This window comes from Aegilops tauschii, chromosome 3 (genome assembly GCF_002575655.3).
Source record: "Aegilops tauschii subsp. strangulata cultivar AL8/78 chromosome 3, Aet v6.0, whole genome shotgun sequence".
Taxonomy (NCBI): Eukaryota; Viridiplantae; Streptophyta; class Magnoliopsida; order Poales; family Poaceae; genus Aegilops; species Aegilops tauschii.
This window is the reverse complement of record NC_053037.3, coordinates 93,010,557-93,082,645: the sequence shown is the minus strand read 5'-3', so window position 1 is coordinate 93,082,645 and position 72,089 is coordinate 93,010,557.

Genomic DNA, 72,089 nt, shown 5'->3' with positions numbered 1-72,089 from the left:
TTACGGGACAAAGCGCATTAAATGCGCTACTTAGGTGTCCATTAGCTTTAACGGGGACGGGAACGAGGCCCGTCCCGTCTGTCGCCGCTCCACCTCGCTTTGACACGCGCCCAGGCCAGTGATGCGTCCAGCGCCATGTAGGCAGGCAGGCTGCTGAGGTGGCGCGGTGGTAGGGTCTTCATGAAGATTTGCATGTCACCACGCAGGTGCTTGCTGAGTCGTCGTAGAGGCCGCCCATCGCCACGCAGGTGCCTGCCCAGCCGGTTGAGCTAGCAGGTGCTTGGGGACGGCGGTGGAGCCTTGGCTGGTGCGGGCCTGGCAGTGGCCCTGCTGATGCCCTCGGTAAGGGTCTTGCCGGGGGCCCAACAAGGGTCTTGCCGTGGCGTTGCAGTCGTCCCCGGCAAGGTGCTTGCTGGGGGTCTTGTGGATTTTCTCGGCTAGGATCCCGCCGAGGGTCGCCGTCTTCTGGTCTTCATCTTATCTTGTATGTTCATGATCTTGACGAAGATCTTCATGCCACCACAGAGGCGCCTCCTGAGCCTTGGTTCCAATGTGGTGGTGTTGGAACCCATGGGCTCAAGGGTGGCCTGCTCTGCTGACATCGAGCAAGTTGCCCCGGCAAGGCTCTTGCCGCGGCCGCGGAGGCTGCCCCGGCAAGGGTATTGCCGGGGGAGTCCACCCCACCCTCTTGCTCTTTTGCATTCCTGGTCTTAGCGTTGCCTTGGTTGTCTTGTGCTTTGGCTTCTCTCCGGCTTCCCTCCTCTGCCCTGCTAAGTGTGGTCGTGGCACGTGGCTCTGACTGCCCGTGCACAAGTAAAGGGGTCAACAGGAGAACCCCTACTTTTGCACATGGACAGGAGCCCCGGGTCTGGGCCACACATAAGCACGACGCGTTGTTGGGCCAGGCCCAGAATGGTGCGCGGGTAGGTGGGGCGGATTTTACCGTAGTAACTGTCTCGTGCGCTGCGCTTCCCCATGACCCGCGTTGAACGCGTGACGTGGAGGATCGTGCTTGACGTGGGGGTCATGCGTGGGGCGGTTCCCGCATGCATGCGTCACATCGCAGTTAATGGGAAAAGAGGCGGCCCGCACCTTCCCCTAAAAAGGAGTAACCGCGGGCGCGCTGCTCATTTTACCCTCCGTGCTTTCCCCAATCTCGGAACCGCCGTCCCCTTCTTCCTTCCTCTCAAGCTCTTGCCTTCGCCCGCCGCCACCGCGCTTTCGCCGTCCTTCATTCCTCGGCCCCCGCAGCCGCCATGGCACCCAAGACCAGCAGAGGCAAGGGAGTGGCCAAGGATGCTGGGACGAGCGAGCCGCCGGAGAGCGATATGGCGGTGCGGCGGACGCAATCCGCCTACTTCCTCACAGCGGTCGACGCGGTCCACCTCCGTGACTACTTCAAGCACTTGTGGGGGTGCAAGACGGGGGGAGACAACGGGGCATCCGGCCACGCGCGTCATCCCCGCCGCTTTCGCCGAAGCTGGCCCAACCCGGTACCCATTCTTCGTCGACTACTTTTCTTGCGGCCTCTACCCCCCCTTCTCTGACTTCTTCAGCGACATCATGCACACCTACGGCTTCCACCTTCTGTATTTTACCCCAAATGCCATGGCGCGTATGGCTCTTTTTGCGCACCTCTGCGAAGGCTTTGTCGAGGTGCACCCCAACACGGCGCTCTTCCGCCATTACTTCGTCCCTCGGATCCAAAAGGGAGGCGCCATTTCTGGTTGCGTCACCTGGATCCCAAGGTCCAAAGGGACGTACCCGGAGGGCGCCAAGAAGGAGAGGTGGGAAGAATGGCGGGGCCCGTGGTGTTGGATTGAGGAGAAGGAACCACCAGCATACTGCGAGGTACGCCAGGCGCCGCCGGTTCATCGGAGTGACTGGAGCGATGTCGATGCCAACGACGCGAAGCTCATGGTCGCCACCACCAGGATTCTTCGCCTCACCCTTGAAATGATCGGGGCGGATTTCATCCGCCGCCGAATCACTCCGCTGCACAACAAGGGGAGGACGGCCTGGCTCTTCACGAACGTGGTCGACATCATGAGGCTTTGCCCCGGCCTTGACCACAACCTCACGGTGATGGGGCACGCCCACTTTTGCCAGCGGCTCTTCCAGCTCGACGTGAACCGCGACAGCAAGGTCGAGCGGTCCGGCAAGGCCGCGAAGGCTACCGCGAAGGCCGGCAAGGTCGCCAAGGGGCCCTTGTTTAAGTTGCCGGCGGGGTTGGTCCCGCTGAGCAACAACTCGCGTCAAAACGACATCATCGCCATGATGCCGGAGTTCAACGCGCACGGCCTCGTCCCAAGTTGGGCAGAGCCATCGGAGGACCAAAGTGCAGGAGTTTTTCGACACCCTGGAGAAGTACGTCCGCGATGAGCCGCGGCTCGTCCAGGACACCACCCAGGCGGAGCTGGATTACATTGACGCCAGGGCGATGGAGGCGGAGCTCGCCAAGGAAGCCGGCAGCGCCGGCAGCATCGAGGATAAGGCCGCGGCGGTCGCGGAGGAGAAGGAGCTTGCCCAGTGGGCGGAGTCCGCCGGGGAAGCCAGCAGCGCCGGCACCGGGGCCCCTCTCATCGAGGATGTGGTCGACGGGTCATCGGAGGAGGAGGCCGAGGCTGTCGACCCCCAGCCACGGGGAGAGGGCGAGTCCTACGGCGGGCCAGCTCCGGCGAGCCGGTTCGGCCCGGCAGGGTCGTGCAACCCCGGCAAGCCCAGGAGGCGTCCACGCGCCAAACGAGGGCCACGGCGGCGAGGAAGTTGGGAAGGCCGCGGTGGCGAAGAAGAAAGCGACTGCCTCTTCTTCGTCCAAGCGCCCTCACACTCCATCAGCTTCCCCTCCTCCCGCAGATGACGATGCGGAGGTTGTCTTTCATTTCGGGTCCCTCAGCCCAAGGAGGAAGAGGAAGGCGGCAGAAGAGGAGGTGGAGGATGAGTAAGCATCTTGCTCCTTTTTGTCATCTCCGTCTCCTCAATTTGTGCCGCTTGTGTTGATCTGTTCTTCTTCTTTGTAGGAATCCGGAGACGCTGGCCCAGAGGGTGAACAGGGCCAGGGCTTCGGCGAGCGGCCAGCCCCCGACAGGTACTTCCGGTACACTGCTGGTGGTGTTAAGCAGCCCAAACAGCAGCCCCCGACCCAGCCCCCAGCGTAAGTTCATCACTCACCCCTTGTCAACGTGTGTTGGGGGCACGATCTCTTGGTGCTGACCTTGTCGTGGTTGCAGGAGGAGGACAGCAGCAGGAGGAGCCACAGAGGGCTACCCCCAACACGCCGGCCCCATCGACCACGCCGCCCCGAGGGGCGTCCCCGGCAAGGGCGCCAAGCACCGAGCCCATGCACATGGAGGAGGACGAGGAGGCGAACTCAGGCGCTGGTGGCTTCGCCTTGGCGCCAAATGTTGGTGGGGAGGGGACCTCTGCTTCCCAGCCCAGCACGGGTAAGTCATTCGCCTTCCATCTCTACTTTTTTCTATTCTTTCTGAATCTTGGTCTTGGCTTCGCCTCATCCCCTTCTCGGTATCCAGATCCTTCGCCGGTGGACCAGGAGGACATAGACACCATCATCGAGGATGTCGCCAAGGCCGCCGAGGCGGAGGCCAAGAAGATCGCCGCCGAGGAGGCCTCCAAGGGCGCTGCTGAGGACGCTGCCAAGGGGCCCGCTGAGGATGCCGGCAAGGCTGCTGTCGAGGAGGCCGGCAAGGCCGCTGCCGAGGAGGAGGTGGTTGATGACCACCTTCCTCCTTCGCTGCCACTGGCTCGGGCAGTTACCTGAGGGTGAGCGACGACCTTTTCGTCCACCTCCCAGGGTCGTCGAGCTCCAGGGTGCCCATCGAGGGAGAGGTGTTCGATGAAGAGGTGTTTGCCGCCGCCGGGCTCGAGGTTGTTGGCGAGCTGAGCGCCGGTGGCGACGGTTCTCAGGAGGATCGGCTTCTTCAGGCCATGGGCGGCAGCTTTCGGAAGCTCCAGGCACTCCACCGCGCCCGCCTGGACAAGGCCAAGTCCAGGATGGCAACGGTGGACAAGGCGGAGGCGGACCTCAAGGGACGCGTCGCCGAGGCGCAGGCTTGGTTCCGCCAGGCCCACAAGGACCTGAGGGCCACCCAGGACGCGCTGGCCGAGCGCGACCTGGCGCTCGTCATGAAGCAGGCCGACATCGAGAAGGCCCAAGAACTAGCGAAGCAGGAGGCCGCTCAGGCCGAGGCCGCTCGGCACCAGCAGCAAGCTGCGTTGAACTCCTAGGAGGAGGACCTTGCCGCGCGTGAGGAGAAGCTCGATGCAACGCTCCGGAGCAAGGACGCGGAGGTGGAGAAACTTGTCGAGCAGCGGACCCAGGATCTGGAGCAGAGGCACAAAGAGGCACTCGATGCCTAGGCTCTGGTTCACGCCGGCAAGGCGAAGGAGCTGGAGGTGGAGCGGGACGGGCTAAAGGATCAGGTCCTCGCGCTGACGGGGGAGAGGGACGTGGCCAAGGGCGCCTTGGCTGACGCGCAGGCCGCAGTCCTTGGCAAGGCCGAGCTGCTCTCCACGGCCAACGACTCCATCAAGGACTTGAAGCGAAAGCTGGAGGGTCTTGAGGGGATGCTCTCAGAGGCTAAGGCCCGGGAGGAGACCCTGGCCAAGGATTGGAGGCGGAGAAGCAGCAGCGGAAGGACGAAGCCGCCAACCACGGGGATTTTGTGGATGGTGAGAATCGCTGGATCGGCTGCCTCGAAGACGTCGCCGGCAGGATCACCACGCAACTGGCCACCATGGGGATGCCAAACGTGAGGTACGCCCTGGATCGCAGCACGACTCCCAACGCCAGGCTGACCCTGTTCTTCGAGGGTGTTCTTGGAGCCCTGGAGCATTTCCGCTCCACCAAGGCGACTTTCCTGGCCAATGAGGCCCGGAGGCTTTGCCGGGGTGCCATGACCAAGGTTCTCACCAAGGTGGCATAGTGGAATCCCAACCTCGACTTCGACGCTGCACTGGAGAGCTTGCCGAAGGATGTGGACCTCGCGCCGCTCAGGGAGCGTATCAAGCCCGTCATCAGCGGCATCGATGGAATCCAGAGGGTAGAGGGCCAGCGCCGGGACTAGGCACGCCGTTTCTTATCGTCGCTGTAGGTTCACGACCAAGACAATTTCTATCTTTAGTTAGAACCGCAGCAACAATTGGTGCAATATAACTCTGCAGTACTTTTAAATCAGCGCATGTTATTTTCCTGTTCAATCTCTCTCTTTGTATCTCCACTCTACGTTAATCGGGTAGGCTTGCTGGCGCGTAACCCAGGGCGTGGCGCCTCGAGAACGGATCCTCGATAGCCTGCCGGGTGTGCTTGCTGCCAGGCAGACCACCTTACCACTCTCGACGCGATCGCTCGAACTGTCGAGCTTGACTCGAGTCAGAATCGAGAGCGTTGCCAATTGCGGAAGGCTACCGTGCCGTTCTCGACGCGGCCGCTTAAGCTATTGAGCGGACTCGAAGCAGAGTTAGGGCATTGCCAATAGCGGAATGGCCCCATTGCGTGCAGGTTTTCCATACAAAGAACGAGATCTCCGAGGGGCATAACCTTATATAAAAAGGAAATATTTAAATTTTGGCATGACTTAGCTTTCCTGTCGCCGCTCTGGCGGCCTTCGCGCTTGCAGGCCGCGCTGTTCTCTTGGTCGTCTTCTTCTTTAGAAGCCATGGCCACATGGAACTGCTAAGTTGGCTGCTGAACCAGGTTCTCCCAACTGCGCCCCCTACCTGGCGCGCCAAAGATGTCGGTGGAAACGACACCTATGGGATCACTAGAATCCCTTCTACGGTTGGCGGGCGCGGGGTTGTGAGAAGAGAAGGTTTAGGAGCTGGCTCAAAGATCGTTTACCCAGGTTCGTGCCGCGAGGATGCGTAATACCCTAGTCCTGCTTTGGTGGATGTATTTCAGAGTGTTCTTGAGCTCTCGAACTAGCTACGGTGGCTGAGTAGTTCCAAAGAGCCGAATCCCTCTCCTGGTCACCTCGGGCCTCCTTTTATAGGAAAAAGGGGTTGCCACAGTGGCACACAGGAGGTGGAAAGGCCTACAGTGCGCGAGCTTATCGCCCTCCATTATGGGACAAAGCGCATTAAATGCGCTACTTAGGTGTCCATTAGCTTTGTTGGGGACGGGAACGAGGCCCGTCCCGTCCGTCGCCACTCCGCCTTGCTTCGACACACGCCCAGGCCAGTGATGCATGCAGCGCCATGTAGGCAGGCAGGCTGCTGAGGTGGTGCGGTGGCAGGGTCTTCACGAAGATTTGCATGTCACCACGCAGGTGCTTGCTGAGTCGACGTAGAGGCCGCCCGTCGCCATGCAGGTGCATGCCCAGCTGGTTGAGCTAGCAGCTGCTTGGGGACGGCGGTGGAGCCTTGGCTGGTGCGGGCCTGGCAGTGGCCCCGCTGATGCCCTCGGCAAGGGTCTTGCCGGGGGCCCGGCAAGGGTCTTGCCGTGGCGTTGCAGTCATCCCCGGCAAGGTGCTTGCTAGGGGTATTGTGGATTTCCTCGGCTAGGATCCCGCCGAGGGTCGCCGTCTTCTGGTCCTCATCTGATCTTGTATGTTCATGATCTTGACGAAGATCTGCATGCCACCACAGAGGCGCCTCCCGAGCCTTGGTTTCAATGTGGTGGTGTTGGAACCCATGGGCTCAAGGGTGGCCTGCTATGCTGACATCGGGCAAGTTGCCCCGGCAAGGCTCTTGCCGCGGCCGTGGAGGCTGCCCTGGCAAGGGTCTTGCCGGGGGAGTCCACCCCGCCCTCTTGCTGTTTTGCATTCCTGGTCTTAGCGTTGCCTTGGTTGTCTTGTGCTTTGGCTTCTCTCCGGCTTCCCTCCTCTGCACTGCTAAGTGTGGTCGTGGCAGTGGCTCTGACTGCCCGTGCACAAGTAAAGGGGTCAAAAGGAGAACCCCTACTTTTGCACACCGACAACGTCGGCCATTAAGAAGGGTAAGAAGAAAGACAAAATGAGAGATGGCTGCTTTACTTGTGGTTCGGAGGAACACTGGACAAACAAGTGCCCAAACAAGTACCAAGAAGCCAGGACAGGACTCCTAGTCTGTCAATGTCATTCTAAGCAACAATGATGGGGCATCTGGGTATGGTAATCTGTTTACCGTACTTTCAGTTTGTTAGTCCACCAATTGGTGGGTTGACACTAGGGCCAATATTCATGTGTGTGCTGATGTGTCTTTGTTTTCTGGCAGCATATAAATAAGAAATCCACAGGGATGCTCAGCTTGATTTTAGTGGAACTGCACAAAATGTTCAGATGGTTCGTGTCCTCCATAATACTTCATCATGCACAATACATCAAATAGTTCTCTAATCATTCGTCGTCACCTTGAGCCACCGGACTATCAGATGACAAACTGATGACAAACCCTGCCCATTCCACATTCATAGGAATTACATATTTTGAATGAGAAAAGCTTGTGAAAGTTGACATTAGTTTAATATATTCGAATTGGAAAACCTTGTCAATTTCTTCTCATTGATGTTAGCCAGAAGACATGCATTTGATATTTTTGAGTGGGATGCCCTTTGCTGTGAGCAACGTCGCTCGTTTTTTCCTATTCATGTCTTCAGTTCAAAAGTAAATATTTACTCTGCTAAGATGCATAGTCACATGAATGTTGACTTATGTAAGATATTTTAAGAGTTTGTTTTGAATATTGTCTATGTAATGCCAGGCCTTGTGTTTGATTGCAAAGTTGAGCTTGGAATGATGTGCATGCGACATCATGAGCTGTTCACCGTGCCTCCTGAGAATAATCACTACAAGAATATGTCAACTTGTGACCACCACTATTGGTCACTGCATGGTCATTGTTTTCCATTTGTGACCTTTTTGTGACAAAAAACAGAAGGTCAAAAGCTGGCCGTCGTAAACTGAAATTAACGACCTTTCTTCTGGAATGGTCGTAGACGTTTATGACCAAAAAAGGTCGTAGATTTAACGACCAATTATTTTGGTCAATAGCAATCCGCCCGCACCACGTCAGATCCACCATGGCAAGCTGATGTGGCAGAATTACGACTAAATGAAAAGGTCGTAAAATAGAATCAGCCCGGTCCATTTCGGCCGTCTACATAGGCCGAGCCCAACAATTCAGCCTTTTATATATATTTTTTTCTTATTAATTTCGGTCAGCTATATGGGCCAGGCCCAACTATTCAGGCTTTTTAATTTCTGGGCAATGGCCTTTTTGCCTCAACAGCTTCAGTTTTTTTCCACTAGTCAAATGGGTCCCAGTTGTCAGGTTCTGGTAAGTGGGTCCCAGCTAGCAAGGTCATATTCTTCATATTTCAATTTAACAGTAAATAAATAACCAGTATTTAAATTGGCACAAACAAAAAACACATGTAATACTTCCGATTCAGTACAGGGCTCTTGCTGTACAAATAACAGGTAATAGGCTCTAACATATAAAGTACTTTACAAGATCTACAAGCTCTACACGTAACCAAGATTTACGCACCGTAACCAAGCTCCAACATATACAAGCTCTACAAGAAGCTCTACAAGTTAATAACTAGGTACAAGCTCTAAAAGTATGGCAATCACGGTTACAAGCTCCACATGTGTATGGTTACGAGCTATGTTCTTCAGCATGGAGCTCTTTCGATAGCGATCGTAAATGGCACTTGCTCTTGTCAGAACGGTGATATGCCTTCCACGGTTGCCCTGTTACATGTATCAACATAGAAGAATTAGCGTTAAAAAAATCAGCAGAGAAGAATTAGTAAAACTGGAATCAATATACCAAGAAGAGACCATCAAAAAAATGACAGTTATTTAGATTAGAATGAAGACACAAGTTTAGCTAGTACCATGCTTTTTGTCCTCCAGCTAGTTAAAATGAGATAGCAGCAGCAACAATTCAAATAATTGAGCAATTTGAAACAGCAGCAACAATTTAGGGGTTGAGAAAAGCTACAGGGGCTCTAAGTTTTGACTTAAACAGCAGTAGCAGCAATTTGAACAGCAGGAGGGAAGCAGAAGTTGATTGGAACAATAGTAGGAAGGAAACAGCAGTAACAACAATTTGAAACAGCGGGAGGGAAACAACAACAGTACTAAGAAGCAACAACAACATCAGTTTTGACTTGAACGGAGAAGCAACAGCAGCAACATTATTGAGAAGCAACAGCAGCAGCCATACTGAGAAGCAACAACAGCAACCATACTGAAAGAAACAACAACAGTAGCAGTACCTGAAAGGAACAACAGCAGCAGCACTATAGTAGTAGCAGTAGCTTGGTGCCAACAACCTGCAAAAGAACACAACCATCCACACATTAAGGACTGACTTCAGATCAGTGGGTTCATTGACACAAGGCAATAAGAAACTGTACTCACACAGCGACAATCGCCATCATTCCCAACAATGATCTGGGTCTCTAGTTTACTGTTTATTTCCTCTAGGTACATCAATTAATTCAGTACAAATTGTTAGTCCGCTGCTAGCTTGTGTAGGTACAACAGGGCTATCAATCAGCAAAGATGTGTAGGTACACCACCGTGACTGAAATACTAATCAGAAGAGTGATTGATACTTGTGGCTGAGAGTGATCATGCTGAGTGAATCAATGGATTCTCAACCATGTGCACACATGAACAGCCTAAGCTTACGATGTACACTAAGTTAGGGTCAAGTTCCATAATACATCAATAAAGGATGAAAAATAAACTACTAGAATACGTAGAAATTCCATGCAGATGAGTAATTCGATAATACAGTTTCTTTTTTTGAAGAGTTGCATATCACAATAAAAATAGATACAATATTTAATTGCCTGAGGCCAAAACAGTATAGTAAAGAACACAGAACATACAAGGCATGCATACATTATTAATTAAAAGAGAGGATTGATCAATCAGGATGAGTTAACCCATGCATTTCTTACATACGAGAGCATTAGAATACAGTTAACAAATGCACTTTCACCATCAAATCTGAAGTAATACTACCAATCATAGTTAAAATGGCTGGGATGTAACTCATATCTATAGGCAGGTCACATACTAGCACAAATCTTAAACGAGTTGAGTTAAGGAAAAATTAATGACTGAAACAATTCTAACAGCAAGCTGGTTAAGCAGTGCAGCCTTCCAGGTATCATTGCATACACAACTTATAATGTCACCATCAAACTTCCACATAAATGACAAGTCAAACATGCTGATGGACAACATAATTTAGCCCATACAATGCAAAACTATTGTACACAAAACCACAGTTTGGATCTATCTAGCACACCATTTTAAGAACAAATCACATAAAGACATGGACAGTAAAGGCAATCATTTTAGAAGGCTTGGACTGCATATACAAGTTGATCATGGAACTAACAGACATGAACAGAACAGAATAGATTTGATCATGGAACTAACAGACATGGACAGTAAAGGCAATCATTTTAGAAGGCTTGGACTGCACTAGTTACTGACTGCACATGTATATGCACAAAGAAGCTAGAGCAGCACCAAATCCACAGTAACCAGTTCATAGGCATGAATTAGAACTAGAGCATGGACCAGTAGATCAACAGGAGGAGACAGATTAGACCAAATCCACATAAACACATCCAAACACATACCAGGGTAACTGGATAGTGGCCAATTGGTTAGATCAGGAGCAACAGTACATATTTCCCTAAACCTAAAATTACCATAGCTTGTAAATCATGCCACTGGTTAGAGCACAACACCACAATCACAAGTCAAAGGCCACCAGATGATTAGCAGTCGCTCGACTAATCGACTATTCACTACTGGAGTAATGATTACCAAGTTATTCGCTGCATCTTGCTATTGGCAACATCACACAAGAACCAGAGCATCGCCATCCACCTCGCCCTTGAGGTCAAGCAGCTCGAAGATGAGGCTCCACGTCGCATGCACAGCTACAAATTAATGCATGCATATGTATCAATACAGGAACGCCCCAACCAAAAGCGGAATGGGAGGATCAGAGTAAGCAAGAGCAGGTGGAGGATGTGTGCAGGGAGGGGGATGTCAGTACCTAGAACCGCGTCGAGGACGTGGCCGACAGCCGCGAGGACGAGCCAGATGCGGCTCATCGTGGATCTGGGAGGGCCGCCGCGTCACCTGCTCGATTCGGGGCGCCCGTGGTGCGTGCACCTGCGTGAGGAGGGAAGACACATGACGTAAGGTAGAGGGGAGCAGAGCAGATCGATAGAAGACACATCACCTATATGAGCAGCATGGAGATGGAGCACCATGTCCAACTCATGGGCGGATCTGGGTGCCGACGCCATGGAGGAGACGCGAGGGTGAGCTGCGGAGGCAGACGAGGCCGCGCGACGAGGCGTGCATCCAGCTCGACGACAGCGCGAATCCAGAAGGCCCGCTGTGGCCGTGACGGATCTGGCCGCGGACTGACCCCGTCGGCTCAATCTGGCGCCATGGGATAGAGGGAGAGGTATGGCTGGAGAGCGGCACGGAGAACGCGGAAGCGAGGGCGGAGGCGGCGGTGGCGACGAGGTGGTCACGGAGAGAGTGGTCGGCGGGGAAGGCGAGGAGCGAGGCGATGAGGAGGGGAGGTGGCGTGCGGGCGCAAGCTGCGGGAGCAGGTGGTCATCAACGAAGGCGGGAGGAGCGGCTTGAGGTGGGAGGGAAGGTCGCGGCGGGATCGGCCGCCGTAGGTGGCGGCGGCGGCGGTCCAATCGGGGGAGAGGGGTCCGACGGGAGGGGTTTGGGTGCGGGTGCGGGTCGTGGGGGAGGAGTGGTGTGCTGGGGAGAGGGGGAGAGGGGGAGGAGTGGTGTGCGGTGGGTGAGTGGTCTGCGGGGGAGAGGGTGGTATTCGGCCACTGACAGCTGGGCCCGTGAGGAATTAGGCCCACATGTCAGTGCCCTCAACGGCATGTGGTGTACGTGAGGGGAGCAGCTTCCGGGTGGGTGTGGGTGGGGGAGAGGGTGAGGGGTGTGGCCCGTTGGATCTGGTAGTATCCGACGGTCTCTAATGCTTGATCCGCATGACATGCCCACAGACCAATCAGAACAAAGTGCAGGCTTATGGCCATCTAAAATAGTCGTAATTGATTAACAATAGGCGCTACCAACGCAGCACCACGGCGCCCAGTGAAACTCCATTGCAGCGTGAGCTCCAACGCAGCAGCACGACGCCTAATGGTAAGTTTCCTTCTCTTTTTATGACATGTTTGTTAAATTTCCAAATAATTAGTAGTGTTATTCCTCGAATAACAAAAAATCAATTTTTCATTTTTCGAGTGCCCCAAATGAGGTTTTTTTGTGAAGAACCTACCAAATAATTGTTGCAAAATTGGACCAAATCATTTTTGTAAAATACTAGGCCATATTTAATGCACAATTGACCAAATGGTTGGGTGTAAAAAGTTTTGATCCACCTCTGGTGAAAAAGACAAATTTCCGCTGATTCAGGTGGAAGCGGGTCAAATTTGAACTGCGGCGGCCTCATAGTTTGCTCTTATTTTTTCCAAAAATCATTTCTACGTACATAAGTATCTATTTAATCAGAGAAACATCAAAAGTTTTCCAAGATTCAACCACTGGTTAGGAACGGTCAAGCCCGCTGTTTTGACCGCATTTTGAAACGGGCATAAAAATTCAAAAAAATCAAAAAATTGGGAAACCTTCGCATTGTGTCATTATATGTGGCCAAGTTCCCAGAAAAAATAACAAACTTGTAATACGGTAATTATTTTAAAAAAGTGTTCTCAGAAACGAGTTATCACATGTGGAGATCAATGGCTTTCAAGCCAAATGATCAATCTTCTGGCCACATTCATGGCATAGTTTGTTCAAATGATCTCATATTGTGCACAAGGGTGCATATTGGTATGGCAAACAATGTTTCCTAAGGAAGTTTTCATTTTGTTTGGACGAAAAAACCATTGTCCATTTTTTGAGTGCCCAAAAGGAGGGTTTTTTATGAAGGACCTCCCAAATAATTGTTGCAAAATTGGACCAAATCAATTTTCTAAAATACTAGGGCATATTTAATGCACAATTGACAAAATGATTGGGTGTAAAAAGTTTTGATCCACCTCTCGTGAAAAAGACAAATTTCCGCCGATTCAAATGGAAGCGGGTCAAATTTGAACTGCGGCTGCCTTGTAGTTTGCTCTTTATTTTTTCCAAAAATCATTTCTAGGTACATAAGTATCTATTTAATCAGAGAAACACCAAAAAAATTCCAAGATTCAACCACTAGCTAGGAACGGTCATTCCCGCTGTTTTGACCGCATTTTGAAAGAGGCATAAAAAATTCAAAAAAAAATCAAAAAACTGGGAACCCTTCGAATTGTGTCATTATATGTGGCCAGTTTCCCAGAAAAAATAACAAACTTGTAATACGGCAATTATTTAAAAAAAGTGTTCTTAGAAACGAGCTATCACGTGTGGAGATCTATGGCTTTTAAGCCAAATGATCAATCTTCTGGCCACATTCATGGCATAGTTTGTTCAAATGATCTCATATTGTGCACAAGGGTGCATATTGGAATGGCAAACAATGTTTCGTAAGGAAGTTTTCATTTTCTTTGGACGAAAAAACCATTTTCCATTTTTCGAGTGCCCCAAATGAGGTTTTTTTGTGAAGGACCTCCCAAATAATTGTTGCAAAATTGGACCAAATCATTTTTCAAAAATACTAGGCCATATTTAATGCATAATTTACCAAATGGTTGGGTGTAAAAAGTTTTGATCCACCTCTGATGAAAAAGACAAATTTCCGCCGATTCAGTTGGAAGCGGGTCAAATTTGAACTGCGGCTGCCTTGTAGTTTGGTCTTTATTTTTCCAAAAAATCATTTCTAGGTACATAAGTATCTATTTAATCACAGAAACACCAAAAAAATTCCAGGATTCAACCACTAGCTAGGAACGTTCATTCCCGCCGTTTTGACCGCATTTTGAAACGGGCATAAAAAATTCAAAAAAATGGGAAACCTTCGCATTGTGTCATTATATGTGGCCAAGTTCCCAGAAAAAATAACAAACTTGTAATACGGCAATTATTTTAAAAAAGTGTTCTTAGAAACGAGCTATCACGTGTGGTGTTCAATGGCTTTCAAGCCAAATGATCAATCTTCTGGCCACATTCATGGCATCGTTTGTTCAAATGATCTCATAATGTGCACAAGGGTGCATGTTGGAATGGCAAACAATGTTTCCTAAGGAAGTTTTCATTTTCTTTGGACGAAAAAACCATTTTCCATTTTCCGAGTGCCCCAAATGAGGTTTTTTGTGAAGGACCTCCCAAATAATTGTTGCAAAATTGGACCAAATCATTTTTCTAAAATACTATGCCATATTTAATGCACAATTGACCAAATGGTTGGGTGTAAAAAGTTTTGATCCACCTCTGGTGAAAAAGACAAATTTCCGCCGATTCAGATGGAAGCGGGTCAAATTTGAACTGCGGTTGCCTTGTAGTTTGCTCTTTTGTGACGCCCGGGTAATCAAGCTACAGTAACCCTCTGGTAATGATGCCACGTCACCACGATTACCGTTGCTAATCTCGTGCTAGTTTAGAACCGATCCAAATTCAAATTTAAGATCAAGTCGAACAGTTAAAGTTCTCAAAAGTGAAAACTAAAATGTTGTAAATGTGTTAAATAAATCCTGTGTAATAGTTGTGAAGAAACCTAAATTTAATAAAATGGTTAAGTGATCAAAATAATTAAAACTGTAGGTTAAATAATAAAATAACTGCCTTTTAAATTTTATAAAATGTTAAAACTATTTTAGTTGGGATAAGATCTAATGTGGGAGTAGTTTATTTAGAAGTACCAATTTAGGTGTTAGTGATAATTTTTACTAAAACTAAAATAAAATAGGAAAGAATAAATAAATAAATAAATAAAGGAAATAAAACAAAGTCAAAAAAACAAACCCCCCTGGCCCACTGGGCCACGACCCAACAGGCCGGCCCACCCCGGTCCACCTAACCCACTACTACACCCCTCCACTACTCCGTAACCCTAACCCACGACCACACAACCCCCCACCCCCCGATCCCCTCTCCCCTCGCCCCTCCTCTGCCCGATCCCTTCTGGATCCAGGGCCTCGCCCTCGACACCGATCGCCACCTTCGGTCCCACCACGGCGCTCTGTCGCCCCTTGCCATCGCCGGCGTCGCTCGACGCCGTGACGGCCCCTAACCTACCCCACGTTCCCCACTCTTCCCCCCGATCCGATCCACTCCTCCTTCCGCCCCGATCTGGGCATCGTCGCCCCGAGCACTGTCGTCGGCCGGCTCCCCGACGCCGTCGCCCTAGACCTCGCCGCCTCGTCCTCGACCGCCCATCGCCGGACCGCCCCGCCTCGCCCCCGACGCGATACATCGACCCCGCACGCCCGAGGCCTTGCCCCTGCGCCCATCGTCGGCGCCCCGTCGTCCCTGTCGCCCGTCTCCAACCACCGCCGCCTGAGGCCCCGACGACGGCGCCGCTCTCCCCGTCGCCCTGCCTCGCTGGACGCCCCCGCCACCTCGACGTCGTGCCCCTGCCTCGGGTCGTCGTCCACCCGTCGCCTCGCCGGCGCCGCCTGACCCGCGCCACCTCGTCCGCGTCGCGCTCGCCCCCGTCGTCGATCTGCCTCGCCGGACCACCCCGAGCCGCTGCCCTCCCCGACTGGCCCCTTGGGAGCACGCCTCCCCCTCTCTGCCCCCGCGCTCACTACGCCTCCATCGCCGTAGGCCTTGTGCCCCGGCAGCCGTCGCCGCTCACCGCGCTCACCCCCCTGCCCGCGCGCCGTACCCCCTCGCCGGAGCTCCCATGCCACCCCGCAGCGCCCGGCCGGGTGTGCCTCTGTTCGGGCTGTGCCCGACGCCCGCGCCCGCTATGGCTCCCCCAGAGCCACTGACTAGGGGGCCCCACGCCCCAGAAAACATTAAAGAAAAAGTGATTAAAACAAATAAATAATTAGTTAGTTAATGAATTAATTAACTTAATTAATTAACTTAATTAATTACGTTTAATTAAATTAATGAAACTTAGTTAACCTAATTAACTAATTAAGCTAATAAATCATGTTTAGTTAGTCTGAGTCAATGACGAACGGGACCCACACGTCAGGTTGACCCAGTCAACCCCCTGTTGAGTGCTGACGTCATGCTGACGTCATGATGACATCAGCTTACACTATTCTGGATAATGTTAGAATTAAATAGATAAATAAATTCAGAAAATGATTAAAACTTTAGAAAAACATAGAAAATAAACCGTAACTCGTATGAAAATGTTTTGTACATGAAAGTTGCTCAGAACGACGAGACGAATCCGAATACACAGCCCGTTCGTCAGCCGAAGTCCCTAGCATAGCAAACATGCAACATTTCATCTCCGGTTCATCTGTCCGAAAACGCGAAACGCCGGGGATACTTTCCCGGATGTTTCCCCCCTTCGTTGGTATCACCTACTACCGCGTTAGGGCACATCTAGCACCGCGTATTGCCATGTTACGCTTTGTGACGCTTTGATTGCTTTGTTATTTATTGTGTTCCCCCTCCGTTACTTCTTTCCGGTAGACCCCGAGACTGCCGGCGACCCCAGTTCGACTATGGAGTTGACGACCCTTCCTTGCCAGAGCAACCAGGCAAGCCCCCCCTTGATCACCAGATATCTCCTATTCATTCTCTATACTGCTTGCATTAGAGTAGTGTAGCATGTTACTGCTTTCGATTAATCCTATACTGATGCATAGCCTGTCATTGTTGCTACAGTTGTTACCCTTACCTGCTATCCTACTGCTTAGTATAGGATGCTAGGGTTCCATCAGTGGCCCTACACTCTTGTCCGTCTGCCATGCTATACTACTGGGCTGTGATCACTTCGGGAGGTGATCACGGGTATATACTATATACTTTATATACATGACACATGTGGTGACTAAAGTCGGGTCGGCTCGTTGAGTACCCGCAAGTGATTCTGGTGAGGGGGCTGAAAGGACAGGTGGCTCCATCCGGTAGAGGTGGGCCTGGGTTCCTGACGGCCCCCAATTGTTACTTCATGGCGGAGCGACAGGGCAGGTTGAGACCACCTAGGGGAGAGGTGGGCCTGGCCCTGGTCGGCGTTCGCGGATACTTAACACGCTTAACGAGATCTTGGTATTTGATCTGAGTCTGGCCATTTGGTCTATACGCACTAACCAACTACGCGGGAACAGTTATGGGCACTCGACGTCGTGGTATCAGCCGAAGCTCTTCTTGACGTCAGTGACGGAGCGGCACGCGCCGGATTGGACTGGAATGCTTGCTAGGCTACGTCTGCTTCCGGCCGCGTACGCAACGTGCAGGTGTGCAATGGGCGATGGGCCCAGACCCCTGCGCGCATAGGATTTAGACCGGCGTGTTGACCTCTCTGTTGAGCCTAGGTGGGGCTGCGACGTGTTGATCTTCCGCGGCCGGGCATGACCCAGAAAAGTGTGTCCGGCCAAATGGGATCGAGCGTGTTGGGTTATGTGGTGCACCCCTGCAGGGAAGTTTATCTATTCGAATAGTCGTGTCCCTCGGTAAAAGGACGACCCGGAGTTGTACCTTGACCTTATGGCAACTAGAACTGGATACTTAATAAAACACACCCTTCCAAGTGCCAGATATAACCCGGTGATCGCTCTCTAACAGGGCGACCAGGAGGGGATCGCCGGGTAGGATTATGCTATGCGATGCTACTTGGTGAACTTACCATCTACTCTCTTCTACATGTTGCAAGATGGAGGTGGCCAGAAGCGTAGTCTTCGACAGGATTAGCTATCCCCCTCTTATTTTGGCATTATGCAGTTCAGTCCACCGATATGACCCTTTACACATATACCCATGCATATGTAGTGTAGCTCCTTGCTTGCGAGTACTTTGGATGAGTACTCACGGTTGCTTTTCTCCCTCTTTTCCCCTTTCTATACCTGGTTGTCGCAACCAGATGCTGGAGTCCAGGAGCTAGAGATCCCGAGGATGATTCTACATGGATTTCGGCTTCGAGGAGTAGTTAGGAGGTCCCAGGCAGGAGTCCTTGCCTTTTCGATCGTTGCTACTTTTGTGCTAGCATTCTTAAGGGAAACTTGTTTAACTTATGTCTGTACTCAGATATTGTTGCTTCCGCTGACTCGTCTATGATCGAGCACTTGTATTCAAGCCCTCAAGGCCCCTGGCTTGTATTATGATGCTTGTATGACTTATTTATGTTTTAGAGTTGTGTTGTGATATCTTCCCGTGAGTCCCTGATCTTGATCGTACACGTTTGCGTGCATGATTAGTGTACGGTCAAATCGGGGGCGTCACAAGTTGGTATCAGAGCCAACTGCCTGTAGGAATCCCCTTTCCAACTCCTTGGCCGAAGTTGAGTCTAGTCATGGCTAAACTTTTCCTGACATGGTTGTGTGGCTTACGGGCCCACGTCGCCATTGGGTGGTATTAGGATCTTTTACTCCTTGTCTATACTCTGGGACTCTGATCTCTCTTCTATTCGGGTTAAGTGAATTTTGCTAAATCTAACATTAGGATCTCGTTATCACTTTCACCCGGAGAGCCCCTTATTACTGATGATCGTCTGCTGCACGTGAAGACCCGGAAGATACTCTCCGCTGATAACCCGAGAACTTGTGTTCATCGCTTTTGCAATTCCCTTTCATCGATGAACTCCTATGGATAACCACGTATACTCGCCATTCATACAATGTTTCCCAGTTGATCTTGTTATTACAAGATACCCCGAAATTCTCTCTGTTGTTCCGAGAATCCTTTGAGCTTACTGCCTTGCTGTTCTTTGTCACCTGAATACCCTTACGGATAATTCTCGCACTTACCGAGTATCCGCTCATCCCCAGTTGATTCAAGTATTTCACAAAAGTGTTCAAAATACCATTCGATCTTCCGAAAATCCTCAGCAGCCTTTTCCTCTTGAAATTCTTGCTTACTTGCATTATGATTAATCTTAAGTCTCGTAATCTTATTGGCATCTCTTGTCATTATCATTTTGAGTCCGTTGATTCAATATGTTGCGAATGCTCGCAATCCTCAATCAGAGCCTAGAATTCATCCTTCCGGCTCAGACGTCATTTGAAACGTGAGCTGGTTCTCGCTAATCAAATTGTCGTCGATTTTGCCCCTATGTCTATTGAACTTATCCATCCTTGATCAGAGCGTCTGTTTCTGATCCTTCTCTTTGTAAATCATAATTCCTTTGCAATTGAGCTCTAAGTTACTTAGTTGTTTCTATAATCCAAGGTCTTTGCATTAATTCTACCTCTGGTTGTGTGCCGATACTCACATCAGATCCTTTATGGACCATCAGAACCTTGTTGGATTTTATCCGACAACGTCCTTCATATTCAATCACTTTGGAAGTTCTTTCCCTGATACATAATGCCTTTAGTAAATTGTATCCTCTCGTTTTGTCGCCCATGCTCTACTATCGAGCTTGAGTTGTTTACTCCTGAAGCTTGTGGTATATGTTTCCACGATGCCCCGATGGGTTGAACCTATGCCTTTCATAGTATGTGTGAACTCGAAAGTTTTCATGAGTCATACTCTTCTGGTATTTTGCCAGATAAAAATTTTCAACACTGCAACTTCATCAAACGCGAGAAGTGAATGAAAGGGTATGCATTGGAGAAGTGGGAGTCGACCTTGAACTTTGTGTTCATGCCCATGGACACGATGTAGATCCTATCATAGAAGCTTCTTGTAATAATAACTATTTCAGTGATATGATATCGTCTAGTATCTATGTATTGATCCTTTTGCAATCGTGGTTCCGACCATGTTCTCCTTTAAATACCATTTCTCGTGCAAGTTTAAGCACTTGTCCTCTACAGAGCAATACCCCCCGTCCAACCTCTACTTTGGTCTGTCGTTGAGTATTACCCCCCTGGTATCTCGAGAATGCCAAGGAACTACTTAACTTCTTATGAGTTCTTCATCAACTAATATTCTTGCCGATTCCACTTTTCCAACGGGTTCTGAGTTGTTAGAACCCCTCAAAGACACCGATAAGTGAATCAATTCCGCACTCCGATTAAATAACTCTAAGTAATTTTTGTGGCTTACGAGTTTAATGATCCTTCAAGTCATTCCTAGCCTGCTCGGCTATGTCATTATCGTGCCGATTTTAACTGTGCTACCTGGACCTTCCTAGCGCATAAATTTCGACAGTGAGCTAATCTTGCGTCGATCTTCCTCGTCATATCACTTCTCCTTGAACAACAAACTTGATTTCGAGTTTGTGTCCTACCCGTGGTTCCAATAACCTTTCGCTTTCATCATTCCTTTGACTTGATGTCATCGTTGATCAATTACATCTTCTTGAAAACCCCTCGACAAATTTTTCGTGATCATTGTCAACAATTTGACTTCTTCCAAGTTGTGTATCGAAATTCAGGATGAGAAATACCATCCTTGCCCCTCGATGAATTGTGTTATCATCGACAACATTCTTGACTCCCCTCAACACAAACTTGTCCATATTTTGTGTTGTATCTTGATTTCCCTGCTATCCAACCTATGTTATGTTCTACCGTGGAGTATTACCATCTTTGATGTCAAGAATGTCGTGAGCATTACTCCACCTCTTAAGAATTCTTGGTACAGTGATACTTCTCACCATCACCATTCTTTCTTGGTCCCCGTGTTGTTTCTAAACAAAATACCGACAAATGGTCTGTGATGTGTAAATTCTAAACTTCTAGCAACCCTATTGCTTTGAAGTTATTGGTCTATAGTTTCATTCTACGTCTATGGCTTAATGAATCATCATTCGAACATTGATCGTGCTACCTAGCCCATATTTCGGGTGCACATTTCAACCAATGTTTAACTGTGTATGTTTTCCTCGAGCATACATCATTAAGTCATTCGATTTAGCTAATGTTATCTCCTTGTTCACATAGTTGTGGAAATCCATCTTTTGGAAATCTCAATGGAATGTCGCTGAGTCCATCAGCCACCTCCTAACCCTCTCCTTGGTTTAATGATGAACTCTTGTTTCGAAACTTGCTTTCATAGTTCATTTCCCGAGAATCTTACAATGTCATCCCATCAATTTGTGTTGCACCTTTTCTTCTCAGGCATCCTGAGTCTGAGTTATCCTGACACCAATCAGATCTGAATCTCGGTCAGATATGATGGTTGGAACATATTTCCAAGAGTTATAACATTTGCCTATTTATGACCCGGTAAGGTGATGTCATGCCTAACACACCTGGCTGGAGGACCTATTGTTATAGTTTCCTTTTTGGCAAGGTTAGTCATTCTTCTGTGAGGAAATTGTAAGACTTATTCTATAGGTTGTTCCTGATGGATCCTTTTTGTTTCCAAACTCTGATCTTCACCTGTTGACCATGTCAATGCTATCTCGAAGCATGTCTATGGTACTCCGATTTTCAACAGGAACATTTGAAGCCCAATGCTAAATGTTTTCAGCTCAGTTATCCAAACACCGATGTATGGGTAATGTCATGAAAATTCTCTCCCATACCTAAAAGAGTTTTCTACATTATATCCTGTCATGGATATCATGCTCTACTTGTCCTTGCGAAGGATATACCCATGAAATATGTGTTTAAACACATTTTCCTTTCCATTGTACTGTTTAATCTGATAATCATATTTTCCTTTCCATTGTTTGGTTTAACCTTTCTGGTGCTCTATATGATCTAAGCAGTAGTATTCTCCTGCTTATGTAAACACCTCGGTGTATAATTCTGTCAGTAGGACCCTGTTACTATTGTCGATGATATTCCGGTAACCACCGATGGACGAGAACTTTGCCTATTTGTCCGCCTCATTTCGACGAGCAGGAAAATGGTTCTCTTCGTCCCTCGCCCTTGGTACCGATGTTGTTGCCGACATAAAAGACAGGCTATCCTCTGACATGCCTTGCTATCATGATCATGCAAGATGTCACCGCCCTTCCTACTTTAACCACATGGTGGGCCCATAACCCACAGTTCCCCATGATCAAAACCTGACTCTCCTGTGCACCCCCTGTTCCCAAATTTATTCATCGCGCGTGGCCTCGTATGTAGTTCACGGGCCACCTTCCTAGTGATCTATTTTCGTAACAGACGCAATACTTAGTCTCGTTGCTCTGGCCCCCTTTCGCACTTGGTTTCAGACATCGAACCATTACCTATCCATTTGAAACTTCTCATGGTACCTTCTTACTTTGCTCTCGATATCTTCTTAAGTTTCAATTCGAGAGATACTTATGCTTCTTCCCCCGAGTTAACCGCCTGATGCTCAATCCTGTTAGAATCCGTCTTTATAGAGTTTTCCCCTCTTATCATTTCGTAAGTACGATGGAGTTCCCGAAGAAAGGACGACGACTTCATCATGATGCATTGGAATAAAGAATTGAAGACATCAACCAAAGGATTAACTTCTTCGAGAAGATCCGTTAGAATATCGTAACCAGAACTTTCCCCCTTACTCCCCTCTTAAATCTCGGGACGAGATTTCTTGTAGTGGAGGAGAATTGTGACGCCCGGGTAATCAAGCTACAGTAACCATCTGGTAATGATACCACGTCACCACGATTATCGTTGCTAATCTCGTGCTAGTTTAGAACCAATCCTAATTCAAATTTAAGATCAAGTCGAACAGTTAAAGATCTCAAAAGTGAAAACTAAAATGTTGTAAATGTGTTAAATAAATCCTGTGTAATAGTGGTGAAGAAACCTAAATTTAATAAAATGATTAAGTGTTCAAAATAATTAAAACTGTAGGTTAAATAATAAAATAAATGCCTTTTAAATTTTATAAAATGTTAAAACTATTTTAGTTGGGATAAGAATTAATGTGGCAGTAGTTTATTTAGAAGTACCAATTTAGGTGTTAGTGATAATTTTTACGAAAACTAAAATAAAATGTAACTAAAGTAAAATAGGAAAGAATAAATAAAAATAAAGGAAATAAAACAAAGTCCAAAAAAACAAATAAACCCCCTGGCCCATTGGGCCACGACCCAACAGGCCGGCCCACCCCGGTCTACCTAACCCACTACTACCCCCCACTACTCCGTAACCCTAACCCACGACCACACAACCCCCACCCCCCGATCCCCTCTCTCCTCGCCCCTCCTCTGCCCGATCCCTTCTGGATCCAGGGCCTCGCCCTCAACGCCGATCGCCGCCTTCGGCGCCACCACGGCGTTTCGTCGCCCCTTGCCATCGCCGGCGTCGCTCGACGCCCTAACGGCCCCTAACCTACCCCACGTTCCCCACTCTTCCCCCCGATCCGATCCACTCCTCCTTCCGCCCCGATCTGGGCATCGTCGCCCCGAGCACCGTCTTCGGCCGGCTCCCCGACACCGTCGCCCTAGACCGCGCCGCCTCACCCCCGACGCGATACATCGACCCCGCGCGCCCGACGCCTTGCCCTTGCGCCCATCGCCGGCGCCCCGTCGTCCCTGTCGCCCGTCTCCAACCACCGCCGCCTGAGGCCCCGACGACGGCGCCGCTCTCCCCGTCGCCCCGCCTCGCTGGACGCCCCCGCCACCTCGACGCCGTGCCCCTGCCTCGGGTCGTCGTCCACCCGTCGCCTCGCCGGCGCTGCTCGACCCGCGCCACCTCGTCCGCGTCGCGCTCGCCCCCGTCGTCGATCTGCCTCGCCGGACCACCCCGAGCCGCTGCCCTCCCCGACCGGCCCCTTGTGAGCGCGCCTCCCCCTCTCTGCCCCCGCGCTCACTACGCCTCCATCGCCGTAGGCCTTGTGCCCCTGCAGCCGTCGCCGATCACCGCGCGCACCCCCCTGCCCGCGCGCCGTACCCCCTCGCCGTAGCTCCCATGCCGCCCCGCAGCGCCCGGTTGGGTGCGCCTCTGTTCGGGCTGTGCCCGACGCCCGCGCCCGCTATGGCTCCCCCAGAGCCACTGACTAGGGGGCCCCACGCCTCAGAAAACATTAAAGAAAAAGTGATTAAAACAAATAAATAATTAGTTAGTTAATGAATTAATTAACTTAATTAATTACGTTTAATTAAACTAATGAAACTTAGTTAACCTAATTAACTAATTAAGCTAATAAATCATGTTTAGTTAGTCTGAGTCAATGACGAACGGGACCCACACGTCAGGTTGACCCAGTCAACCCCCTAATGAGTGCTGACGTCGTGCTGACGTCATGATGACATCAGCTTACACCATTCTGGATAATGTTAGAATTAAATAGATAAATAAATTCAGAAAATGATTAAAACTTTAGAAAAACATAGAAAATAAACCGTAACTCGGATGAAAATGTTTTGTACATGAAAGTTGCTCAGAACGACGAGATGAATCCGAATACGCAGCCCATTCGTCAGCCGAAGTCCCTAGCATAGCAAACATGCAACATTTCACCTCTGGTTCATCTGTCCGAAAACGCGAAACGCTGGGGATACTTTCCCGGATGTTTCCCCCCTTCGTTGGTATCACCTACTACCGCGTTAGGGCACACCTAGCACCGCGTATTGCCATGTTACGCTTTGTGATGCTTTGATTGCTTTGTTATTTATTGTGTTCCCCCTCCGTTACTTCTTTCCGGTAGACCCCGAGACTGCCGGCGACCCCAGTTCGACTACGGAGTTAACGACCCTTCCTTGCCAGAGCAACCAGGCAAGGCCCCCCCCTTGATCACCAGATATCGCCTATTCCTTCTCTATACTGCTTGCATTAGAGTAGTGTAGCATGTTACTGCTTTCGGTTAATCCTATACTGATACATAGCTTGTCATTGTTGCTACAGTTGTTACCCTTACCTGCTATCCAACTGCTTAGTATAGGATGCTAGGGTTCCATCAGTGGCCCTACACTCTTGTCCGTCTGCCATGCTATACTACTGGGCCATGATCACTTCGAGAGGTGATCACGGGTATATACTATATACTTTATATACATGACACATGTGGTGACTAAAGTCGGGTCGGCTCGTTGTGTACCCGCAAATGATTCTGGTGAGGGGGCTGAAAGGACAGGTGGCTCCATCCCGGTAGAGGTGGGCCTGGGTTCCTGACGGCCCCCAACTGTTACTTTATGGCGGAGCGACAGGGCAGGTTGAGACCACCTAGGGGAGAGGTGGGCCTGGCCCTGGTCGGCGTTCACGGATACTTAACACGCTTAACGAGATCTTGGTATTTGATCTGAGTCTGGCCATTCTTGACGTCAGCGACGGAGCGGCGCGCGCCGGATTGGACTGGAACGCTTGCTAGGCTAGGTCTGCTTCCGGCCGCGTACGCAACGTGCAGGTGTGCAATGGGCGATGGGCTCAGACCCCTGCGCATAGGATTTAGACCGGCGTGTTGACCTCTCTGTTGAGCCTAGGTGGGGCTGCGACGTGTTGATCTTCTGCTGTCGGGCATGACCCAGAAAAGTGTGTCTGGCCAAATGGGATCGAGCGTGTTGGGTTATGTGGTGCACCCCTACAGGGAAGTTTATCTATTCGAATAGCCGTGTCCCTCAGTAAAAGGACGACCCGGAGTTGTACCTTGACCTTATGACAACTAGAACTGGATACTTAATAAAACACACCCTTCCAAGTGCCAGATATAACCCGGTGATCGCTCTCTAACAGGGCGACCAGGAGGGGATCGTCGGGTAGGATTATGCTATGCGATGCTACTTGGTGAACTTACCATCTACTCTTTTCTACATGCTGCAAGATGGAGGTGGCCAGAAGCGTAGTCTTCGACAGGATTAGCTATCCCCCTCTTATTCTGGCATTCTGCAGTTCAGTCCACCGATATGACCCTTTACACATATACCCATGCATATGTAGTGTAGCTCCTTGCTTGCGAGTACTTTGGATGAGTACTCACGGTTGCTTTTCTCCCTCTTTTCCCCTTTCTATACCTGGTTGTCGCAACCAGATGCTGGAGTCCAGGAGCTAGAGATCCCGAGGATGATTCTACATGGAGTTCAGCTTCGAGGAGTAGTTAGGAGGTCGCAGGCAGGAGGCCTTGCCTTTTCGATCGTTGCTACTTTTGTGCTAGCCTTCTTAAGGCAAACTTGTTTAACTTATGTCTGTACTCAGATATTGTTGCTTCCGCTGACTCGTCTATGATCGAGCACTTGTATTCGAGCCCTTGAGGCGCATGGCTTGTATTATGATGCTTGTATGACTTATTTATGTTTTAGAGTTGTGTTGTGATATCTTCCCATGAGTCCCTGATCTTGATCGTACACGTTTGCGTGCATGACTAGTGTACGGTCAAATCGGGGGCGTCACATCTTTATTTTTTCCAAAAATCATTTCTGGGTACATAAGTATCTATTTAATCAGAGAAACACCAAAAAAATTCCAAGATTCAACCACTAGCTAGGAACGGTCATTCCCGCCGTTTTGACCGCATTTTGAAACGGGCATAAAAATTCAAAAAAATGGGAAACCTTCGCATTGTGTCATTATATGTGGCCAAGTTCCCAGAAAAATAACAAACTTGTAATACGGCAATTATTTTAAAAAAGTGTTCTCAGAAACGAGCTATCACGTGTGGATATCAATGGCTTTCAAGCCAAATGATCAATCTTCTGGCCACATTCATGGCATAGTTTGTTCAAATGATCTCATATTGTGCACAAGGGTGCATATTGGAATGGCAAAAAATGTTTCCTAAGGAATTTTTCATTTTCTTTGGACGAAAAGACCATTTTTCCATTTTTCAAGTGCCCAAAAGGAGGTTTTTTTGTGAAGGACCTCCCAAATAATTGTTGCAAAATTGGACCAAATCAATTTTCTAAAATACTAGGGCATATTTAATGCACAATTGACAAAATGGTTGGGTGTAAAAAGTTTTGATCCACCTCTCATGAAAAAGACAAATTTCCGCCGATTCAGTTGGAAGCGGGTCAAATTTGAACTACAGCTACCTCATAGTTTGCTATTTATTTTTTCCAAAAATCATTTATAGTTACATAAGTACCTATTTAATCATAAATACATGGTTTGGTGGCGATACGTCGAGGTTTGGGCGGTGGCCGAGGGCCCCAACTCTAGAGCACGTAAACTCGCATGCCCGCCGCGTGGTCACCGCGTGACCGTGGCGTTGCCATGTGTTCTGGGCGGCCTAGGAATGTCTAGTGGGTTGGATACTCCCCAGGTAGGTGCTAGGAAGAAAATTACAACATAAGATTCTCACGAGGAGACCGATCGATGCTCAAACATGAATTAGCAGCCAAGTGTTTGATTAGCGGTACGGGAATTGTACATGGCTAATGGGCGTGAGTTTTGGCTGAGGGTGATCAGTTACTAAGAAGACCGTCTTCACAAATTTTCATCACAAAAGGAGGAGCCTAGGTGGTACTTGCTTTGCAAAGTACCACACTGGACATAAATACGAATGTTGAAGCTGGGCTCAAAATAATGAATGGATTGAGCTGGCATTTGGTGGAGGATGGTTATTTGGGCATAGGAAAGCACTGTAGAAAATGGATACTATTTGGACATGCCAAAGTGGTACTTCCTTCACAAAGTGTTGTTCTGAACAGAATAGGAAAATGAATATTGTTGAATTATTTTTGAACTAGGCAAGGAAGGTTTTTTACATATTTGACAAAGATATGGCCCAAAGAATTTATGAGATTTTTTTGGGAATTTTGGGAATGACAGAAATATAGGTTGCTTCACAACCTGGGGCAAAAATTGCCACATGGACATGACACATAGGCAAAACTGATGAGGTGGCGCCTAGTCATAGCAACCCACAACAATTTACAAGGTTATGACCATCTATATTGGTCGTGATTAGCTAGAAATAAGGCAGCGGACCAGTGCTATCTGCTTTATGACCATTTCGTGTAAGGAAATTACGACCTTTGTGACCAAAGTGGTCGTTATAGTTTAGGGTTTGGAGCCCCCCGAACAGCTTTTGACCAATTGGTCTGAAATGGTCATAGATCTATGACCCATTCTTCCTGGGTCACTGACAGAAGGTCACTAGTTGACATATTTCTTGTAGTGAATGCTTCGTATTGTTTTGCATGTCGATCTAATGCCAGTGATTTGCTTGTTAGGAAGACCATCCTCTTCTGTTGTTTCCGTGCTTAAGAAGTTCATCGTCTTATGTTTCATTCATAGCCTATACGACAAGTCGGGTAGGTTAGACGTGAAACCATATGATCTTCCGACCAACTCATCATCTTAGCCCGTGATTGGATCGTCGTTTTCCAACCAAAACCGCTTGTAAAACTGACGCTTGTAAATAAAAGTAGATGGTCTCGGGCGAAGCGCTTGGTTGGTCGATTTCGACTAGTAAAATATACACCGGTCTCTCAAATTACACACGTAACCCGCCGGTTTTACTTACAGACCTCGGGCCCTCGGTTTCATTACACCTCAACTTTACGCGTTGTTTCCCATGACGAGTAAATTACACGTGTATCTTAATACAGGTAAACCAGAGCTCCCAAGCGCGGCTTTACCGTTTCATGCCGTCTCAGTCTCTCGAAGGTGCTCATAGGTGTCCGATGATCCTGGCTTCCTGAATGAGCAGCGGGCGCTGTATCAGACCATCCGTAGGGCCCGCGATGCCCTCTCCGTCGTCCTTTGAGTTGTTGCGCTCGCCGTGGACCGAGCATTGTTAACATGGTCAATGAACATGAGGATTCAGGAGATGACTTTATTTTGACTGGATGACAGTAGGGACCCACTAGGGCGATAGCCGTACGTACGCAAGTGCCTCCTTATTATGTACAACTATTTTTTTTGCTTCCTCCTGGTTTCCTGACATCGCGGTCCCACACCATTGTCAACCTATGTAGTCAATATAAACGAGAGAATTGCACAAGGTGCGGCCGACAGCTGGGACCAAGCAGCTCGAGCAGTATTTGTGATTTTGAGGCGTGAGCACTGCAAAGTTTTTCTTGGCGATGTTTTCTTTGTTGTTCAGAGGAGAGCAGGGTATTAACTGGGTGGGCTGTGGCCCGTCTAGCCTAGGACAGATATCCAGCCCAGATATTAATTTTTTTATGATAAAATGGCTAGCCCAGCTATACGTTGTTTTGAGGAATACCCAGGCAAGGTCAACTTGTTATTCTCCGCCCCGCTAGGCTGCAAATCTTTCCTAGGAGGGATGCATTAGGCTTAACAGGAAAATGGGCTTTAAAAAATAATAAATGGGATGTAATTATAAAAACGGGGCAGTAACTATAAAAAATGCACCAAGCACGAAATTAGTTTATAAAATATTATTTATAGATTTTGAAAATCTTAATTTTTAATTGTAGCACCCGCAATCTTTCGTTAGATTTTTACGTAATACAAATTTATATTTAATCTGACTAGAAATTTCGGGATAAAAATATTCCTTATCCCATCAAAATGTGGGAAATTTTATTGAATTCTGGCTTGGACGGTTGGTTGAAATTATTAATCGTTGTCCTAGCTAGAAAATGGGATGTACTTTTAACAAACTGTAAATGGGCTGTAGTAAATTCCATTAGAATTCAAAAATGGGATGTACATTCTTACAAATCGCAAATTGGCTAAAGTTCTCTGCCACACACTTGTGGGCCTACTAAGTTGACACGTCCCCTAAAAAAGAAGTTGACGCGTATGCAAGGCTTTGTCAACTTATTATAGTCAACACACGGTTCTAGCAGCAGTGGCCGTTGGATGTCCATCCAACGGATGCCGTGCTTCTTCTTCAATCTCGGATATTCTAGCTTCACCCGCCCAAAAAATGATTCCTCCCCCTCACATCTGGGGCGCACCATTTCGGAAGCTGACCTGTGGGCCTACTAAGTTGACGCGTACCAAGGGCTTTGTCAACTTAGTCAATATGAACGATTCTAGCTGCAGTGACCGTACGATGTCCATGCAACGGCCGTAGTGCTTCTTCAACCTCTGGGCTTCTTGCTCTAGCCGCCCAAAGCAGCATCGGTCGTGCCGCCTGCTCCTGCCTCTCGTGGCCGGCTGTGCTGCCGCGGAGGCCTCACCGCCCCCTACTACTCCCACTGCTGGCCAGGCCATCCCTTCACTCACCCACACCCCCTGTTATTTTGCGGCGATGGCAGCCTCACACCGCAACCGAACCAGTGAACCCTCGTACTACTCTCCGCACGGGCTTCCACTGTCGCGTCTTCCCCGGCTCCGCGTCGTCCCCTTCCTAGGCCTCGCCGCTCGCCGTCATCCATCTCCATGGTGCTCTCGGCGCGGCGTGGTCAACGTGGTTAAGGAACGACTTCCATCGGAAGAGTACTGTACATGGAGAGGCTAACAGCTGAGTCCACGACAGCCGCAAGGAAGTGCCTCCTTATTACGCGGAAAATAATTATTCCTCCACCTGACAGCAGGGACCCACCGGACGGGCCACCGTATTTGGCGAAAAAACGTTTCCCCCTTGACTGCTGGGACCCATTGGATGGGCCACCATATTTCACGAAAAAAAGTTCCCCCCGCTGTCAGCTGGGACCCACCGAAAGTGCCTCCTTATTACGCACAGAAAAATGAATACCCCCCTGCTAGTTGGGACCCACCTTGGTGGGAGGCTGACTTGTGGACCTACTAAGTTGACGGGGACGGAGTGCTTTGTCAACTTAGTCATTATGAACGATTCTAGCTCCAGTGACCGTACGATGTCCACCCAACGGCCGTAGTGCTTCTTCAACCTCTGGTCTTCTTGCTCCAGCCGCCCAAAGCAGCGCCGGTCGTGCCGCATGCTCCTGCCTCCCGTGGCCGGCTGTGCTGCCGAGGAGGCCTCACCGCCCCCTACTATTCCCACCGCTGGCCAGGCCCTGCGGCGACGGCAGCCTCACACCGAACCAGTGAACCCTCGTACTCCTCTCCGCGCGGGCTTCCACTACCGCGTCTTCCCCGGCTCCGCGTCGTCCCCTTCCTAGGCCTCGCCGCTCGCCGTCGTCCACCGCCTTGGTGCTCTCGGCGCGAAGTGGTCAACGTGGTCAAGGAACGACTTCCATCGAAAGAGTACTATACGTGGAGAGGCTGACAGCTGGGTCCATGGCGGCTGCAAGGAAGTGCCTCCTTATTACGCGCAAAATAATTATTCCTCCACCTGACAGCAGGGTCCCACCGGACGGGCCATCGTATTTCACAAAAAAACATTTCCCCCTGCCTGCTGGGACCCACCAGCTACATCTTCGCACGCAAGGAAGTGCGTCCGGGCAAAAAAATGATTCGCCCCCTGACTGCTGGGACCCACCAGCTACATCTTCGCAGGCAAGGAAGTGCCTGACAGTCGGGACCCACCTGCTCGAAGCATACGTAGCGTTGTCATTCTTGTCGTGAATGTGTACGTACATACTGGTCGATGTAGAGGCGCGCACGTGTCGTAGTAGAGGCGCGCACGTAGCATGTACACGTACGTACAACGGCCAGTGTGCAAGAAAGAAAATACGGCCACGTACGTACATACGGGCAGGGTCTCGAACACCTACTCGCGCATACGTATGGCCAGGGCTCGTGTACATGGCTGGGTTGGAACGGAGAAACTGCGTCGTCGTCGTTTTCATGGGGAGTCAACCGGCTGGGTCAGAACGGAATGCATCGTCGTGTTCACCGGGAGGGCTTGGACAAAACAGCCGATGGAAACGAGGCCTGGCGTACCGCAGAACGGAGGAAACAACCCTGTGTTCGACCGGCCACGGTCGAAACGGGATCCTGTTCATCGGGAGGGGTCTAGCGTACCGCAAAACAGAGGAAACGGACCTCCTACAGTCAAAACGGGGGTCCTGTTGATCGGGAGGGGTGTGGCGTACCGCAAAACGGAGGAAACGGACTTGTGTTGGAGCGCTAAGGTCGAAACGGGGGTCCTGTTCATCGGGAGGGGTGTGGCGTACCGCAAAATGGGACTCCACGGGATACTGTTCATCTCCACCGTCGACCCCCTCCAACCTCCACGGGCTACTGTTCATCCACCGTCGACCTCCTCCAGCCTCCACCTGCGACTGTTCATCCACGGGCTCTTGTTCATCCAGCCTCCACCGCGTGCTACTCCACCGGCTACTGTTCAACCAGCCCTCTCCACAGGCTCCTGTTCAACCACCCCTCCACGGGCTGCTGTTCATCTAGCCCTCCACCGTCTACTGTTCATCCAGCCCTCCACGGGGTGGTCCTGTTCATCCAGCCCTCCACGGGGTCCTGTTCATCCAACCCCAACCGGCTCGATCGATCGGGGTCCTGTTCATCCAGAGGCAACACCACGGGGTCCTGTTCATCCACCCCCACCGGGAACTGTTCATCAAAACCCCCTAGCAATGCTCACTGTTCATCCAGAGGCAGCATCGATCGGCTTCAGTTAGCAGCAGTAGCGAAGGAATCGCTCGATCGGGTTCAGTTAACAGCCATCGATCGATCGCTCGGGTTCAGTAACGCGTAGCCTGCAGTGCAATCGCTCGGGTTCAGTTAGAGCCCAATGCCTCGCTCGGGTTCAATTAGAGCCCAACGCCTGGCACCCACGCATATGCATGTATGAGAGAAACGCGCATCGCTCAGCCCCGACCACCCACAGTAACCGGGAACACCCCGATATTTTCCTCGCCCTCGCTTCTACCACGGTTTTTTCCGTGGACGGCCCAAAGAATGTCATGCAGCTGCGTCTCTGGCCCGCCCAGGACGAAAAGCCCATTTTCTATCATGATTTTTTGTCATAGAAGTAGGACCCCACCACATCTATGATGATACCGGGTTTTGTCACAATTATCGTCATAGAAGTGTCATAAGTATGACAAAAAAAATTCGTTCGGCCCAAAATGTCACGGATGTCTTTTTTTGTAGTGCAAGGTGCCCCTTGGAGAGACACCAATTGTTCCAAGCCATGTGTGGCGTCTCTCTCCATGGTTTACTCGTCCGGTCATATTCACGTAGTGCTTAGGTGAAGCCCTGCGCGGATCACATCACCATCACCGTCACCACGCCGTCGTGCTGATGAAACTCTCCCTCGACCCTCTGCTGGATCAAGAGTTTGAGGGACGTCATCGAGCTAAACGTGTGCTGAACTCGGAGGTGACGTATGTTCGGTACTTGATCATTTCTCACGGTACACCTGGCATGTCTGAAGGTTTCCATGCAAAAATGTCCCGGTTCTCATGGATGAACTCGATGAGCGCGCTCTCCTATTTCAGATCCAGGTTAGCACTGATGCTGAACTGCTTGGATGAATCGCTAGGAACAAAGTCAAATAGCTTAGTGTCATCTGCCGACTTAAACTTCAACAAAGGGTGATGCTCCGTGGTTGGTTTCTTCAAAGATGTCATATCCGCCGGGTCAACATTATCCTTATAAAACATCAACTCTTCTGTTGCACAGACAGACTTAGCATAAGCAGCGTCACCTTCCTCACATTCCACAGCTATCTTCCTATTGCCATGCACAGTGATGGTGCCCTTGTAACCCGACATTTTGAGCTGCAGATAAACATAACACGGCCTTGCCATGAATTTAGCATAAGCCGGCCTCCCAAACAGAGCGTGATATGGACTATTAATCCTAACCACTTCAAAGGTTAATTTCTCCGCTCAAGAATCAAACTCATCACCAAAAGCCACTTCCAAAGTTATCTTGCCCATTGGATATGCTGACTTGCCAAGCACCACTCCATGAAAAACAGTGTTAGACGTCTTAAGATCCTTATCAGTCAAACCCATACGACGGAAGGTCTCATAGTAAAGGATATTAATGCTGCTGCCTCCATCCATGAGTACCTTCGTGAACTTGTACCCTCCAACCTGAGGTGCCACCACCAGAGCCAAGTGGCCCGGATTATCAACCCGGGGCGGGTGGTCCTCACGACTCCACACAATGGGCTGCTCAGACCATCGCAAGTAATGGGGAACCGCTGGTTCAACGGCGTTCACTTCCCTTTTATGGAGCTTCTGATCCCGCTTGCATAGACTCGTGGTGAAGACGTGGTACTGCCCACTATTCAATTGCTTCGGGTTACTATGATAACCAGACTGCTGCTGCTGAGCCCCCTGACCAGACTGTTGATTATAATTACCCTGATTGCCAACCTGAATTTGAACCGCCACCTCCGTAACCCGGACCGTGAGAGCCGGATCCTGAACCGCCGTTCGGTCCATGATTGTTCTGGAAAAAGATGGGAATCCCTGAACTCTTTCATAATAAAGCAATCTTTCCACAGATGGGCAGATGGCTTTTCAGGTGTTCCGTGCTTCGGACATGGCTGATTCATTATTGCCTCGAGGTTGAGTTTTGACCCTCCAGACTGGGCCGGCCTTCCCTTGCGATGCTGGTTATTATTCCGCACACCTGTGTTGGCCACGAAGTCTAAATTTCCATCAACTCTGCGTTTACCATTGCCACCCTGACTGGCCGGGTTATGTTGTTGCCCTTTCATGCCGCTACTCTTCTTTCCCGTGCCCGTATTTTCATCATCAGACTCGGGGTCCTTGGTACTATCAGAGTCGGCATATTTGACTAGAGCCGCCATGAGTTCCCCCATGTCACTTCAATGGCATTTAAGCCGTCCAAGCTTCTGCTTGAGAGGGAGGAAACGACAATTTTTCTCCAACATTAAAACCGATGAGCCAACGTTGATACTATCTGACGAGTGTATAATAGTTGAGATCCGACGCACCCAATGGGTTGTTGACTCGCCTACGCCTTGAACACAAGAACCCAGATCCAGGATGGACATAGGCTGTTTGCACGTGTCTTTGAAATTTTGGACAAAACGGGCCCTCAACTCTGCCCATGACCTGATGGAATTGGTGGGCAGCCCTTTCAACCAAGTGCGAGCCGGCCCATCCAACATCATGGTGAAATATTTAGCACAAGCAGCCTCGCTAACGTCCAGCATCTCCATGGCCATCTCGTAACTTTCAAACCAAGCTTCAGGGGGATGATCTGCGGTGTAATTAGGCACCTTACGAGGGCCCTTGAAATCCCTAGGTTAATGCTCATTGCACAGAGCCGGTACTAAACACGGCACGCCTAAGGTTCTAGAGGTCACGCCTGCCTCCACTGAAACTATCGGATAAACCGAAGAGTTCTGATGAACTGCGTTGTGAGCCGCTAGCTCAGCCTCTCGATGCGCTCTTCCCTGGTCCACCAAGTCCTGAGCTTCACCGCTGTCGGTGTCAAAACCGGCGGATCTCGGGTAGGGGGTCCCAAACTGTGCGTCTAAGGTTGATGGTAACAGGAGACAGGGGACACGATGTTTACCCAGGTTCGGGCCCTCTCTATGGAGGTAATACCCTACTTCCTGCTTGATTGATCTTGATGAATATGAGTATTACAAGAGTTGATCTACCACGGGATCGTAATGGCTAAACCCTAGAAGTCTAGCCTGTATGACTATGGTAATGAGTATTTGTCCTTTCCGGACTAAGTCCTCCGGTTTATATAGACACCGGGAGGACCTAGGGTTACACAAGGTCGGTTACAAAGAAAGGAATCTACATATTCGGTCGCCAAGCTTGCCTTCCACGCCAAGGAGAGTCCCATCCGGACACGGGTGCAGTCTTCGGTCTTTGCATCTTCACAGCCCATCAGTCCGGCCCATGGCTAACAGGCCGGACGCTCGAGGACCCCTTAGTCCAGGACTCCCTCAGTAGCCCCTGAACCTGCCTTCAATGACGAGGAGTCCGGCGCGCGGATTTGTCTTCGGCATTGCAAGGCGGGTTCCCTTCTTTCCGAACTTCAAAATAGTCTTTGGACGTATCGATGTGTCCGGACCTGTAACACACATCACACACAACCGCAGAGAGAATATAATTTTACACGAGCCCAATCCGCTGACAATTTTTTGTAACATGACGTCATATCTGTCTGGTCGTAATTCCGAACCGTTTTTCGTGTGCCGCTCCATGTTCCGAGACGCGGTTGTCATTGACACGTCTTGTCAAAGCAGGGATCGTGTCCCCTTATTGCGGGATTCTCATCAATACGGGCGTGGGTAACTCAACCATGCCGTTTACACAACCCTTGGGAGTGGGCGAGTTTTAGGGCGAGTGGGGAGGTGTTTGACATTCGCGGCCTTTATAAGGGGATAAGGATTCGTCCTCATTCACCCACGCCTTCTCCTTCCTCTGCCCATCCATTCTTGAGCTCTAGCGCCCAAGCTCTAGCTTTCCTCGCCCGAGTAAACACTCCAACCATGTCCGGATCCTGAGCTGGAGGCAAGTGGATGGCCTCCTCCGTTAAGAAGAGAGATATCAAGGAACTCCGAGAGGCCGGATACCTGGCCAAGGAGATTGTTCACCGACTCCCGGCCAAGGGACAGATCATCCCTACCCCCGAGCCTCATGAGAGGGTGGTGTTCCTCGCGCATTTCATCTGTGGGCTAGGATTCCCTCTCCACCCGTTTGTCCGCGGACTGATGTTTTACTACGGGCTAGACTTCCATGATCTAGCCCCCAACTTTATCCTCAACATCTCGGCATTTATAGTCGCGTGCGAGGCCTTTCTCCGCATCCCACCTCACTTTGGCCTGTGGCTGAAGACCTTCAATGTGAAGTCAAAGGTGGTGAGCGGTCAACAAGCAGAGTGCGGAGGTGCCATGGTGGGCAAGATGCCCAATGTCACCTGGCTCGAAGGCTCCTTTGTGGAGATGGTGAAGGGGTGGCAGTCGGGGTGGTTCTACATCACCGAGCCGCGCGATACCAACTGGGCGGCGGCCCCGAATTCTGATCCGGAGTTCCGATGCGGCTCATCTCCTGGCAAGAGAAGGGCCTAACCTGGGGTTCTTCGAACGAGCTAACTGGGCTCCAGACGTGCGTCCAGAACATGATATGTTGGGTGGTAGGTGCGACATATGCCAACGGGTGGCTTATCATTGTGGGAGCCAGTAAGACGTCGCCGCTGCCTGGAAACGGGATGAGGCGAAGACATGCACGCTGGCGAATCTTACCCAGGTTCGGGGCTCTCCGTGGAGATAACACCCCTAGTCCTGCTCTGCGGGGTCTCCGCATGATCACTAGATCAAAATGAGTAGCTACAAACGCTCCTTGAGCTGTCGGGTTCGAGGGAGAAGAAGGGCAAGGCTAGCTCTCCTTTTCTCTATATGTGGTGTGTGTAATTCTATGAGACCAACCCTTTGCATGGGTGCCCCGGGGGGTTTATATAGGCCTACCCCCAGGGGTACAATAGTAATCCGGCTGGGCGCGGGTCCCAGCCGTCAGTGTCTGTGTTCGCCGGCTTCTCCGCCGGCCGTTGGGGCCCGCCGACTGGTGGGTCCCGCCGGCTGCGGCCTCTTGGTCAACAGGCCGGCCCCACCGCCTAGCGGTCTTGTCGGCGGCTGGTTACTATTGCCTCGCCCCTGATGACGAGGGCTTTGTCGAGGTAAGCATGGCTACAGCGCCGCCGCCTTGCGGGCTCTCACTGTAGCCTCACCTTGTCTTGTCTCCTTAATGAGGCTCGTGCTTCGAGGGAGCGAGGTAGCCGGCTATTGGGAGCCGGCCACGCCCCCGGCCGACTAGGGGAGGCCGGGCCGCCTTCGAGCGTTTCTCTGGCTAAAGGGGCCCGCCACCCGCGGGCCGTGCTGGCGTCTGCCGTGGGTGACGTCGAGGTCAACATGGCTACAGTGCCGCGCCGGACGGGAGATGGCTAATCCGTACGGCGCCCTGTGGCCATGCCGGCTCCGGGATTCGGGGGTACTGGGCCGCACTGCAGCCACGTCCCGTCTTATCACCGTTACATGGACGCAGTCTTGGTGGGTGCGGTCTTGGCCGGCTTCTGGGAGTCGGCATTCTTCAAGGCCGGCTTCTGGGAGTCGGTCCTCTTGGGGCCGGCTTCCTGGAGTCAGACATCTCGTAGCTTTCTTGGGGAAGGTTTCTGACTGGGTCGCCTTCGGGAAGTCGGCCCTGGGGATAGTCGGCCGGGGGAAGGCGGCCCTATGCTTCGTATGCTTGAAGGCTTGAATGGCTTCATAATTTTTGAAGAGCTAGGGGGAGTCGGTTAGGCTACCCATGGCCATTTACTCTGAGAGTAGTCCCCGAAGCTGGTTGGGCTTCGAGGTTGATTGGAGGTCGAGAAGCTCGGGCAGCTTCTTATCTTGACGAGCCGGCAGCTGGGAGCCGGCTTCGGTTGGACGCGCCGTCTTGGCGAAAAAAAATTGAAGTCGGACGGCGGGAGTCTGCTGGCGCGCGCGCCGGGCTGCGGGCCGGCCACTCGCCGCCTGCGAACCACGTGGCATCCCTTGGCTGAAAAGCCTGCCAGCCCACACGCGCGACAAGACGTCGCTGCAGGTCGGGGGCCCACCACTCCCACGCCCGGGCCCGGGCGCGGATCCTCTACGGCCCAAAGCCGTCCGCACGTCTTCCTGCGGCGGTTTCGGCACGCCTTTAGGGCGCAGTAATCGCGGGACGTGGGGGGAGTGGGTGTAGTTAATCCCACGTCCCACCCCACGTCTCGCCTCCTCGGCTTCGCCGCACGAGGCTATAAGTTGGGGGAGGAGGGGAAGCGGCAGGCGCTCGCACGCTCCCCTCCTCTCCGCCATCTTCTTCCTCCTGCTCTCCCTGACAGCAGCGCTTCGCCGCCGCACCGTCCCACCATCCTTTTCTCCGCCGCCGCGCTCATTCTCGCCAGCTTCACGCCATCATGCAGTACGGCGGGGACTGGGACGGCTCCAACGTCCATGAGGACCACATCGAGTTCCTCCGCAAGACACGGCGGCTGCCCGGCGCAGATAAGGTGCGGGTCCGCCTCGCGCCCGCGAAGGAGATCACGCCGAAGCCGGAGGAGGGCGAGCGGGTGGTCTTCCGCTCGCATTTCTTGCGCGGCATCGGCTTGCCCGCGAGCGCCTTCTTCTGCTCTTTTCTTGAATTCTACCAACTCCAGCCGCACCACCACACCCCGAACACGGTGGTGCTGCTGTCCGCCTTCGTCACCTTGTGCGAAGGCTACCTCGGCGTCCTCCCCACCCTCGAGCTCTGGGGGGAGTTCTTCCAGTCCAAGCTGGGCACGCGTATGCAGGGCGCACCGGCTCAGAGTGGTGCCTTCATCGCGATGCGGAGGGTGACAGCCGACAACCCCTTCCCCGTCATCACGCTGATCCAGTCGGTGAGGCTGTGGCATAAGTCATACTTCTATGTGAAGAACGTCGCCCCGCAAGGCGACTACGTCAATTTGCCGGTTTACGAAGCCGGCCCGCCGGCGGGTAGGCGGCCCCAGTGGTCCTATCGGGCCGTGACGCTGACGCTGACTGGAGCCGCGGCAGTCGCCCGGCTGCGGGTGATGATCCAGTCGGAGGGCCTATCTGGGCCCGACCTGTTGGCCGCCTTCGTCACGCGCCGGGTGCTTCAGCTCCAGAGCCGCCCTCATCTGATGTCACGACCGGTTTTTCAATAAAATATTTATTGAGAGACCAATCCCTTTTACGGACCAGTAAAGAAGAATTCCTTCTCACTGGTAGACAATATCTTGGTCACGGAAGAAAAAAATACCAGGAGTACTGAATATAATACAAGGTTGAGCGGAGACTGCTCAACAATTTATTACATGAATGCCGATAAAACATAACGGCGGATAGAGTGGCATGACTACTAACTCACGATAACAACGGTGGTGGAAATATCACCGCGAAGTGGGTGATATGACTCCTGGAAACTACAGCTCTTCGAGCGTCGGAGTGAGGCTCGAGGAGACTTATTGCGGGTGGCGGAAGCGTATATAATACAAGTGACCAATATCCGGGATCGCACAGGACTAACTGGGACTCCTCTAGGCGTCGGACGCACTATCAAACTCTTCATCCAAGAGATCGCCTTCGTCAACATCTGGCCAAATCAACAAGCCAGGTGAGTACTATGAAAGTACTCGCAAGACAGTTCGGACATAAGATATAACAAATGTAAACATGAAGCATATGAACAGATTAACAAGTGCGTTCAGACATAGAGATAATAATGCATGGGAAAATAACAGAGAAGTCGGGCGGTAGTCCTCCCGAAATCCCAAAATAAATACTGGGTGCCAAACGAGGGTCTGAATGACTCCTCGAGAGGAAACTACAAGAATAATAATGCCGCAGTCGAGCGTCAGGGCGACACCACATAAAGGGCTTATAAAAGGAAATAAAAGATAGTGCATGCCACAGTCGGACGTCTGAGCGACATCACATAAAGGGCTTATATCAAAAGTAAATAATCAATATGCCACAGTCGGACGTGTGAGCGACATCACATAAAGGGCTTATATTGGGAATAAAAGACAGACATGCCACAGTCGGACGTCTGAGCGACATCACATAAAGGGCTTCATAACTTAACATCTTACTAGCTCAAGAATTTAAATCATATCCAGAGAATAATCGGGCATGAGATAAACAACAGGGTTAGTCCATCCACAGGAGTAACGTTCAGCTAAGTCTACTACTCATGCTCACTTACCGGAAAGAAGAACAAACCACGAGGACTTGACATAGATATGGATACACTGATCACGATACTTGACCACGGATACGATGACTGGAAAGGATTTGACTCTGCAGAGTTTGTACTTTAACCACAGCCAACGGATTTCAGTAGTCACGCGGACTAGTTCCGTCTACGGTGTTTTGGAAGAAACACGTCTAACCAGTACACAGCCATTCAACATTCCGAAGCCAGGAATCACCCTCGGCATCATTCAAGAAAAACCTTGAGACGGGGAGGCTACAACCTCGCGTAGCATGGGATCAAAATTTCTATACACGCGCTCTAAGGGGTGCCCCCCTCTCGGTCCCAACCGGAAACACCCATGCCCCCTGACCGGATGACTGGCTTTAATCCAGGGCCATGGAACCATCATCCCGGCCCCTCTGTTTTGTGTGTACACGGTAAGAGGTTACCAACTTACTAAACCGCATTCTGGCAGAAAACATGTGGTAGCACGGAAGGGGGAAGAACGATAACGTGACTCCGTCCACGTTAACGTCGGAATTTAACGGATGACGTAAGGCTGGCATGCTACAACAGTACCACCTTACTGCCCTTCATGTCACCACATGACTAGGCCATCTCTCATCAGAGATCACCGTAACTTTGGAACACACGGGTAGTTGCCTCACATGCAACGAGGTGCTCACCGATACTCGTATGCCATGCACAACCTTTCACGCAATCATGCAAACACCTATCATATCAAAGGTTCAAACATGCTTGCCTGGTTCGGAGAAGTCGGAGTCTAGCTCGGTGAAGTTCGCGGCTCCGTCACCTCTTCCGGAACCTACGGTATAGCGAAAAAGCATACTAACGTGAAAACCAACGCGTGCATAAAAGTTGTTCCAAAAAAATTTCAAATAAATCCCATAAAAAACTAGACAAAATTTTAAGACTGTCAGAAAACGAATCACTCAAAAATCACTTTTTATTAAAAAGTTATAAGGGTTTCTGTCCAGGGACTCATTTGTAATGAAACAGACAAGTTCCAGGGGTTTAACTGAGAAAACAGAAAACGGTTCGAATAGAAACGCGCAAGCCCACAGAGAAAACGTACTCTGCCCGAAGGCGCCAACAGAAAACGGTTCGCGGAGAAAGAAAGAGAGGCTGACGTGGGGGTCCACATGTCAGGTTTGAAAGACCTCGCCGGCGCCCGAAGGCTGCGGTGGTCGCCGGCGTCGAACCACGGCGAGTCAGGGAGATCGGAGTGTACCAAGAGTATCAGCGTGTCCTTCCGCGTCGGTGGGTGGTGGACTTGGGCGTCGGGGAGCACCACGTCGACGGCGACACTTTCTCCGGCAGACGGCGGCTCGGGCGATGGTGGGGAACTCCGGTGGTGTGCTGCAAACTTCGAATTCAAGCGCGGGTCAGAAGGAGGGATGCAGTAGAGAGCTACTGGCAAGAGATGGGAGGCAGAGGTGCACCGACGGGAGCGAATCGAGCTGGATCCCGTGGCGGGTCGCGGCGGCTGGAGTTGAGGAAGGAGACTTCCTCGGGGCTCTTCCAGTGGCTAGGCAGGGTCTTGGTGGAGTGTAGAGGTGGTGTGGGTACTAGCTGGAGCTCGGGGCCTCTATTTATAGGCGGCTCGAGGGGTGGCCGTGAACGGGGTTGCTCCGGCAAGCAATTACGGCGAGGCAGCGGCTTGCCAAGGGGTTTAGGTGGCCAGGCAGCAACAGTGAGGTGTACTGGTGCCGTTCCCCCGCTAATCCTGGTCGGTCTTGGCGTAATGGCGCCGGTCCACGGTGGGGTGGCCGCACGGGCACGACGGCGGCAGAGAGCGCGCTCCGCACCCAGCGGTTCACGACGAGGGTGGCAGCGCGCACTGGGGAGTGGAAGACCACGCGGCGCTCTCCGGTGGCTTGGGCGGCGCTGGGTGGCGCCGTCTGCGCTGCGCCTCTCTCTGGCGGCCGCAAAGCCGCCGCTGGCGTCGGTCACGGGGCGGCGCACCTCCTCCAGCTCGTCGCCGACGCATGCAAGCATCCAGGCGCTCGTGCGGTGCAGAGGACAAGGGGGAGGGGACAGGAAACACGGCGACGCCGGGGCACTGGTGAGATTGGCAACGGACACTGAAGAAACGAGAGTGGTTCAGCCACTGTTAACTGAATTTGACTGAACCTGATATTGACAGTGCTCTGAAGGTGTTCGATGAAATGATTAGGTATGAAGAAAATTTTTCCTGGAGCTGGGGCTTGGTGAGGTGACCACTCAATGCACCCAGAGGCTGCCTGATTTTACTCAGAATTTTTGGAGACGGATTTGAATGAATTTCATCAAATTTGGCAAATCTAGTCCAAACTTGCAGCAAGTATAGTTTGAAAAATTTGAACTGGAGACCGGTGGATCTTCATGGATCTTGGTTGAGGGTTCAAAGGACTAGGAAGGGAAAAAGGTTTGGGGGCAAAAATCAAAGCAGAAAGAGTAGTTCCTTTGTAAACCTCCAATGATCAAAATATAAGGTAGAAATTGTTTTGATAAGAAATAAGTGGAAAATAAAAATATGGAGAGGTCCAACTTGCTGGATTTGAAGTAAATCATGATCCAAAGATAAGGAAAGGTTTATGAGAGTGGATTTGCACTAAGGTCATGGCAAGAGAGATTTGTTGAAAGTGGTAAAGGATTATTCCAAAAGCTATAGAGTATTTTCAAAGAAATTTTCAAAAGACATTTTTCCCAAGTGAAAAGTATTTTGGCTTGAGTCCAAAAGAAAAAGCAAGAACCTCCAAGACCAAAAACAAGTCTTGGGTGAATCCAAATAAAACTCTTGCCATAAAAAAATATTTTGAAAGGGAGGGTTCTTTTGAAGAAAAATTTAAATCACCTCCCTCAAGTCAAATAATTTTTTTTGAAAAATCCAAATAAAATTTTGGGTGTCACAACACCTACCCCCTTAGGAAAACTCTCGTCCTCGAGATTTCTGCTGATCCTCAAATAGATATGGGTACTCTGCCTGAAGAAAATCTTCCCTTTCCCATGTAGCTTCATCCTCGGTGTGGTTGCTCCACTGAACTTTGAAAAATTTAGTTGTTTTCTGTCGGGTCCTCCGTTCAGACTCTCCCAATATCTTTACTGGTCGTTCTCTGTAGGTGAGATCTGGTTGCACATCAATGCTCTCATGAGACACATGCTTTTCCGGGTTACTCACACATTTTCTCAATTGTGAGACGTGGAACACGTCATGGACGTCTGACAGCTCCTTGGGTAAGTCTAGTTTGTAGGCCACTGTGCCTCTTCGTGCCTCTATACAAAATGGCCCGATAAATCTCGGGGCTAGCTTCCCCTTAATTTTGAACCGTTGCAGGCCCCTCATAGGAGACACTCGTAGGTATACGGAATCACTAGGTTCAAAGCTGACCTCACGATGTTTTTGATCGTAGTAGCTCTTTTGTCGGCTCTGCGCTGTCTTGAGTCTATCCCTGATCTGCTTAACTTTCTCCTCGGCCTCTTTAAGCATGTCTGGGCCGAAGATACGGCTGTCACCTGTTTCTGACCAATTCAGTGGGGTACGACACCTCCGCCCGTACAATGCTTCAAAGGGTGCCATTTGCAAGCTGGCTTGGTAACTGTTGTTGTAAGCAAACTCGGCATATGGCAAACTCTCTTCCCAACTGGACCCATAGGTGAGCACACAGGCTCTCAGCATATCCTCTAGGATTTGGTTCACACGTTCCGTTTGTCCATCAGTCTAAGGGTGGTTCGCTGTACTGAAAGCTAGCTGCGTGCCCAGAGCTTGTTGCAGGTGATCCCAAAATTTGGAGACAAATTGTGTGCCTCGGTCGGATATTATAGTCTTTGGGACTCCATGCAAACAAACTATACGGGAGAGATAAAGTTTGGCCAGTCTGTGTGTGGAGTAGGTAGTCTTCACGGGAATAAAATGAGCAACCTTGGTTAGTCGGTCTGTGATGACCCATATGGCGTCATTTCTGCGTTGTGATCGGGGTAGTCCGACGATGAAGTCCATTCCTATTTCATCCCATTTCCACTCCGGTATCCTGTTTGGCTGGAGTAGCCCTGCTGGCTTTTGATGCTCGGCCTTGATGCGTTGACATGAATCGCAACAAGCAATAAATGCGGCTATATCCCTTTTCATACCGTGCCACCAAAATCTTTCCTGAATGTCTCTGTACATTTTGGTTCCTCCAGGATGGATCGAGTATGGAGCGGTGTGGCTTTCGGTTAGGATGTGTTGCTTGAGTTCCTCAATGTTAGGTACGCAAAGTCTGTCTCCGTACCATAATATTCCTTCACTGTCTGTGACGAACTCTGAAGCCTTACCAAGGTTCATTTTCTTCTTTATACCTTCGATGCTGGGATGTCCCTGTTGAGCCTTCTTAATTTGTTACACTAGGGTGGGTTGTATCTCCAGATTTGATACGGTGCCCTCAGAGACTAACACCATGTTGAGCCTAGCGAACTCTTGCTGAAACTCAGGCCTCAAGTTTTGCGGACCGTCGTTGTCCGGGCTGGGGTTTCGACTAAGGGCATCAGCCACTACATTTGCTTTCCCTGGATGGTAGTGAATGCCGACATCATAGTCCTTGACCAATTCCAACCAGCGTCGTTGGCGTAAATTTAGCTCTGGCTGTGTGAAAACATATTTGAGGCTCTTATGGTCCGTATATATTTCACAGCGATTTCCCAACAGAAAGTGCCTCCACTCCTTGAGTGCATGTATGACTGCTGCTAGCTCCAAGTCATGTGTTGGGTAATTTTCCTCATGTTTTCGCAGCTGCCTGGAGGCATACGCGACAACTTTGCCATCCTGCATTAGTACACATCCGAGGCCTTTTCGGGACGCGTCACAATATACTTCAAAACTCTTGTGTATGTCTGGCACGGTTAACACCGGTGCGGTTGTTAGCTTCTTCTTAAGTTCTTGGAAGCTTCTCTCGCATGCTTCCGTCCATACAAATTTCTTGTCTTTCTTGAGCAACTGTGTTATTGGTTTTGCCACAGTGGAGAATCCTTCAATAAATCTTCTGTAATATCCGGCCATTCCCAGGAAACTCCGCACATCTGTAACGTTGGCGGGTGGCTTCCAGTCAAGTATGGCTTTGACTTTTTCTGGGTCTACGGCCACGCCTTCTTGGTTCAATATATGGCCTAGGAAACCAACCTGCCTTAGCCAAAACTCACAATTGCTAAATTTGGCGTACAACTGATGTTTCCTTAATTCTCCCAAAACAATTCTGAGATGCTCAGCATGCTCTTCTAGTGTCCTTGAGTATACCAGAATATCGTCGATGAACACCACAACAAATTTGTCCATGAATTTCATGAACACTTTGTTCATGAGGTGGATGAAATATGCGGGGGCGTTTGTTAGACCAAAAGGCATCACTGTGAATTCATATAATCCGTATCTGGAGGTGAATGCTGTTTTAGGGATATCTTCTGTTCGTACTTTCAATTGATGATATCCCGATCTCAAATCAATTTTTGAGAACACCTTGGCTTGTGCGAGCTGGTCAAACAAATCATTTATCCGTGGCATCGGATATTTGTTTTTGATGGTGACCATATTGAGAGCTCGATAGTCTATACACAGTCTCAGTGTCCCATCCTTTTTCTTGGCGAACAACACTGGCGAACCCCATGGTGAGGAGCTGGCTCGAATAAATCCTTTGTCCAATAATTCCTTTATCTGCTTCTTCAACTCCACCAATTCTGAGGGTGCCATTCTATAAGGTTTCTTATAGATGGGAGCGGTGCCAGGTGCTAGTTCGATGCTGAATTCTATCTCTCGGTCTGGTGGCATGCCTGGCAGTTCTTCAGGAAATACGTCAGGAAACTCGCATACCACTGGAACTTTTCTCAGTTCTGAAATGTCCACTTTGTTCAGTTTTGGTTGCCGTGACCGTGGCCTTTCTTGAGCTGTAACCTTTATTGTCTTGCCATGATGGTGAGTGAGAATCATGGTCCGATTGAAACAGTCAATGAATCCTTTGTTGGTGGTTAACCAGTCCATCCCTAAAATGACATCCAGTCCTTTATTTTCCAACACGATGAGATTTGCTTGGAACTATAGTCCCTCGAACTCGATGATTACTCCTTGGCAGTAACTCTGAGCGATTTGCTTATTTCCGGGGGACTTGATGATCATAGATTTTTCCAAGGGAAGTATCGGAAAACCATGTTGCAAAACAAAACTCTTCAAAACGAACGAATGGGAAGCTCCAGAATCAAACAAAACCGTGGCAGGTACTGTGTTGACAGGGAACGTACCGAGCACGATGTCTGGGGCATTCTGCACTTCTTCCCTGGTCACATGGTTCAGGTGACCCTTCCTGTGGTTGTTGTTGGGATTGAAATTGTTGCGCTTGGGGGCTGGATTATTCCCACCATTGCTTGGCTTGGGGGCCGAGTTCCTCGGCTTTGGGCATTGTTTAGCATAGTGCCCTTCTTCACCACAAGCATAGCAGGTGACCCCTGGACGGTACGTGAACTCCTTGTCTCTGGCATGAAACTGTCTGACGGGCCTTAGATCAGTAGTCGTGGATTTCCTTGCTTCTGTCCTTGGAACCTCAGTCTTGCTTCGGTTGTTGCGAGTAAGAGTCGTCTTGTCCCTCTTTCTCTTACGGAGATCTTCCAGACTACGGCGCTCATTCTCCAAGGTAATGGCCTTGTCAACCAGAGTTTTAAAATCCGGGAAAGTGTGTACAACCAGTTGGCATTTTAGTGCCGGTGCCAGGCCGTCCAGGAATTTTTCCATCTTCTTGTTCTCTGTCATGTGCTCGCGTAGGCATAACGAGATAGCTGGGTAAACTGACCGTTGTATTCTGTCACTGACATGCCTCTTTGCTTGAGATCGTCAAATTCTCTCTTCTTGATTTTTATGATGCTCCTGGGGATGTGTGCCCCACGAAAGCCTTCCTTGAATTCTTCCCAGGTGATGTTGTGTTCACTGGGATGCATGTGTAAGAAGTTCTCCCACCATGCTGCAGTTGCTCCAGTAAGGTAGTGTGGTGCATAAAGCACCTTCTCATTATCTGAGCACTGAGCAATAATCAGCTTCCTCTCGATATCACGAAGCCAGTCATCGGCTTCCAGCGGCCTATCAGTGTGAGCAAAAGTTGAAGGGCGAGTCTTTTGTAACTCAGATAACTTGGAATGTGGTTGATAGGGTTCACGGTGGTTCCCCATATTGATGACGTGATTCATCATCTCTTGGTGTTGTTGCTGGCTTTGTTCGAAGAGATGGCATACTTGAGACAAGGCTGCTTCGCTGTCTTGTTGACTGGACTGTCCCTGAGTGAAGTTGTTGCTAGTCTGTGTCCCATAAACTTCTTCTGGCTGATTGGGCATGGAGCGAGTCCACGAGCGAGACATTTTTCCAGTCTGGGGTATTATTTTGCAAAACCCATGAGAAGAACTGTGTGGCACAAGGAAAATCTTGCAAAGGCAACAATTTAAAAGACCTCAAGGTTTTCAAGAAAACATAAACGATTTTGCACGGAGAAGAACTGCTTAGCATATATCTTACACGCGGAAAGCAAACACACGATACAGCACTCAGGATGTGCGTACACAATCCTGACATGTTATTTAGACTAGCATACTCCTCCAGAAAGCAGCGAACGCACTAATACAAACTAGCGTACAGATAAAACACATCATACAAGCAGACAAAACGCGCGGCTACTCGGCGCTCTCAGTCGGAGATGGTGACGATGTCCTTCCCCTTGCCGAGGGCAAGACTCAGCGGTGCAGGAGATTCAACCTCCACCTCCTCTCTAGCTGGCTCCTAGCGCGTAACACTGCGCTGCGGTGATGGCGCGGGAGCGACAGGTGGTAGTGCGGGTGCGGCAGGCGGTTCAGCTCTGACTGGAGTAGGAGCGATGACTCTGTCGAACTCCTCAGTTGTAGGCAGACGGCGAGCAGTGGCCAAAACGGCCGGTGCGTAAGAGGCTGAAGACGAGATGAATGTCAGAGGCGGTGCTGTGAGGAGAAGCTCCTTCCTGCTGGCAGGACCGCCCCGGACTAAGTCCATGCGGGCAGCCACAAGATCATCCACGAGGTTGTCGAAAGACTCCTCCAGAGCCTTGAGATACTCCACAACCATCTCGATGGCTTCATCTCGTTCTCCCCGATGGCAGGCGAATGCATAGTGACAAGTATATGGCACATGGCATGGGAGGTAGCGGTAGCGACGAGTCTTCATCATAGGAAGGATGTCCCGAAGACGAGCTATCGCCTCACGGGCAGCCATCTGCATGGCATGCCTCTCTGTAGGCATGGCCCTTCCCACAAAACGGAAGTGGCGAGATGCAGAACGTCCTCCCTTGAATTGCACCATGGCTTGGTGCATAGACACGTCGTCGCTGAGCTTGTGCTGATAAAGCGTGAACTCCGGACGAGTCGCTGGACCGATCGCAAGCTTGGTGATGGAGACGAGGAGTTTGACAAACCCCTCGGGCACGTTCGTGAACACTCGAGTCTCACAGTTGCTGCCAGCCATCTACAAAAGTAGGCAAAAATTCTGAGTAGTCATGTCATAAATTTATGATGACCAACAAAAAATAGCTACAATTGCAAAATGCTGAAAAAGCACAAAAGACGCTAATAACCGATAAGCGATCGCACCTAGTGGCTTCCTACAGTCGGAGGGCCAATCTGGGCCCGACCTGCTGGCCGCCTTCGTCACGCGCCGGGTGCTTCCGCTCCAGAGCCGCCCTCATCTGATGTCACGACCGGTTTTTCAATAGAATATTTATTGAGAGACCAATCCCTTTTACGGACCAGTAAATAAGAATTCCTTCTCACTGGTAGACAATATCTTGGTCACAGAAGAAAAAAATACCAGGAGTACTGAATATAATACAAGGTTGAGCGGAGACTGCTCAACAATTTATTACATGAATGCCGATAAAACATAACGGCGGATAGGGTGGCATGACTACTAACTCACGATAACAATGGTGGTGGAAATATCACCGCGAAGTGGGTGATATGACTCCTGGAAACTACAGCTCTTCGAGCGTCGGAGTGAGGCTCGAGGAGACTTATTGCGGGTGGCGGAAGCGTATATAATACAAGTGACCAATATCCGGGATCGCACAGGACTGACTGGGACTCCTCTAGGCGTCGGACACACTATCAAACTCTTCATCCAAGAGATCGCCTTCGTCAACATCTGGCCAAATCAACAAGCCAGGTGAGTACTATGAAAGTACTCGCAAGACAGTTCGGACATAAGATATAACAAATGTAAACATGAAGCATATGAACAGATTAACAAGTGCGTTCAGACATAGAGATAATAATGCATGGGAAAATAACAGAGAAGTCGGGCGGTAGTCCTCCCGAAATCCCAAAATAAATACTGGGTGCCAAACGAGGGTCTGAATGACTCCTCGAGAGGAAACTGCAAGAATAATAATGCCGCAGTCGAGCGTCAGGGCGACACCACATGAAGGGCTTATAAAAGGAAATAAAAGATAGTGCATGCCACAGTCGGACGTCTAAGCGACATCACATAAAGGGCTTATATCAAAAGTAAATAATCAATATGCCATAGTCGGACGTCTGAGCGACATCACATAAAGGGCTTATATTGGGAATAAAAGACAGACATGCCACAGTCGGACGTCTGAGCGACATCACATAAAGGGCTTCATAACTTAACATCTTACTAGCTCAAGAATTTAAATCATATCCTGAGAATAATCGGGCATGAGATAAACAACAGGGTTAGTCCATCCACAGGAGTAACGTTCAGCTAAGTCTACTACTCATGCTCACTTACCGGAAAGAAGAACAAACCACGAGGACTTGACATAGATATGGATACACTGATCATGATACTTGACCACGGATACGATGACTCGAAAGGATTTGACTCTGCAGAGTTTGTACCTTAACCACAGCCAACGGATTTCAGTAGTCACGGGGACTAGTTCCGTCTACGGTGTTTTGGAAGAAACACGTCTAACCAGTACACACCCATTCAACATTCTGAAGCCAGGAATCACCCTCGGCATCGTTCAAGAAAAACCTTGAGACGGGGAGGCTACAACCTCGCGTATCATGGGATCAAAATTTCTATACGCGCGCTCTAAGGGGTGCCCCCCTCTCGGTCCCAACTGGAAACACCCATGCCCCCTGACCGGATGACTGGCTTTAATCCAGGGCCATGGAACCATCATCCCGGCCCCTCTGTTTGGTGTGTACACGGTAATAGGTTACCAACTTACTAAACCGCATTCTGGCAGAAAACATGTGGTAGCACGGAAGGGGGAAGAACGATAACGTGACTCCGTCCACGTTAACGTCCGAATTTAACGGATGACGTAAGGCTGGCATGCTACAACAGTACCACCTTACTGCCCTTCATGTCACCACATGACTAGGCCATCTCTCATAAGAGATCACCGTAACTTTGGAACACACGGGTAGTTGCCTCACATGCAACAAGGTGCTCACCGATACTCGTATGCCATGCACAACCTTTCACGCAATCATGCAAACACCTATCATATCAAAGGTTCAAACATGCTTGCCTGGTTCGGAGAAGTCGGAGTCTAGCTCGACGAAGTTCGCGGCTCCGTCACCTCTTCCGGAACCTACGGTATAGCGAAAAAGCATACTAACGTGAAAACCAACACGTGCATAAAAGTTGTTCCAAAAAAATTTCAAATAAATCCCATAAAAAACTAGACAAAATTTTAAGACTGTCAGAAAAAGAATCACTCAAAAATCACTTTTTATTAAAAAGTTATAAGGGTTTCTGTCCAGGGACTCATCTGTAATGAAACAGAAAGTTCCAGGGGTTTAACTGAGAAAACAGAAAACGGTTCGAATAGAAACGCGCAAGCCCACAGAGAAAACGTACTCTGTCCGAAGGCGCCAACATAAAACGGTTCGCGGGGAAAGAAAGAGAGGCTGACGTGGGGGTCCACATGTCAGGTTTGAAAGACCTCGCCGGCGCCCGAAGGCTGCGGTGGTCGCCGGCGTCGAACCATGGTGAGTCAGGGAGATCGGAGTGTACCAAGAGTATCAGCGTGTCCTTCCGCGTCGGTGGGTGGTGGACTTGGGCGTCGGGGAGCACCACGTCGACGGCGGCACTTTCTCCGGCGGAGGGCGGCTCGGGCGATGGTGGGGAACTCCGGTGGTGTGATGCAAACTTCGAATTGAAGCGCGGGTCAGAAGGAGGGATGCACTAGAGAGCTACTGGCAAGAGATGGGAGGCAGAGGTGCACGCACGGGAGCGAATCGAGCTGGATCCCGTGGCGGGTCGCTGCGGCCGGAGTTGAGGAAGGAGACTTCCTCGGGGCTCTTCCAGTGGCTAGGCAGGGTCTTGGTGGAGTGTAGAGGTGGTGTGGGTACTAGCTGGAGCTCGGGGCCTCTATTTATAGGCGGCTCGAGGGGTGGCCGTGAACGGGGTTGCTCCGGCGAGGAATTACGGCGAGGTAGCCGCTTGGCAAGGGGTTTAGGTGGCCAGGCAGCATCAGTGAGGTGTACTGGTGCCGTTCCGCCGCTAATCCTGGTCGGTCTTGGCGTAATGGCGCCGGTCCACAGTGGGGTGGCCGCACGGGCACGACGGCGGCAGAGAGCGCGCTCTGCGCCCAGCGGTTCACGACGAGGGTGGCAGCGCGCACTGGGGAGTGGAAGACCACGCGGTGCTCTCCAGTGGCTTGGGAGGCGCTGGGTGGCGCCGTCTGCGCTGCGCCTCTCTCTGGCGGCCGCAAAGCCGCCGCTGGCGTTGGTCACGGGGCGGCGCACCTCCTCCAGCTCGTCGCCGACGCCCGCAAGCATCCAGGCGCTCGTGCGGTGCAGAGGACAAGGGGGAGGGGACAGGAAACACGGCGACGCCGGGGCACTGGTGAGATTGGCAACGGACACTGAAGAAACGACAGTGGTTCAGCCACTGTTAACTGAATTTGACTGAAGCTGATATTGACAGTGCTCTGAAGGTGTTCGATGAAATGATTAGGTATGAAGAAAATTTTTCCTGGAGCTGGGGCTTGGTGAGGTGACCACTCAATGCACCCAGAGGCTGCCTGATTTTACTCAGAATTTTTGGAGAAGGATTTGAATGAATTTCATCAAATTTGGCAAATCTGGTCCAAACTTGCAGCAAGTATAGTTTGAAAAATTTGAACTGGAGACCAGTGGATCTTCATGGATCTTGGTTGACGGTTCAAAGGACTAGGAAGGGAAAAAGGTTTGGGGGCAAAAATCAAAGCAGAAAGAGTAGTTCCTTTGTAAACCTCCAATGATCAAGATATAAGGTAGAAATTGTTTTGATAAGAAATAAGTGGAAAATAAAAAATATGGAGAGGTCCAACTTGCTGGATTTGAAGTAAATCATGATCCAAATATAAGGAAAGGTTTATGAGAGTGGATTTGCACTAAGGTCATGGCAAGAGAGATTTGTTGAAAGTGGTAAAGGATTATTCCAAAAGCTATAGAGTATTTTCAAAGAAATTTTCAAAAGACATTTTTCCCAAGTGAAAAGTATTTTGGCTTGAGTCCAAAATAAAAAGCAAGAACCTCCAAGACCAAAAACAAGTCTTGGGTGAATCCAAATAAAACTCTTGCCATAAAAAAATATTTTGAAAGGGAGGGTTCTTTTGAAGAAAAATTTAAATCACCTCCCTCAAGTCAAATAAATTTTTTTGAAAAATCCAAATAAAATTTTCGGTGTCACATCTGATCTATCAGATGAGCGGCCAGCTCGATCCGAGTCGGATGTGCACCAAAGACATGCCGCACGACGAAGTGGCCCACATGGTGAACTACCTTGCGAACTGCAAGCTCTCCGCAGAGTGGCAGTTTGGCAAGGAGCCATATTGCCGAGCTCACCCACCATCCACGGTATGTTCTCTTTTTCCCTTTCTTCTCTCAGTTTTGTCACCGAGTTCCTTTTGGCCGACTCTGACTAGTCAGCTTGTCTCGACAGAGCCCTCTTCTTCGGCCTGCAGGCGGGTCGGACGCGGCGCGCCGATTCGTCCCCGACCGGACGGAGCACGATCTGGAGGACCCCGACTTGGGGGCGGCCGCCATGGAAGACAACACCAAGGCGGGCGGCGGCCAAGCCGGTGGCGAGGCAGGCGGCTCCGGGCTTGGAGTCAGCTTCGACGACTGGCCGGATGACGACGAGGTGGAAGTCGTCCCACGCCGCCAGCCGGCGTCTGGCCACGGCGCAGGTTCCTCCGCCGCGCTACCTGCTCGGGGCGGCGGGCAGAAGCGTCGTGCCGCGTCGGGCTTGTTCAGCAGTCGGCCGAAGAAGCCCAAGGGCGGGGCAGCGGCGACCAGGCGGGAAGAGGCGGCCGTGAAGGCGGCCCGCTTCCGCAAGGCGGTGAAGCAGCCGCAGACGGTGTCGGCGTAAGTATATACTCCTTCATGTATTCTTTCTTCTTTTCTCTGGTAGTTCATGAATCCTTGTCCTTTCTCAAAAAACCAGGGCTCCATTGTCGCTCGAGCGGGTTGCTGCCGCCTCCGTCGTTGGATCACCGGGAGGATCCGGGAGCACCACTCGCCGCGTGGACCCTCGTGCCGATCTTCAGGCGGCGACGGAGCGGAACGCGCGGGAGGAGCGGGAGGCGGAGGCATTGAAGGCGGCCGCTGCCAAGGCGGCGCAGGAGGAGGAGGCGGCGAAGGCGCGCGCCGATGCGGCGGCCAAGGCCCAAGCAGAGGCCGCGGCCGCGGCGATGGCGGAGGGGGCTTTATTAGTCGCCCCTCTGCGCGTCGCGGCGCCTGAGGCCCCAGAGCCCCCGCCAGAAGAAGCCGGCGGCGACCAGCCGGGACTGGAGAGGGAGGACGACGTTGTCGTCCTGGAGAGGGAGGCGGCACCGGCCCCGCCGACTGGGGCGACCCAAGGCGGCCGGCCTAACTTGCCACCCGCGCAATCGGCCGGGGGCGAGCCGGCCGCGAGGACTGATCTGGTGGTCCGGACGCCGTCGCGCCAGCGCGCGGGGAAGGCCGCATCAGAGCCGCAGAAGGCTGCATCGGAGCCGCACCAGGCCGCGGGCTCCAGCTCGTCGGCCCAGGACATGGAGGCGGCCAGCGCCATCTCAGGGTGGACGCCGTGTGGAGGGACGGCGGTGATGAATGTGGCCGCGCAGGACGTCCGGACCCGGCTTCAAGCCCAGGCTGCGGCGCTGAGGAAGTACAACGACGATTTCCTTGCGACGCGGGCTGCCATCCGGGTTAGTCTTCTTGTCTTTGCTTTTTTGATCTTGGTTTCTTCCGTGGGGGCGCGTCAGCGCACCCACTGGGTGTAGTCCCCGAGTTCCGAATCGGCTGCTGAGCAGGCGGCTTGGAACTTCCTAGCGGACCTTGTTTTGTTGTTCTTGTTCTCATTCGCTCTTCTGCCTAACTTGCAGGACTACCACAACCTCCGCGCGGCTACCTTCAACTTCCAGGCTCGGGAGCTGACCCAGAAGACTGCTGACTTATCTGAGAGCCGTGGTAAGTGCTTCGTTTTTTATCTCACATGGGGGCGCGTTAGCGCACCCACTGGGTGTAGTCCCCGAGATTCGGGCCGACTGCTGAGCAGTCGGGTCGGATCTTCCCTGACGACTTTTTCTTATTGCTTCTTTTTTCTCTGCCATCCCTGCAGCGGCCAACGCCAGTCTAAGGGAGCAGCTGGGAGGGACTGAGGCCGCCCTCCGCGCTAAGGAGGCCGAGTTTGCCGCCTTGGTACAGGAGCGTGACTGCCTGGCCAAGAGGTTGGCCGACCGGGAGGAGAGCCACAAGGCGGCCCTGAAGGCGGTGCGGGACAGCAAGGCCGCCCTCCAAGCCGAGTATGAAACAGAAGCGGCCAGCTGGGCCGAAGCGAAGCAGTCGCTGATCAAAGGCTATGGCCAGATCGAAGACCTGGTTGACGATAAGCCGCCTTCCTCTTCGTCCTTTCTTGCCGCTTGCCGTTTTAGCTCATTTTCTGACTTGGTGTTTTTCTCTTCTTTCTCTTTCTTCCTTGCGCAGAGTACTTCCCTGGCTACTCTACTGCCGCCAACCAGATCGTCGAGGCCCACCGCGAGGCACAGAGGCAGGCTGGCGCCGAGATCGCACCGAACGCTCGCCGGTCGTTGGAGGAGCAGCTCTTGGCGATCCAAGCCCGCCTCCAGCCAGCTCATCGCCTGCTCCGCCGGCTTCAGCGTGTCGGAGCGCAGGTGTTGGCCGCTCTCTGGCCTGGTGAAGTGATTCCCCGCACCCCCAGTCGGACTGCCGACTGGCTGGAGGTGGCGGTCGGCCGCTTCGAGGCCTGGAAGGCTTCGGCGGCTCGGTCCGGCGCCAGGCGGGCGCTGGAGTTCGCCAAGGCCTGGAATCCCGGGCTGAGTCTAGACCAGCTGGCCACCTGGCGGCAGCAGGCCGACACGGAGCTGGAGCCAGCGCGGCCGGCTATCATCCGGCGGGCTTCGGCGATCGCCGACTACACCGACACCAGCGCCTTCGCTCCTGAGGTGGACGACAACGGTGTTGCCCAGCCGGAGGAGTGGTTCGGGCTGAACCCGGCGGACGGCGAAGACTCGGCGGAGGAGATCAACTCCAGCGACGAGGGCGAGGAGGAGGGGGAGGAAGGTGAAGACGCCGGGCCTGATGGTGGAGCGGCCGGTCAGCCTCAGCTTGACCGTGCCTCCAGCAACAAGGCACACGCGGGTGCACCGCCTGCAGCCGGCGATGATCAAGCCGAGACCCGCCAGCCGGCCACTCCTCCAGCCGGTGGCGCCGTCTCCACCGACCCACCCGGCTCCCACACCGCGCCCTTAGTCTAGTCTGTTGTCTTTATTTTCCTGTCTTGTCACTCTTGGAACAATATTTTGTTAAGTTTGCACAATTCCACCCACTGGGGGTGTATTCGAACTATGTTGATTGCCAGCTTGTTGGGGGCCTTATGTGTAAATATGAATATGCATGTGTTTGGCTTTCCCTTGTTCTTTGCTTTTCATCCTTCTGTTGTTTCCTTTGCCGCCCTCCCTTGGTTGCCGCCTCCCCAGTCGGACAGTTGCTCTGCAATCTGTGGCTGGAGAAGTGCTTGGCCAGTTGGGAGGGCAAGTACTCTAGCTTTGTTGGATTATAGCGAAGTGTTTGGGAGGCCGACCAGCCGGCTGTTTTGACAGTCGGCAAGCGTGGTTGGAGGCCATCTTTTCGTTATACAAGTTCGTTAGTCCTTAGCCGTTTTTCGTGTGGGCATCCTTTCTGCCTTTGGCTCTTGCTAGTCGGACAGTCGGTTCTTCGAGCTGTGACTTTCAACAAGAGAGGGTCTAGGAGCCGGCACACTACTTGTCTGACTTCAGGTAGAACTTTTAATATAACTTAAGGCGGCCAGTCCCCGGGTCGGCTAGTCGAACCCGGTGCCAGACAGAAAATCAAATTTAATAATACATTCATGAATATGACACTCGTCATTCATAGATAAAGAAAGGCAGTCCCCGAGTGCTCCTCGGGGGGCCCTGTTGTTTCGTACTTAATACAAAAGGGTAGCATGATACATACTGCTTTCAACTGTAAAATCTTCTCAGGAGGTTCGCGTTCCATGGTCGCTCCGACTCCTTCCCGGAATCATCCCTCTTGCATGCTCTTGGTTTTTGTGCGTCGATCAGGTAGTAGGAGTCGACCTGCTGGTAGATGGCGGACCGGCTGAGTGCTAACAGCCGGCCTTCTTCCAGCAGGTCGACGCCGTCTTCTCGTGCTTCCTTGGCCTCCGCCTCCGTGTACATGGTGACCCGAGGCGAGTCGAACTCGATGTCGGTTGGGATGACAGCCTCGGCACCATATACAAGGAAGAACGGAGTGAAGCTGGTCGACTTGTTAGGGGTAGTACGCAGACTCCAGAGGACAGCCGGCAGCTCATCGAGCCAGCAGCCGGCCGATCGCTCTAGTGGTACGACCAGTCGGGGCTTGATGCCAGAGAGGATGAGTCCATTTGCATGCTTGACCTGGCCGTTTGACTGCGGGTGGGCAACGGACGCTAAGTCCAGTCGGATACCCTGCATCGCGCAGAAATGTGCCAGTGCTCCTTTGGCAAAGTTTGTGCCGTTGTCGGTGATGATGCTATGCGGCACGCCATACCGAGTAGTGATGTCGGCAATGAACGTCACGGCAGTCGGCCCATTCAGCTTCTTGATCGGCTTTGCTTCGATCCACTTGGTAAATTTGTCCACGGCGACAAGCAGATGTGTCAAGCCGCCGCGGGCTGTCTTGAATGGGCCCACCATGTCCAGCCCCCAGACGGCAAAGGGCCAGGTGAGGGGGATGGTCTTGAGTGCAGAAGCCTGCAGGTGTTGCTTGGAACTGAAGACTTGGCATCCTTTGCAGCTCTTGACTATCTCTTTGGCATCTTCCAAAGCAGTCGGCCAAAAGAAACCGTGGCGGAAAGCTTTGGCCACAAGTGATCTTGAGGCTGCGTGGTGGCCGCATTTGCCTTGATGGATATCTTTGAGGATTGCCACTCCTTTCTCTGGCTCGACGCAGCGCTGGAAGACTCCAGTGACGCTGCGCTTGACAAGCTCTCTGTTTATTATTGCATATGCTCCGGCTCCACGTTGCACTAGTCTTGCCGAGATCTCATCAGCCGGCAGCTCTCTGTTGACTAGAAAGTTGAGGATGGGCTGGGCCCATGATGGAGCTGTGACTTCTTCTACTGTCAATACGGCCACCGTGACTCTGGTGGGTGGGTTGGGTGGTGGAGGGTTGCAGTCGGCCACCGCTTCTTGTGTTGCTGCAGTCCTCAGGCCGACTGCTGCAGTCCCCGGGTCGGGTTCTGAAGTCCCCGAGCCGGCTGCTGGGTTCCTCCAGTCGGATCCGGCTGCATCAGGGGTAGGCGGTACAAAGATAGAGTCCGACTCTGGAGACGGCTTGATGGACGGCTTGAGGAGGCGCTGGAGAGAGACACCGGTTGGTATAGCCTATCGGGTGGAGCCGATCCGCGCCAGGGCATCTGCTTGGTCGTTGTCGGCCCGTGGTACGTGAAGGAACTCGCACCCTTCGAAGTACCCACTGATCTGCTGGACGAGGAATCGATAGCTCGCCATGTTTGCATCCTTGGCGTCCCAGTCGCCAGATGACTGCTGGACCACCAAGTCTGAGTCGCCATAGCACAGGATCCGGCGTATGCCAAGCTCTTTGGCTAGCCGGAGCCCGTGTATGAGTGCCTCGTACTCGGCCACGTTGTTGGAGGCGGCGAAGTGGATTTGCAGCGTGTATCTGAGTTTGTCGCCTTTGGGAGAGGTGAGGACGATGCCGGCTCCCAAGCCGGTGCGCATCTTGGACCCGTCGAAGTGCATCCGCCAATGGGTAGAGTCGGGAGCCGGCGGTAGGTACTGGGTCTCGGCCCAGTCGACGAGGAAGTCGGCCAATGCTTGGGACTTGATGGCGGTGCGAGGCTGGTAGAAGATTGTGTAGGGTGCCAGCGCAATGGCCCATTTAGCCACCCGGCCGGATGCATCCCGGCTGCCTATGATCTCGGCAAGCGGGGCGGTGCACACGACCGTGATGGGATGCTCTTGAAAGTAGGGCTTCAGCTTCTTGGCGGCGAAGTACACTCCATAGCACATCTTCTGGTAGTGCGGGTAGTTTTGCTTTGAGCTGGATAGTACTTCGCTTAGGTAATACACCGGCCTCTGGACTAGCTGGGCTCGGCCTTCTTCTGGGCGCTGGACCACGACAACTGTACTGACCACTCGGCTAGTCGCGGCAATGTAGAGGAGCATGGGCTCCTTCTCAGTCGGCGCCGCCAGGACAGGTGGAGTAGTCAGCATCTTCTTCAACTCATGGAAGGCTTGGTCTGCTTGGTCATTCCACTCGAAATGAGTGGATTTCTTCATGAGTCGGTACAGGGGGAGAGCCTTCTCTCCTAGCCGGCTGATAAAGCGGTTTAAGGAGGCCAGGCACCCAGTGAATTTCTGCATGTCCCGCAACTTGGTAGGAATCTCCATTCTCTCAATGGCCTTGATCTTCACAGGGTTGCACTCAATGCCGCGTTCGGAGACCAGAAAGCCTAGAAGCTGGCCGGCTGGTACTCCGAACACGCATTTCTCGGGGTTGAGCTTGATCTGGAATCGGCGCAAGTTGGCAAACGTTTCTTTGAGGTCCTCCAGCAGGGTGCCGTGCTTCTCTGTCTTCACCACAATATCGTCTACGTAGACGTGGGCATTTCTGCCGAGTTGCTTGAGGAGGCATTTCTGCATGAAACACTGAAAAGTGGCACCGGCATTCCTCAAGCCGAATGTCATAGTCAGGTAACAGAAAGCTCCGAATGGTGTGATGAAGGCAGTCTTCAGGCGGTCTGCTGGGTCCAACTTGATCTGGTGGTATCCTGAGTAGGCATCCAAAAAACTCAATAGCTCGCATCCGGCCGTGGAGTCTATCACTTGATCAATCCGTGGCAAAGCAAACGGATCCTTGGGGCAGGCCTTGTTGAGGCTGGTGTAGTCTATACACATACGCCACTTGTTGTTCTTCTTCAACACCAAAACTGGGTTGGCAAGCCATTCTGGGAAAAATACTTCCATAATAAAGCTGGCGGCGAGTAGCCGGGCTATCTCTTCTCCTACGATTCTTCGCTTCTCTTCTGACAGTCTGCGGAGGGGCTGCTTGACCGGCTTTGCATCGGCTCGGACGTGCAATTTGTGCTCGGCGAAATCCTTCGGAACACCCGGCATGTCCTTTGGGGACCATGCGAAGATGTCTCGATTCTCATGGAGGAAGTCGACGAGCTCGCCTTCCTATTTACTGTCCAGGTTTGCACCAATGACTGCAAACCTTTCCGGGTTCTCCGGGTCCAAAGGTATCTTCTTCGTCTCCTTGGCCGGCTGGAAGGAGCCCTGCGCATCATAATCTTTGGGGTTGGGGGACAAGGTCGGCTGCTTGCCGGCCATGGCCATGACTCGCTCCAGCATCTTCTTCTCTTCCGCTACTACGAGGGACTCGGCCAGCCGACTGCTGGCTGCAGCGCACTCGATGGACTTCTTGTAGTCGCCGGCTACAGTGATGATCCCCTTCGAGCTCGGCATCTTCATCTTCAGGTAGGCGTAGTGGGGCACAGCCATGAAGTTGGCCAGAGCAGGTCGGCCAAGCAGGGCGTGGTAAGGGCTCTCCAGATCTACTACCTCGAACCAGATTGCTTCTCGGCGAAAGTGATCTTTGTCTCCAAAGAGAACATCCATCTTGATCTTGCCGATCGGGGAACAGGACAAGCCAGGTACGATGCCATGGAACACGGTCCGGCTTGGCATGAGCTGCTTTGCCTTGATGTTCAGCTTCTCCATGGTATCGCGGTACAGTATGTTGATACTGCTTCCGCCATCAATCAGAACGCGGGAGAATCGGGCAGCTCGCCTCTCCGTTGCGAGGGTGACATCCAATACTAATGCGTAGGAGCCAGGGGACGGCATCACCTCTGGGTGGTCGGCCCGGCTCCAGTTGATGGGCTTCTCGGACTAGTGCATGAACTCGGGGTTGCTGGAGGCGACTGCGTTGACCTCTTGGTGCTGTCGGCGCCGACTAAGCTTGTCTTCAACTTGGCTTGTAAAGACGACGTAGGCGGCGTGCTCTTCAGGGAACTCATCTTGAATGGCTCCGACTGCTGGTCGAGTAGCCGGCTGCTGGGGGTCCGGAGGCGGCGGGCCGGGAGGCGGTGGCGGCACCAGCCCCTCGCCCTTGGAGATCTGTATGAGCCAGTGGCACTTTCGGGTCGTGTGGTTGGACGGCTTCGCGCCGCTGTGGAACTTGCAGGGGGCATCGAGAGTCTGCTCGTAGGAGAAAGCCGGCTGCCAAGCCGCCCTGCCGCCCTTCTTCTTGGGAGCGGGCCGTTCTTCGGGATGCTCATCTTCAACTATGGCCACCTGCCGACTGGTGGAAGGCGGCATAGGGGCCTTGCGCTTGTGGTCGTTCTGGTAGGGGCGCCGATTGGAGTCGCCAGCCGGATTCTTGGGAGCCGGAGCGAGCACCTTCCCAGAGGCGTCCACTCGGAGCTCGGTCTTCATCGAGGAGTCGGCCGTGGCGTACTTGTCTGCGATGATCAGCAGCTCGTCGAGGGTAGCCGGCTCGTTGCAGAGGAGTCGGTGCTTGAGGAGGGTGCCCTCCCGGCACCCGACGGTGAAGTATTCGATGGCCTGAACCTCGTGCACCCCCTCGCAGGAGTTGCAGAGCTCGGCCCACCGCGTGAGGTAGTCACGGGTCGACTCGTTGGGCCCTTGGACGCATAGGGAGAGCTGGCGAGGCTTGGGAGGCCGCTTGTACGTGCTGGTGAAGTTGCGGACGAAGACTTCCGTGAAGTCTAGCCAGCTGTTGACGCTGTAGGGCTTGAGGCTGTTGAGCCAGGTACGCGTCGTGCCTTGTAGCATGAGGGGGACGTACTTCACGGCTACGCGCCTGTTGCCGTTGGCTATGCTGACAGCCGTAGAGTAGTCGATGAGCCAATCTTCCGGCTTCACAGAGCCGTTGTACTTGGGCATGTCTCTGGGGAGCGAGAACCCTTTGGGGAAGGGCTCGTCGCGGATGCGGGGGCCAAAGCATGGTGGACCGACATCGTCTTCTTCTTCTAGCACCAGGGATCGAGCCAGGCGGTCGATCCGGTGGCGGGCGTCGTTCTCGCCGACTCCTTCGCGGTGGCCTAGTCGGCCACCAAGAGTCGGATGCGTGACAGGCGGCGGGGTGGGATATCTCTCCCCTCGAGGCGGGGGAGGAGGCGGACTTCCTTGGCGCTCCACTGCTCGAGGGCGGCCTTCCGCGTCGCGCTCGATAGTGATCCGAGTCCGGCTGCGGCTAGCAGCCGGCTCCTTGTCTTTCCTCGCGCGGGCGCCGCTCGCAGTCGGCGACCGGGATGTCGCAGCGTGCTCTCGGCGCGGGGGAAGACTGCCAGCGCGGGCGCCGGCTTCGTGCCGTTCTGCGGCCGCGTCGATCAGCTGCTGGATTCGCCTTGTCATGTAGGGGAGCTCATCGGCTCCCAGCCCATTTAGCTCTTTAGCGGCCGCATGAGCGGCTCGCAGATTCTCGAGCGGGGTGGCGTAGACGGGGCGGTCCGCCCCCAGCATGCTGGCGATGGCCGCGTCGCGCTTCTGGATGAGGCCAGCTCGGCTCGGCCCGCCATGATGCGGCGTGCCAAAGGCGGCGCGGTCGACTTCGCGCTGGTGAGCCTCGGTGAGGCGTCTCATGGAGGCTATCTTCTGGCCTTCAGCGATGAGGGCGAGGCGGCGTGCCTCCAGGGTCTCGGCGTCGGCGTCAGCCGGGATGGGGAAGGATAAGTCATGCATCGCCGCTTGCAGGGCGTCGTGGGCGTTCTTGCCCGAGTTGGCGGCGTGGCTGATGACCAGCACTTCGGTGGCAGCGCTGCTGCCGCTGTCAGCTCGAGGGAGAGGGTCGTCGAAGACTACCACGTCGGAGGGGTAGGCGTCGAACGATGCCGTGTCGGAGTCGACAAGCATCGGGTCGGTGGAGCCGACCGACTCCAAGTCTACGGCAGGCTCGCTGGAGACGTGAAGTTGGTCGAGGAGGTTGACGAGGCGGCTCTCGGGGTAGTCCGTGCCCGCGTCGGACGCGGGCTCGTCGGAGATGCGAGTCTCGCCGAGCAGATCGGTGAGGCAACTCGCTACGCAGGCGTCGTCGACGCCTTGCAGCGTGTCAGGGCAAACGCCGTCGGGCGCAGGAGGCTGGCTGCGCTCGCGGGGGAGGAAAAGGGTTCCCGTCCAGAACAGGTCTCCGGACGACGGTGCACCTGGCCCCACGGTGGGCGCCAAATGTCGGGTGGTAGGTGCGACATATGCCAACGGGTGGCTTATCATTGTGGGAGCCAGTAAGACGTCGCCGGTGCCTGGAAACGGGATGAGGCGAAGACATGCATGCCGGCGAATCTTACCCAGGTTCGGGGCTCTCCGTGGAGATAACACCCCTAGTCCTGCTCTGCGGGGTCTCCGCATGATCACTAGATCAAAATGAGTAGCTACAAACGCTCCTTGAGCTGTCGGGTTCGAGGGAGAAGAAGGGCAAGGCTAGCTCTCCTTTTCTCTATATGTGGTGTGTGTAATTCTATGAGACCAACCCTTTGCATGGGTGCCCCGGGGGGTTTATATAGGCCTACCCCCAGGGGTACAATAGTAATCCGGCTGGGCGCGGGTCCCAGCCGTCAGTGTCTGTGTTCGCCGGCTTCTCCGCCGGCCGTTGGGGCCCGCCGACTGGTGGGTCCCGCCGGCTGCCGGCCTCTTGGTCGACAGGCCGGCCCCACCGCCTAGCGGTCTTGTCGGCGGCTGGTTACTATTGCCTCGCCCCTAATGACGAGGGCTTTGTCGAGGTAAGCATGGCTACAGCGTCGCCGCCTTGCGGGCTCTCACTGTAGCCTCACCTCGTCTTGTCTCCTTAATGAGGCTCGTGCTTCGAGGGAGGGAGGTAGCCGGCTATTGGGAGCCGGCCATGCTCCCGGCCGACTAGGGGAGGCCGGGCCGCCTTCGAGCGTTTCTCTGGCTAAAGGGGCCCGCCACCCGCGGGCCGTGCTGGCGTCTGCCGTGGGTGACGTCGAGGTCAACATGGCTACAGTGCTGCACCGGACGGGAGATGGCTGATCCGTACAGCGCCCTGTGGCCATGCCGGCTCCGGGATTCGGGGGTAGTGGGCCGCACTGCAGCCACGTCCCGTCTTATCACCGTTACGTGGACGCAGTCTTGGTGGGTGCGGTCTTGGCCGGCTTCTGGGAGTCGGCATTATTCAAGGCCGGCTTCTGGGAGTCGGTCCTCTTGGGGCCGGCTTCCTGGAGTCGGAAATCTCATAGCTTTCTTGGGTAAGGTTTCTGACTAGGTCGCCTTCGGGAAGTCGGCCCTGGGGATAGTCGGCCGGGGGAAGGCGGCCCTATGCTTCGTATGCTTGAAGGCTTGAATGCCTTGATAATTTTTGAAGAGCTAGGGGGAGTCGGTTAGGCTACTCGTGGCCATTTACTCCGACATGATAACTAAGAAGATCAAACTTGTCAACGTGGTCCAGGTTATGCTCATCCGTCGGATCCTTCCGTGCCAACGCCGGACCTGCTATTTGTGGGAGTTCGATCCGGCCAAGCACCAGACGCTGCTAGAGCTCTTCGGCACGACGCAGGAAGACATCTGGAAAGTGCTCTTCAAGGCCGGTGAGGCACCAGTGCCTACGACCGAGGATCGTGGGCTTAGCTTAAAGCGCCAGGCTAATTCGGTAAGTTCTTTCATGTTTTCAAGGTATAGCCTTTACTGGAATATTTTGAGGAAGGGGTCTAAGCCTTCCCATCAATTTCTTTTAGGCCTGGATCGACATAGCGGGGCGGATTAATTGTCCAGCTCCGCTACCCGAAGATGAAGAAACCCCACTCCTGACGAAGATGTTGTTTCCGTCGCCTTATGATGTGCCGGAGAAGAAGGCCAAGAAGACGGCCAAAGGGACCAGGAGTGGCCTTCGCTGAAAGGGTGCTTCGGACATGTCGTCCGAAGACGAGACTGACTCTTCGGCCGCCGAAGACGGCGGCGAGGAGGAGGAAGAAAGCGGTCCCCCCTGAGGGGGAAGGAAGAAAAGGGGGCCGCCACAAATTTGGAGGCGAAGGCGCCTAAGAGGGGGAAGGGCTCCCTTGCGGATAACTCCGTGTGGGATGTCGATAGTAGTCCGGAGCGAATGCCCCGGACCAAGCCTCGGGCCGCCTCGTAAGTACCCCAAATCTTATACACATCAGATGTCCGGCCTTTCCGCTTTGTAATATTAATATGTTTAAATTGTGCCATTGCAGTCCGGCTCGCGATAGCTCCCCACGATCCTCAACAGAGGGTTCGCTAGACTCAAAGGAGATGGCTAGCATGTCACCGCCGCCCGCTAACTCTGTCTCGCCCAAGGGTGATGACGAGGTGGTGTCCCAAAGGACCGTCCTAGGCCGGGGGAGGTTTCGGGGATCGTCAGGGTGGCGCCCAAGGATGACCCCTCGGCCGCCGGACACGTGGGGGAAAGAGCCCCCTTGGGGACTGGTGATGGGGGCCAAGTTCCATTCGGCCCTCAGCCGAATACCATTCCGGAGACCTACACGGCTCCGGAGTTCGGCGAACGGTCTTCCCTGAACGGAGGAGGTGTGCCCGTTCTGCCGGTGACCTCTGTCCAACAAGAGGCACCGGATCATCTGCTGGAAGCGCTACGAGGCGCCCCCGTCGTGGATGAACACCGTGCCCTTATGGGTACGGTGATCGAAAAGGTTCAGTCCGCCAAAAGCGGACTGACCGAGGCCTGCGTTAGTCGTTTAACAGGCTTTGAGGTAATAATGGTAGAAATAATATCATAGTGTAGACAGTAACCCCTGATGCTCTGTTCGGTGTTCAGAAAGAAAAAGCCGAACAGAGGATCAAAACCATTTTTGCAGGAGTCTAACATAATATGTCTATGTGAATAAGCAGGCGTCGCTGCTGGCTGCTGCCGCTCATACTGCGGAGGTCTCCGGCCTAAAGCAGAGCCTGGAGCGGGCCAACGAAGAGCTCGGCCTCGTAAAGAAGCAGGTGGAGGACAGCCAAGGTATGCAGTAACCTGCGCGTATATTTTGGGAAGAATGAATGTTTCATGCGAACTAAAGCGTCATGAACTTTGTTAGGGGCCACGACCGAGGTGGCGTCCCTCAAGAAGGCGTTAGCCGACGCCGAGGGCAGAGCGCGCCGCACGCGAGAAGCACGAGGCCCGGGTCGACGAGGTCCAGCAAGAGCTCCAGGACGCCGTCAAGAAGTACGAGTCATTGGAGCGTGATTCTAAGACGCAAGCGTCCGAACTTGCGAAGGCCCGCCAGAGCGCACGAGATGCCCGAGCGAAGCCCAGAGCGCCCTCCAGGAAATCCAGGCGGCCAAGAAGATCGCAGTGGGTAACGCTTTCATTATGCAAAGCAAGTCTGTGAAGGAAACGTTCCTTTTACTTACCCGAATTTGGAGCTCTCCAGGGGCATTTACGGATTTGCTGCGCAGCATATCGGATGCTGCCGAGTTCTATCGAGCCGAAGAAGGGAGTTCTTCGGAGAAACTGTTCTTGTCTCAATACCTCGGACCATAACATCCGGTGCCCTTCAGCGACCAGCTGAAACAGCTGGTCGAGCTGCACAAGGCGGCCGAGCTAGCCATGAAGGACCTAATAGTCCGGCTATGGCCTGCCGAGCCTATACCCAGCACCTACTTCGGACTTGTGAAGTGGCTTGTTAGTGCCTGCCCGTGGCTTGAAGTCATAAAGCGGTCGGTCTGTATTGAAGGTGCACGTATGGCCTTTGCCCGCGTCAAGATGCACTGGGTGAAGATGGATGCCAAGAAGCTGATGACCGAAGGGCCGCCTGAGGGCAAGGAGCACCGCCGACCCGAGCTATATTTTGATGGTGTCCTGGAGGGATCCCGCCTAGTGGCGAAGCAATGTGCGAAGGATGTTATATTCCCATGAAAACATTCATATTATCCTGTCTTGTAACACGAAACAAGGTCGTTATGTAATATAATGCTTGTGACTCTTAAAATTTTACCTCATGTGCGGCCGTTTATGTAATCTGAGGGTTAACCAGTCATCGGCTTCTGCCCCCACGTAGATACTACGGGGGTGTTCGGGATAAATCTAAACACTCTTTATTCCACATCTTGGTCCTTAAAGGAGGTGTTTAGCGCAACGAACAAGGCAATTGGACTATACGGCTTTTATCGCCCTCACGTAGCCATAGGGGTTTGACAGTAAGAATCTTGGCGAAGCCCCTCATTTTCGGAAGACCGGGCTAGGGGCGCTATACACGCCTGATCGGATAAAAACCGATTCCTCGCATAAAGCAAAAAATTCTCTAAGGATTTGAAACCTCTCGAACAGCTGACCAGCTCTCGCTGCATCATGATAGTCAGTTTTCGGCTTTCTCTACTCAGGTGCTCGTCCGAAAGAACCGGGACACAATCGCAGTAGTTCTCCCTTTACTACCCTAGCCGATATAGCGGAACGTAAGGTAGTAAGTACAGGAGCCGGGCAACCCAACTATTGACCAAAGACATGATTCGGAGCCGATGCATATAATGCTATAAGTTCGGGGTGCCGAACAGCACTAAAAAAAGGTGTTCGGACTTTATTGCCGTATTGCGGGGCGAAAAAGCCCCTCGTGAAGTAAAATGTACCAGAGTGTACGTGTGCGATGAGTAATAGATACAAAGGTAAGGAAAAATGGGGAATTAAGTAATAAGTTGACGCTACCATTTGTAATGTGAATAATACGTCGAGGCGTACTTGTACAAGTAATGCGATAAGCAAGTAAGGCTATTTAACATGCCAAGACCAAGAATGAGCTGCGTGCAGGTATGTAAAAGAGGTATAGCAATCGTTAGTAGAGACCACCTAGGGATTCCCTTGTACGCCAAAGCTCCTTGCCTCCTTGTTGTGTCCGACAAACGGGTTGTCAGGAGAAACCTCGAAAAGAGAAAAACCCGAAATGAAAAGGAAAAAGTAAAGGTGTGCGAATCCTAGGGTTGGTCTAGCCGCACTGTGGATCGCGAGCTAGCTCTGCCTCCGTCGATACCCATGGGATTTTGAGTGCGTAGTTATGTATGCACGGTACGAATGCCACTACCTGATCGGGGCTGGGACGGAGGCCAAATTGCTACTCGAGCTCTTGATGAACCGAGCTGTCCTGTTGCAGCGTAGTCCAGACCCTCTTTACGATGTCCAGCGGCTCGGCAGCCGGATTGCGGTTCTGCTTGAGAAGGCCGCTCTGTACTTCTGCTGCTAGGGCGGCGGTGTGCTCCTCTGTTCGGAGCGTTCCGTGTTTCCGTTGACCATTATGACGCCACATGGACCGGGCATCTTGAGCTTAAGATAAGCATAGTGCGGCACCGCGTTGAACCGAGCAAATGCAGTTCGTCCGAGAAGTGTGTGATAGCCGCTGCGAAAGGGGACGATATCGAAGATTAACTCCTCACTTCGGAAGTTATCCGGAGATCCGAAGACAACTTCTAGTGTGATTGAGCCCGTACAGCGGGCCTCTACGCCTGGTATGACTCCCTTAAAGGTAGTCCTTGTAGGTTTGATCCGTGATGGGTTAATGCCCATTTTGCGTACTGTGTCCTGATAGAGCAGATTGAGGCTGCTGCCACCGTCCATGAGGACTCGCGTTAGGTGGAATCCGTCGATGATTGGGTCTAGGACTAGTGCGGCTGATCCGCCATGCCGGATACTGGTCGGATGATCCCGACGATCAAAAGTGATCGGGCATGATGACCATGGGTTGAATTTTGGGGCGAATGGCTCTATCGCATTAACGTCCCTTAGTGCGCGCTTGCGCTCCCTTCTGGGGATGTGTGTAGCGTATATCATGTTTATCGTTTTGACTTGAGGGGAAACTTCTTATGTCCCCCTGTGGTTGGCTGCAGGGGCTCCTCGTCATCGTCCTCGCTCTGCGATCCCTTTTCCTTATTCTCGGCGTTTAACTTGCCGGCTTGCTTAAAAACCCAGCAATCTATGTTGGTATGATTAGCTAGTTTCTGCGGGGTGCCATGAATTTGGCACGGACGGTCAAGTATGCAGTCCATGCTAGATGGTCCCTGATTGTTTCTTTGATACGGCTTTTTCCGCTGACCAGACTTGGAGCCGCTGAGTCCGGCGTTTACAGCAGTTTCATCGGTGCTATCGCCATTGCTTCGGCGTTTGTGTTGCTGCGTTGGGGCTTGTTGTTGCTGTTTTTGGCCTCGGAGGGGCCTTCCTCGCTGGCCGTATTTTTACTACGAGCCAGCCAGCTGTCCTCACCCGCATAAAAGCGGGTCATGAGGGTCGTGAGGGCGGCCATAGATTTCGGCTTTTCTTGGTCGAGGTGGCGGGCGAGCCATCCGTCGCGGATGCTATGTTTAAAGGCCGCTAGGGCTTCTGCATCCGGACAATCAACGATCTGGTTCTTTTTAGTTAGGAACCTAGTCCAGAATTTCCTGGCTGACTCCCCGGGCTGTTCAACTATGTGACTTAAGTCATCGGCGTCTGGAGGCCGGACGTATGTACCTTGGAAGTTGTCAAGAAAGGCTTCTTCCAAGTCCTCCCAGCTGCCGATGGAGTTTTCAGGCAGGCTGTTTAACCAGTGCCCAGCTGGCCCTTTGAGTTTTAGTCGGAGGTATTTGATAGCATGGAGGTCATCTCCGCGGGCCATGTGAATGTGGAGAATAAAATCCGCAATCCATACCACGGGATCGGTTGTTCTATCGTATGATTCAATATTGATGGGCTTGAACCCTTTGGGGAATTCATGGTCCATTACTTCATCAGTGAAGCAAAGAGGGTGTGCGGCACCTCTATATCGGGCCGTGTCACGACGTAGCTCCGATGGAGTCCGTCTATGGTTATCGGCTCGAGCGTGACTAGGTTTGTCACGTCCGAATAGGTAGCCGTCGTCGCGTGTCGAGGCACGTCCTCGCGAGCAGATATTGGTCAGCTTGAAGCTGCTGCTGTTTCTTTTTCAGGCTCCTTGCGGTGGCTATTAGCTGGCGCTTGAAGCGCTCCTGCTCCAGGGGTTCCTCAGGCACGATGAAGTCTTCGTTGCCGAGGCTCACCTCCTCCTTGGAGGGTGGACGGTAAGTACCATCCTCCGAGTCTTCTTCTATGGCCTGTTCGTCAGGGCTGGCATGCCCTGATTGCCGATTGTCTCATTCGGCAGTTTGTTCATTGGGTTCTTCTCTGTCTTCGGCACCAAGTGTTGTCGTCTCCTGTGCCGGTGTTGCTATCCCTGCTGCGGCGGGATTTAGAGCGGCGCCGCTGACGCCGGCGCTTTGGTTGTGTTTTAGGAGGGTCCTCCTTTGCTGGGTTTTCCTTGTCATCGCCACTATTATTTTTCGGCGTATCTACCATGTAGATGTCATATGAGGAAGTGGTCGTCCATCGTCCGGTGAATGGCGGGGTTTGGGCCTCTTTGTCTCCGGCATCGTCGTCCATACCGTCGATGTCTTCGGAGTCATAGTCAAAGCATGTCGGTTAATTCTTCGACAGTGGCTATGAAGTGGGTGGTGGGTGGGAGGCAAAATTCTCCCTCGTCATCAGCCTCCAGCTCGAACCGGACATAATTCGGCTGTGAGTCCCCCGCCAAGGACAGATTTCTTAACGAATTTAGCACATCGCCCAAGGGCGAATGCTGGAAGATGTCTGCGGCGCTAAACTCAAAGATCGATAAGCGATCCAGTTTGGCGTCCGCGGATGCATATGGCTCGGAATTTATGACCAGAGACGAGTCCGGAGTTCCGGTGACAAAGACGTCGTGTGACTTTAGGTCTATGTTCGGCTCCAATGCCGTGGAATCTGCGGCCTCCGTGGTGGGGTTGAGCCTCCCGTCTTTGGACGGTGCAATATGCTCCGGATCTACGGCCAGAGCAGTTACAGGAGCAATCTCCTGGATGCGGCCCAATGACAGATTTAGGTCACGTTCATCGGGGTGACTAGGAGCGGTCACCGCGGTCTTAAATCCGGCGAAGATCAAGTCTCCACGGATGTCCGCGACGTAATTCAAGCTCCCAAATCTGACCTGATGGCCAGGGGCGTAGCTGTCGATCTGCTCCAGGTGGCCAAGCGAGTTGGCCCGCAGTGCGAAGCCACCGAACACGAAGATCTGTCCATTGAGGAAGGTTTCCCCTTGGACAGCATTGTTGTTGATGATTGAAGGGGCCATCAAACCTTTTGGGGACGGCACAGTGGAACTCTCAATGAAAGCACCAATGTCGGTGTCAAAACCGGCGGATCTCGGGTAGGGGGTCCCGAACTATGCGTCTAAGGTCGATGGTAACAGGAGACAGGGGACACGATGTTTAACCAGGTTTGGGCCCTCTCTATGGAGGTAATACCCTACTTCCTGCTTGATTGATCTTGATGAATATGAGTATTACAAGAGTTGATCTACCACGAGATCGTAATGGCTAAACCCTAGAAGTCTAGCTTGTATGACTTGTTGGAAATATGCCCTAGAGGCAATAATAAAATGGTTATTATTGTATTTCCTTGTCCATGATAATTGTCTATTGTTCATGCTATAATTGTATTAAATGGAAACCGTAATACATGTGTGAATACATAGACCACAACATGTCCCTAGTAAGCCTCTAGTTGACTAGCTCGTTGATCAATAGATGGTTATGGTTTCCTGACCATGGATATTGGATGTCATTGATAACGGGATCACATCATTAGGAGAATGATGTGATGGACAAGACCCAATCCTAAGCATAGCACAAGATCGTGTAGTTCGTTTGCTAAGAGCTTTTCTAATGTCAAGTATCATTTCCTTAGACCATGAGATTGTGCAACTCCCGGATACCGTAGGAATGCTTTGGGTGTACCAAACGTCACAACGTAACTGGGTGACTATAAAGGTGCACTACAGGTATCTCCGAAAGTGTCTGTTGGGTTGGCACGAATCGAGACTGGGATTTGTCACTCCGTATGACGGAGAGGTATCTCTGGGCCCACTCGGTAATGCATCATCATAATGAGCTCAATGTGACTAATGAGTTAGCCACGGGATCATGTGTTACGGAACGAGTAAAGTGACTTGCCGGTAACGAGATTGAACGAGGTATTGGGATACCGGCGATCGAATCTCGGGCAAGTAACATACCGATTGACAAAGGGAATTGTATACGGGATTGATTGAATCCCCGACATCGTGGTTCATCCGATGAGATCATCATGGAACATGTGGGAGCCAACATGGGTATCCAGATCCCGCTGTTGGTTATTGGCCGGAGAACGTCTCGGTCATGTCTGCATGGTTCCCGAACCCGTAGGGTCTAAACACTTAAGGTTCGATGACGCTAGGGTTATAGGGAATAGATATACGTGGTTACCGAATGTTGTTCGGAGTCCCGGATGAGATCCCGGAC